General features: G+C 44.7%; 6 protein-coding genes and 1 long non-coding RNA gene across 11 annotated transcripts in view; 3 read left to right on the top strand and 4 right to left on the bottom strand.

Moving 5' to 3' along the window:
* Positions 1–21152: 21152 nt before the first annotated feature.
* On the top strand, positions 21153–27511 carry LOC123165090 (uncharacterized). The gene is made up of 7 exons (XM_044582721.1): positions 21153–21311; positions 21420–21568; positions 24214–24246; positions 25152–25176; positions 25399–25567; positions 26696–26897; positions 27184–27511. The coding sequence occupies exons 3-7, from the start codon at positions 24228–24230 to the stop codon at positions 27354–27356; spliced, it is 588 nt and encodes a 195-aa protein (XP_044438656.1). The 5' UTR covers positions 21153–21311; positions 21420–21568; positions 24214–24227; the 3' UTR covers positions 27357–27511.
* A 265-nt stretch (positions 27512–27776) lies between these two features.
* LOC123171474 (uncharacterized) lies at positions 27777–29679 on the top strand. The gene is made up of 7 exons (XM_044588961.1): positions 27777–28186; positions 28417–28457; positions 28583–28786; positions 28873–28950; positions 29043–29108; positions 29234–29287; positions 29380–29679. The coding sequence occupies exons 1-7, from the start codon at positions 28144–28146 to the stop codon at positions 29677–29679; spliced, it is 786 nt and encodes a 261-aa protein (XP_044444896.1). The 5' UTR covers positions 27777–28143.
* A 163-nt stretch (positions 29680–29842) lies between these two features.
* LOC123171473 (protein FAR1-RELATED SEQUENCE 5-like) lies at positions 29843–32410 on the top strand. The gene is made up of 2 exons (XM_044588959.1): positions 29843–32075; positions 32180–32410. Exons 1-2 carry the CDS (start codon positions 29843–29845, stop codon positions 32251–32253), a joined length of 2307 nt encoding a protein of 768 aa, XP_044444894.1. The 3' UTR covers positions 32254–32410.
* Positions 32411–32755: 345 nt separating this feature from the next.
* On the bottom strand, positions 32756–40823 carry LOC123165088 (uncharacterized). Of its 5 annotated transcripts, none has more exons than XM_044582719.1 (25): positions 40530–40802; positions 40021–40107; positions 39183–39350; positions 39024–39106; positions 38251–38928; positions 37990–38130; positions 37760–37879; positions 37404–37641; positions 37233–37324; positions 37021–37119; positions 36833–36925; positions 36447–36728; positions 36238–36328; positions 36021–36101; positions 35677–35879; positions 35434–35595; positions 35201–35314; positions 34925–35020; positions 34513–34781; positions 34238–34409; positions 33992–34105; positions 33756–33887; positions 33540–33640; positions 33243–33430; positions 32756–33041 (listed from the first exon to the last, which is right to left on the bottom strand). In XM_044582719.1, the coding sequence occupies exons 5-24, from the start codon at positions 38800–38802 to the stop codon at positions 33247–33249; spliced, it is 3336 nt and encodes a 1111-aa protein (XP_044438654.1). In that variant the 5' UTR covers positions 38803–38928; positions 39024–39106; positions 39183–39350; positions 40021–40107; positions 40530–40802; the 3' UTR covers positions 32756–33041; positions 33243–33246. The 5 variants fall into 5 exon arrangements, with proteins under 5 accessions (XP_044438654.1, XP_044438653.1, XP_044438651.1 ...); XM_044582718.1 differs by having other exon boundaries at positions 39024–39083; XM_044582716.1 differs by lacking the exon at positions 40021–40107 and having other exon boundaries at positions 39024–39083; positions 40530–40823.
* A 5002-nt stretch (positions 40824–45825) lies between these two features.
* LOC123166032 (uncharacterized) lies at positions 45826–49951 on the bottom strand. The gene is made up of 4 exons (XR_006483331.1): positions 49815–49951; positions 47343–47435; positions 46441–46919; positions 45826–46277 (listed from the first exon to the last, which is right to left on the bottom strand). It is a non-coding gene; the product is annotated as an uncharacterized lncRNA (long non-coding RNA).
* Positions 49952–58097: 8146 nt separating this feature from the next.
* On the bottom strand, positions 58098–60978 carry LOC123168661 (uncharacterized). Its single transcript, XM_044586532.1, has 4 exons — positions 60533–60978; positions 59695–59818; positions 59366–59591; positions 58098–58353 (listed from the first exon to the last, which is right to left on the bottom strand). Exons 1-4 carry the CDS (start codon positions 60931–60933, stop codon positions 58193–58195), a joined length of 912 nt encoding a protein of 303 aa, XP_044442467.1. The 5' UTR covers positions 60934–60978; the 3' UTR covers positions 58098–58192.
* Positions 60979–67462: 6484 nt separating this feature from the next.
* Positions 67463–70508, bottom strand: part of LOC123169400 (uncharacterized) — a 4954-nt gene continuing 1908 nt past the window's right edge. The window contains exon 4 of the mRNA XM_044587238.1: positions 67463–67739. Within this exon, the coding sequence (XP_044443173.1) occupies positions 67579–67739 (161 nt within the window). The 3' untranslated portion in view covers positions 67463–67578. The remainder of the gene's footprint in view (positions 67740–70508) is intronic.

Below are 70508 nucleotides of genomic sequence, written 5' to 3'. Positions count from 1 at the left end.
CGTATCAGTCGCAGTAGGAAACTCTGGAATTACTTCCAAGGTCTCTTTCCTTTGATCTGATGACGTAGATACTGTTTATCTCGTCGAGTTGCACTATTCTCCCACTCACCTTTTTGAAAGAACCATTCTCTTTAAAAGCACACCGTTTCGCGGCAAAACTATTTGCCTCGGTATAGTGAGGGAGGAATACCCAACATTTTGGTATAACCTACAAAGTAGCACTTGTCTGATTTGGAATAGGTTTGTAACCTTTTACACAAGCCCCATATTCCAAATGTTAAGAAAAGATATAACATGGTTGGGCGTACCATACCATGGCTTCATTTCAACAGACCCGATGTAGCTCTTTTCAGTGTAAAAGCCGCAGTCTCTAAAGCATCACTTTAAAAGGGATAATGGCAAATTTATTTATGTCATCTTTGACCTTACCATGTCATAAATGGTTAGATTACATCTCCACGGACTTTCCACTTGCAGTGGTGTTCCAGGAGGTGCAAGTTATGAAACCCCTTTCACAACTCATCAGACATTCGCTAAACATGTAACTCAAATATTCCTTTGTGCAATCAAATTGCAGAAACATAATTTTCTTGTTACAATAACTTCTACTTCATTTTTGAAAACCTTTCGAATGATTTCAAAAGATCCAGACTTACGTCTCATCAAGTAAATATCCATATATCTACTTGAGTCATTTCTGAAGATAAATAAATCCACCACTAACAACACTTATCGGACTACACACATCAAATGTATGATCACTAATAAGTTTGTTGTTCGTTCCTTATGGCCTGTGAACGGTATTTTAGTCACTTCACTTTTCGGAGGAAAGTTGCAAGTGTCAGATGATTCAAAATCAAAAAGACTTCAAAATCCATCATAATGGAATTTTCCATGCGGGTTTCTCCAATGTGACCAAATGTAGTGCCACACTTGTGTGGTATTCTTTTAGTCTTGCGACATTTAGCGTCAGTGTTATGGATGTATCATATTACCATCAATATTCATAACATACATCCCATCTTGGATGGAAGCATGGCCCTTCATGTTATTCATAATACTTAACAACAATTGTTGTTTTTATGAACAACTCTTTTGCAACAAACATTGTGCAATGGGCTAGAGTGTATGAAACTCTAAAATGAATTATGAAAGTAAACCCAGAGGTATTGTATTATTATCAATATTCATAACATACATCTCATTCATAATGAAAGTATGGCCCTTGTGTTATTCATAACATCGAACATAAAAAGTTCTCTTATGAACAACCTTCTTGCAAGATACCTTATGCAATGGGCTAGAGTTTGTAAAACTCTAAATGAATTATGAAAATAAATACAGACGGCAATACACCGATGGAAGGTATAGTAACATTTACTATGTTCCCTGTGTATACCTTAACCTCATTTCTGGCTAGTCTTTTAGGCCATAGTAGCTCTTACATGATTCGCAACAGAATGCAATCGAGCGGGTATCTTTGTGATTAACTCACAATACCCAAGAATTAGTGATTAACATGTTTAACCATAATTCCCAAGAACTATATCTTTGACCAGCCTACTATACATCAAAAACTTGTATGACATTCATACATGAGCTGGATATTCCAGTCATCTTTCTTTCTGCCTTTATACTTCTAACAGTTTAACTTTTAGTATTTCTCCTACTCGCAAAAGAAGCACCCAACTTAAGAGTGGCGTTAGCCCCGGACTTCCTAGGCGTGTAAGTCATACTAACACCCTTTGGACACTTCCTTTCTCTTTAAGTTGTTGTTTTATTCACCTTTCATTATATGACAGGCGTTCTTCTGGATCCCTTTCCCAACAGTCAAATGCATAGTAAACACTTTTACTAATACTTGCAAACAAACATTGCTTTGTTTGTATCTGAAAATAATTTTCAGTTCCATGAATATCATATAACTATCCCAACTTTCGAAGTTTGGGTTTCATGGAAGCAAACATATTCCACTTGACCGTAACAGAATTCTAGCTTTTGGATCGAAGGACGAGAGTCACATGATCCATAGCATTAGCGGGAGGATACGGAAAGCATGCGATAGGACAAAGTCCTTCTCGGCACTTTTGAGGACAATCCTCATATTACGTTACCAATCGTAAAGTTTTAACCAGATATTTAACAGCTATTCAATTTTAATAGGGAAGGTGGAAACGCGAGCCATTATTCTACAACTATTTTGCAAGAAACACTTAGACAGTGTTCATAATTAATTGCACTGAGAATTAAACATGTTAATTCAACAGTGCGCTCCCACTCAAATCAATATCTCTCACAATTAATTTTGAGTGATACAAGATCCAGACTTCAATTCATCGCCATAGAATCATCATCTCATAACGGGAATTTTAATCGGTAGGCCAACTTGCCGATCACATCTCTATGTGACTCTTGCTCATCTTTCGATGCGTGTGTTCCGAGCTCAGGACGATCCTGCCATGAACGTCAAGACAACCAAGTGATCTTGCTGCGAGGTCTGACCTCACCCGCCTCACACTTCTCTAATCGTTCGTACCCATGCATCCATGGCGCACCCCGAAAAGATAGGTGCCGTGACGGTGCTACACTTGGGAGAACACTAACTACTTGATATTTTAAGTGAGAGATCACCCTAATAAAAGCGACTACCGCGCAATCAAGAAGGGTGCATCATAAGGGATAAACATCTCAGGCAATTCATAATAGCATGATATGGTATAGCCCTTTCTGACGGAGAAGTATTTCATTTCTTCGTCTTCGGCATTCGCGTCGGTGTTCACCTTCGCGAAGATTGCCACCACCTTGTCGATGCACCAGATAATATTGCTATCTCTATAGCTAACAAAATAATGCATTACAACAAGGTTGACACGCAGGTCATTAAAGTGCAATCATATGGCTCCAGCCATCATGCCGAATCATGACACGCAGGTCATGTTAATCAAATTACATCATATAGTCATCTCATACATAATCGAATTAGTATGAGCACTGCTATACCACATCACATGCACATCCTGCAAAACCAAGTTAGACGCCTCTAATCGGTTTATGCAAAATTTATTTTACGTGGCTTCTAAGGTTTTGACTTAAACCGCAGCTACCAACGTTTTATCATCAAGTATGATTATTCAAGTTGCTAGATTAACATCTCGGGGTGTATGAAACACGGGATAATTAAATCTCGAGCCCCATACTAAACTTCGTCATACGCATGACCCCCGTGCAGATCATATCTGCAATGCCCTTTCATCTGCGAATTTCATCTTTCTTTTGACTACGGCAGAACCCAAAGAACTGATAGCACTTCCATGATCAATCAGGATCACGGATTGCCAGAACTTTGTCAAATTCCACCATGCTGTCTCGAGATTGAGCAAACGCAAATTCTAGGGAAGCAACAAGAACGTCGGGTAACAGATTTCATCTGTCACCCGCATAAATAATTTTCAGCAATAGATCTCATCTACTACCTAATTATATTATGCAATACCCATACATCTCCATGTATTCTAGATCGAAACCTGCATCTACGCATAGCACGGCTCTTGATGCCACTGTAGGGGAACGCAGCAGAAAACAAAAATTTCCGACCTACGCACCAGCCCAGGACCACTATGGAGACTGCATACATGGTTTGATCTTTTTCGTTACCGACTCGTAGCGCAGCGGGAAGTAGAGTCGATGACGATCGGCGGTGCAGATCCCCGCAGCTAGGATTTACAACCTCCCAACCGCGAGGATGTATACCCTCATCTGCTCCTCAGACAGCCCTCCGGGAGGCGGTCGAACAGCCCCCCGGACGGTGTCGCGGACAGCCCTTCGGGAGGACCTTCGAAACTCGAACGGTCACTCGGACAGCCCTTCGGGAGGACCTTCGAAACTCGGACGGTCACACGGACAGCCCTTCGGGAGGCACTCACGAACTAAGACCGAAACTACGATCTCTCTACAGAGTTGCACACATACGGTGTCATCTATCCGGCAGGGCTTCGCCGTCCAGAACTAGTTCCTGCCGGAACCCAGACAGCCTTTCGGCTCTACGAAACTATTTCGCTGGGAGGGAGAGAAGAAGCCAGATCATGCAATGGCATTGTATGTGAGAAGGGATGATCCTTTAGGCAGCCCCCTCCACCCCTATTTATAGGCCAAGCCCAAGGGTGGCTTCTCCAAGAAGCCAAGGGGGGAAATACCAAAAAGGCCCTCAAGGTGGCTTCTCCAAGAAGCCAAGCAAAAAGCACTTTCACTATTCATGACGACATTTTTCAGCGTCCGTTCGAACTGAAAATATTTATGTGGGCTCAGAACATTTCCAGTACCCACTAAAATAATTTTCAACGCGTTCCGAAACAATTTCGGTTTAGTGATTTTCATCTGCGAAAAGCAAACAAGAATGCGTTTTCACTATTCATGAAGACAATTTTTCGCGTCCACTAAATCCGAAAATATTTCTGTGGGTCTTAGAATAATTCCAGTACCCACTAAAATGATTTTGGATTCGTTCTGAAACAATTTCAGATTAGTGAATTTCATCTGCGAAAAACATCCAAAGCGGTACCGGCAGCTCCGAAACATTTTCGGTTTTTATTTCTGAAAATTCCAAAAAGTTTCCAGAATGATTCTGGCACCCTCCAAGAATTATCAGGCATGTGCCGAAACCAATTTTGACTTAATGGCATATCCCGAAACAACTTTTCGGTTTCACCGAAACTCATCCGATGACCTCTCTCTGCGGTACGATTCCGCTGTCCGAAACTTTTCCGGTGATTTTCTCTCAGACTCCCTGTCTAGTATTCAGCAGATAGATGACCCTTAAGCGTGTGACCCTATAGGTTCGGTGAAGTATAGACATGACCCGGAACCCCTTCCGATCAATGATCAACATCGGAGCCGTGGACACCCATATTGACCCCCTATACCCACACGAATAAATATTCGAGTGAACCTCCAGTTGCCGTGTGCTATTCCTGTTGCTTCGCGATATGTTACAAATACCCGAGGTGAGACATATTGGCATTCCCGTGGATCAACAACTTGTCCACTATGCTAGTTACCTCGTTACCGGTATTGTTCTCTTTTCTCGTTATCGTGTTCCGGCATCCCCGTGATCAAATCACAAAGTGTCTGGCCAGACGATGATGGATACCGTAACACCGAGAGGGCCCAGAGATATCTCTCCATCGTCGGAGGAGCAAATCCCAATCTTGAGCTATCAAGTTACTTGACACACTTTTCCATGAACCCGTAAGCCGCCGTAATAGCCACCCATTTACGGATGACGTTTAACAAACCCCAAAGTTCATGAAGCAAGCATGAAGAAACTCGATACTCTCATGGTCTAAGGAATCATGCAAACGTTAACCATCTCTGTGTTATGTACCAATAAACTTGTGACGAATGAATCTCATAGCATAACATCATGCCGGGTCGATTCAACACAAATGTTCTCTTAACATTATGCCCTCAAGGTTGCTGACATAGACATGCCCATGATCAGGAAAACATAACCATCATGCAACACTTGAGCTAGTCTTAGAGGCCAGACTAGGAATACATTTTACCGTTTATTATTCCACACGTGCATATGAGTCTTCCTCCGAGCCTCGTGGTTATTGCAGACTCGAGAACAATAGCAGTTCTAGCATGGAACATAAACATAATTATGAACTCGGAGATAAATAATATCATTTATTATTGCCTCTAGGGCATATCTCCTACAGTGAGTTGATCAAGTTGATTCACTCTTGACTTAGTCTTGATCAACCATGAATCTTTTCAACTCTCTTCATTTGGATGATGTCTTGAAGATATACATGAATGATCACACAATCTTCTTCTCCAAGACATGCTTGCAATAAGCTCAACTCTCACATGACCAATCTTTGGATAATTCCTTAATAACACCTTGGTCACCACATAAACTCCTTGAAACCAACACATGAACTTCAAGAAATGCCTATGGACAAATCCTTCAAATATAACTCAAGGCAACCATTAGTCCATAGAGATTGTCATCAATTACCAAAACCAAATATGGGGGCACCGCATGTTCTTTCAGGCGTGCCTAGCGAGCTTGTCGCTCCCTCGTGACTCTTCTAGTCTTCTCCTGAACCTTCATGGGTCCCTTCTGGTCCAGAAAAAATTAATACAAATTTTTTTTCTTTGTTTGGACTTCGTTTGATAATGATTTTCTGAAAAGCCAAAAACAAGCAAAAACAACATTAGCACTAGGCACTGAGTTAATAGGTTAGTCCCAGAAAATGATATAAAATAGTATGAAAATACATATAAAGCATCCAAGATTGATAATACAGTAGCATGAAACAATAAAAAATTATAGATACGCTGGAGATGTATCACCCGTCAATGCGTGCATACTGACTTTGCGGGGGGCGATGTCGGCTCGTCCTTGACCCGCCAAAGCGGGGACTCCGGTTCACGCTTCACACGGTGCCGCAGCGGGGACGCCGGCTCCTCCTTGCGCGCGTCAGCGAAGGTGGCGACTGGCCCATGTGACAGAGCGAACGCTCCGTCATTATCTCGATTTGACAGACGAATTCTTCGTCTGTCACAGCAGCCTCTAAGAGAAGGCGGGGCCCCTGCTGCGGCGGCTACTACGGCTGCGGCGATGGCGTATAGTCCTCCTCGTCGCTGGAGGAGATGACAATCCCCCACTTGTCGGAGGAGGCGGGTGTCGTGGATGCCGAGGGCCACAGAGAGTGAGGGTTGCGGTGCCAAGAACCACCGAGCAAAGAATTTCCAGCGTATCCGCCTGCCGGCACGGAGGACCAGGACTTCGGCATCGTCGCTAGGCTCGGAGAGGAAGAAGGGTTCGGGGATGGTGATGCGGAGGGGGAGTAGGACCGTGCTCGAGAAGGGGGAGTGTGGCTTTGGCGTCGCCGGTGCACAGCTTAAATAGCCACAGCCAGGCTAGGCGAAGGGGCGGTCAGCTCGCTTTAATGCGGTGCAGCACCCGAAGTTGGTTTCTCAAGATGCGGCATCCGCACTGAAATGGTGATTCCCGAGTAGTTACGTCCGTCAGCGCCGCTCTCCCATCTGGTCAAATCACTGACATCAATGATGGGCGCTGCATGCTCTGGTCCGGCAAGCGGCGCGAGCGTTCGATGGAAAGCGTGAAAGAAGCGGGTGGGTTTTTTGGATGGGCTAGGGCAGTCAGATACGGGTTTAGCAACAGTCTGGACGCCCGCAAAGCCTCCCCACCCTACTTTGTCTTCGGTTTGCGGGGAAAAAGATGTTCAGACCGGTAAGCGAACCGCGTTGGATGCAAAACATGTCCGGACTGCGTGGTCCGGACGTATGCAGGCGGTTTAAGGGTTGGTGTTGGAGATGCCCTAAGGACGCATGAAAAAAAAAGTGCACGACCCCTCATGCATTTTTGTTCGGACACGTCTAGGGACACTAGTAGAAAACGGAGCTTTAATACCGGTTCATAAGGGCCTTTAGTGCCGGTTCTGCAACCGGCACTAAAGAGTGGAGACTAAAGGCCCCTCCCCTTTAGTACCGGTTCGGCACGAAACGCCACTAAAGGCCCACCACGTGGCGTGAGCTCGTGCCGTGGTATGGGGACCTTTAGTACCGGTTGGTGTTACCAACCGGTACTAAATGTTTTTTTAAAATTATTTTTTGAAAATTTTGGAAAAAAAATTGATTTTTTTCGATTTTCAATTTTCTGAATTATTTGATGATTTAGTCTCTAATCACCACTCGTAACTGCTCAAGTGTGATCACTCATTCCAAATTGTCTAACTTCCCAACCGGTCACCCATCCTTTCACTCCCCTAGCCTGAGCACACTTAACTTCGGAGTTCTATTCCCCTACTTTCCAAGCCTGCACTTGTTGTTTTCCTGACAAATGTAAGCTGTAAATCCTATTAACCCACAGCAGTTTAGCTTGAGCATTAGGTCACACATTTCACCGTTTGAGTTTGAAACTATTATTCTAAAAAACAGTAATTATTTAGTAACACTAATATTTCTTGAATAAGTTTGACCAGAGTTTGACTAGATTTGACCAAAATTCAAAAAATTGAAATAATTATTTAGTAACACTAATTGTAGCGACCAGACCTCAAATGGTCTGTGCTGCTGTGCACCAGTGTCATCCCTGGATCAGTAATGCTGACACGCACAGTACAAATGGAGGATTTATAACAGAGTAGCAATCACACACTTATTACATCGAATACCTCCAAAGAGAATAAGTATGATAAATATGGCTTAAGGCCATCTAAAAACGATAACAGCAGAAGACTTGGAAGATAAGTGAGTCCATCAACTCCAATGGCATCACTGAGTATAAGACCACGACCTAAGGCACCTTACTCGTCGTCTGAAAAGTCTGCAACATGAAACGTTGCAGCCCGAAAACGGGTCAGAACATAGAATATGCTGGCAAGGTAACACATAGAGAATAATGAACATAATAATGCTATACTACATGCATATTTGGCTGGTGGAAAGCTTTATGGTTACAGTTTTGCGAAAAGCCAATTTTTCCCTACTGCAAAGGAATAAATTTTATTTAACTATCATGGTGGTTGTGAAACATTGAGATGGTTGACAGCATCTCAATCCCAATTAAGTATCATCATTAACCCAACAAAATTAATTAAAAGTAACATAGTGATGAGATTCACATGATAATCCAGGTACTAGATACTCAAGTTGTCCATAACCGGGGACACGGCTAACCATGATTAGTTTGTACACTCTGCAGAGGTTTGTGCACTTTTCCCCACAAGACTCGATCTCCTCCGTTGGATTACTCGCACTACATGGTGTTTGAGTAACGGATGACCGAGACACAGTCTTTCAGAAGTGTTTGCACCTTACGTATGGGTAGACAGTTACACCTACTTTCCCCTACATCTGCTAGTCTACCACTGTAAGAGTTCACACAACTTAATCAACTATGCTAGAGCCCATAATAGCTTGCGGCTACACACGGAAGTTTCTAGCATGAATAATCTTATGATCCCTTTGAACCTGGGTGGCGGTCCAAAAGAAAAACAGGCAATCCTGGAATACCCAGGTACCTCAATCCACCCAGATGTGAGTTTTAGTTGCCACCTTAAGTAAACCATTAATTAACAATCTCACATCTGTCATGGAAATCTCTCAAACCCAATCCACGTCTACGAGCATAGCATGGCAGTATAATAGCAACGTAGAAGTAACTCCCAAGGGTTTGATAAATAAAACAGGTAATAGGTACTACCTCAACTACTTCCCAATACCCACAATTTAATTAGATCCTAACCATGCAATGTGTTGAGGATTGATCTAATGCAATAAAAACTGGGTATGGAAAAGTATGATCAAAGTGTTACTTGCCTTGCTGATGATCCGCAAAACCTAGCGATTCGAAGTAACAAGCGGCACACTCCGGGTACTCTATCGCAAACAAACAAGCAAACAATAAGTACTCATCTAATGCACAGGTAAAACTCGAATGAAAGATCCAACCAGAAAGTTCAACTTAAGCACTCCGGTTTGCAAAAAGAATCAACTTGAACGAAGCAACGAAAGTCAAACGGCGAAAGAAACAAGCTTCGTTTACTAATCTGGATCTAGGTCAAATTTTACAGTAGCAAAAACTTGTTTGAGTAGGTTAAACGGAACGAGAATTTCGAGACGAAACTCCAGGCGCTTGAATCGCCTGATTCCGATAAACGAGCGAAAAGTTAAACGAAAACGAAGATCCGATCAGAAATCGACATCTGAATAATCGCGGAAAAATCCAACGAAAAAGAAAAACTGACGAACGGTTAAAGAACGGACGTTCGTTAACAGAGAAAATCCGACGAACACGTTCGTTAAAACGAACGGGTCGGTGAACATTCACTAAATAATAAAACCGAAGAAATAAACCGATCTAGGGTTTTTTTTAAACGAACGGTTTTTTTCAGAAAACCGGCAAACGGCATCGGATCGATACCTCGTCGGGACGGGCTCCGGCGGGGTCGGCAGGCTCCGGCGGGGTCGGCGGGCTCCGGCGGGGTCCGGCGAGGCGGCGGCGAGGGCGGCGGGGTGCGGCGGGGCGCGGGCGCGGCTGCGCGGCGGCGGGCGGCGAGCGAGGCGGCGGCGCCGCGGCGCTGCAGCGGGCGGCGGCGATGCGGGCTTCCGGCGGCGGCGGCTTGGGCGGGGCTCGGGGTGCGGCGGCGGGGTGAGAGGGAGGGGGCGGCGGCAGGGTATATATGGAGGGGGGTGCTTGGAGGAGGGGCAAAGGCGGCGGGGCTCCGGCGGAGTCCGAGCCGGAAACGGCGGCGGCGGGCGGCGTGCTCGCGGAGGAGACGCGCGGATGGGCCGGCCGCTCGGCTGGGCCTTGGCCCGGTCGGGCGCGGCGCGTTTTTTTTAACATTTAGCCGAAGAAAAATTCACAAAAAAATAAATAAATATCCAAAAAAAGTTAAAACCAATTTTCCCCGTCTAGTTAAAATAATTAGAACAGGGTGAACATTTTTTTGACACAAATATGCAGTTTTGAAAACGTGCAATTTTTTTAATCCAATTAAAATTGCAAATAAAATCCAATATATGATTTTAATATTTTTCCTCCAGTATTTCAATTGTTTCGGAGAAGTCATATTTTCTCCTCTCATTTATTTTTAAATGAAATATTTTTCCGGAGAGAAAATAATTAAAACCAAAATCCTCGTTTTATTATTTGATGAAAATCAAATATGAAAAATCGAGAAAATCCCCAACTCTCTGCGAGGGTCCTTGAGTTGCTTAGGATTTATCGAGGATTTGTCAAAATGCAATAAAAATATGATATGCAATGATGATCTATGTATAACATTCCAAATTGAAAATTTGGGATGTTACACTAATATTCTTAAATAAGTATGTAGTAACATTAATATTTCTTGAATAAGTAGTTTGACCATAGTTTGACCAGATTTAACCAAAATTAAAAAACTTATATTTGAGCATATCTTTTTCTCCTTTTGGAATTTGAGGATTTTAAAAAAATTGCAAACAGGTCGTAGGCCGTCAAAATCGGATGCGGATTTTCGTGCTGAATTTTTTGATATATTATACGTTTTTTTCCGACATTGTGCTCCTCTCGTTATGCATGTTTTATCATGAATGATTCTTGTACTTGCAAATATTTCTCAATGCTGAACTACCCCTGTTATATATTAGCAGGATGGTTAGACCGGGTGGTCGTGGTCGTGGTGGCTCAGTTCATGGAAAATATGATGGCTCAGTTTCCTCGCCCCAATATGAACCAGCAGCCAGCCCAAGTGACTCTTCAAGATTTCATACGCCTCAACCCAACCATCTACCGCAGCTCAACTCAGCCTCTGGATGCTGATGACTGGCTCCGTGACATCACCTATGAGATGGAGTCTGCTGATGTAGCCCCTGCCAGCTATGTCACCTTTGCTTCCTTCTTCTTGAAGGGACCCGCAGCTCAATGGTGGGACAGCCACAGGCGTACTATGCCAGCTGGAACAATCATCACATGGCCAGACTTCCAAGCAGCTTTCCGTGCCCGCTTCATTCCTCAAGGAGTCATGGACCGGAAGAAGCGTGAGTTCCGCAACCTCACCCAAGGCAACAAAACTGTTGAAGCTTATCAACGGGAGTTTCTGGACTTGTCTCGTTATGCTGAAGAGGACATTGCAACTGATGCACGCAGACAGGAGAAGTTCCGTGATGGCCTTCAAGCTGACATCAAGCTCGCACTTCTAGTGCATGACTTTGCTGATTTCGCCACCTTGGTGAACAAGGCCATCAATGTCGAAACTGGTCTGCAGGAATACCAGAGCTCGCACAGGCGCAACCGTGACACGGGCTCATCGTCGGGCCTGCCCTCACAGAAGCGTAAGATATGGATCCCGAACAGCATGTACCGTCCAAATTCATCTGCCCCAAGGCAGACCTATGCTGCACCTCGTCTGCCTCCACCACCATCTAGGCAGTCAAGACTTCCAGCTCCACCATCCCAAGCTCATGTTCCCACTCCGAATAATGGCTTGTGCTTCAGGTGTGGTCAACCAGGACACCGTTCTAAAGAATGCAACCAGAACCAGAATCAACTGGCCCTTCCAGCAACTGGCCGTGGTAACAATCAGCCCCGCAACAACAATGCTAAGTCTTATGGTCGTGCTCATGCCAACCACGTTGATCTCAACGAAGCTCAAGACCAGCCTGCTACTGTGATGGGTACACTCCTCGTAAATTCAGTACCAGCATCCGTTTTATTTGATACAGGTGCATCGCATTCATTCATGTCAGAAGATTTTGCATACAAGCACGACGTTAAATGTGAGGAGATGAACACTTCGGTACTGGTCAAAACCCCCGTGGGACAGTGTCAAACCTCCTTGGTTGGCATCGATGTCCCCGTGGAAATCGAAGGGCTGGAATTCTATGCCTCTCCCATTATCCTGAAGTCGTCTAACATCGACCTCATTTTGGGTATGGATTGGTTGAAAGCGCATACTGCTTCTATAGTTTGCGCCACTAAGACCGTCCATCTGCTACACCCTTCAGAGAAAATAGTTGCTTACCAAGCTCATCTGGTGCAAAATGCCGAGGCAAGGCTCTATGCATTGAATGCATTGAACGCTGCACCACTCGAGGGCATTGAAAACATTCCCGTCGTGCGTGAATTCCTCGACGTCTTCCCTGAAGAACTTCCAGGGATTCCCCCTGCTAGAGCTGTCGAATTCATCATCGACTTGAAACCAGGAACCACTCCTATAGCCAAGCGACCCTACAAGATGCCGCCGCATGAACTCCTTGAGCTTAAGGAGGAAATCGACAAATCTCTTCGCAAAGGATTCATTCGCCCAAGTTGCTCTCCTTGGGGAGCACCTTCTCTCTTTGTCAAGAAGAAGGATGGGACAAACCGGTTAGTTCAAGACTACCGTCCTATAAACCAAGCTACCATCCAGAATAAATACCCCCTTCCTCGGATCAATGATCTGTATGATCAACTGGCGGGTTCGTCAGTGTTCTCTAAGCTCGACTTGAGGTTGGGCTACCACCAGATCCGTGTTCGCAAAGAGGATATCCCAAAGACCGCCTTCGTGACTCGCTATGGTTCATACGAGTACACCGTCATGTCTTTCGGTTTAACCAATGCTCCAGCCACCTTCTCTCGTCTGATGAACTATATATTCATGGATTACCTCGACAAGTTCGTCGTGGTTTATCTGGATGATATCCTGGTATTTTCCAAGAACGAAGAAGAACATGCTGAACATCTTCGACTTGTGCTGGAAAAACTACGAGAGCATCAGCTATATGCCAAGTTCTCCAAATGTGAATTCTGGCTACCGGAAGTAACCTATCTTGGGCATGTCATCTCTAAGAATGGTATTGCCGTCAACCCTGAACGAGTCCAGGCTATTCTTGATTGGACTCCTCCCAAGAACGTTAAGCAAGTCAGAAGTTTTCTCGGTCTCGCCAGCTATTGCCGTCGATTTGTCGAGAACTTCTCCAAGATCGCCAGGCCCCTGACTAACCTGTTACATAAGGGCGTCAAGTTCCAATGGACAGACAAATGTCAGGAAAGTTTCCAGGCACTCAAAGACAAGTTGACTTCTGCTCCAGTTCTAGCTCCACCTGATACAAAGAAGGACTTTGTCATTTACTGTGACGCTTCCCGTCAAGGATTAGGCTGTGTCCTAATGCAAGACCGCAAAGTGATTGCTTATGCCCCTCGGCAATTGCGCCCTCACGAAGAGAACTACCCAGTTCATGACCTCGAACTTGCTGCTGTCATTCATGCGCTGAAGCAGTGGCGACATTACCTTCTCGGTAATCGTTGCGAGATCTTCACTGACCACCAAAGTCTGAAGTATCTGTTTACTCAGCCAGATCTGAACCTCCGTCAACAGAGATGGATGGAGCTTGTTGCAGACTTTGACTTGGGTATTTCCTATACGCCAGGCAAGGCTAATGTAATGGCTGATGCCTTGAGCCGCAAGTCTTACTGCAACCACCTCCAGGTTCATAAAGTTCAGCCCTCGCTTGTTGAAGAATTCAGGAAGCTGAACCTCCATATTGTTCCTCCGGGTGCACTCGCTCCCCCTCCTAAGGAGTTTGGCAAGGTGAACCTCCACGTTGTTACCCAGGGTTCCCTCAATACCCTAGTTGCTAAACCAGATCTCATGGATAGCATCAAAAGGCTACAGAAGTATGACTCTGAAGCCCACAAGATTAAGCGCTACCTCACAGAAGGAAAGCCCTCATTCTTCACCATTGCTGAAGATGGCACCCTATACTTCAAGGGCCGCCTAGTGGTGCCATGTGCAGAGAAAAACCTGGATATGACACAGGAAGTTATGAAAGAAGCTCATGATACGCCTCTATGTATCCACCCTGGTAGTACAAAGATGTACCAAGACATCCGTCAGAGATTCTGGTGGTCAAATATGAAGCAAGACATTGCTCGTTATGTTGCTGAGTGTGACGTTTGCCGTCGTATCAAAGCAGAACACCAAAGGCCTGCTGGAACTCTGCAACCTATCTCTATTCCTGAATGGAAATGGGACCATGTCGAGATGGACTTCGTCACTGGATTTCCCAAATCACAGAAAGGTAATGATGCTATTCTTGTCGTCATTGACCGGCTTTCCAAAGTTGCACATTTTCTGGCAGTCAAAGAAACGATCACTGCTAGCCAGTTGGCAACGCTCTATATGTCCAGGATTGTTTCACTCCACGGTATTCCATTGGTTATCAGCTCAGACCGCGGTAGCTTATTCACTTCAAGATTCTGGGCAAGTTTCCAAGAAGTTATGGGAACTCATCTGTCATTCAGTACTGCGTTTCATCCTCAATCGCAAGGGCAAGTTGAACGCGTCAACCAAGTTCTCGAAGATATGCTTCGAGCTTGTGTTATTTCCTTCGGCAAGAAATGGGAGGAATCTCTCCCGTATGCTGAGTTCTCTTATAATAATAGCTATCAAGCTAGTCTGAAGATGGCCCCCTTCGAAGTGTTATATGGACGAAAGTGCCGAACCCCTCTGAACTGGTCAGAAACTGGGGAACGTCCACTCTTCGGTCCGGATATTATCCAAGATGCCGAAGAACAAGTCCGCATTATTCGTGAGAATCTCAAGACTGCTCAGTCACGTCAGAAGAGTCAGTATGACCGTCATCATAAAGACATGGTCTATCAACCTGGCGAAAAGGCTTATCTTCGAGTCACACCTATGAAGGGTGCTCACCGCTTCGGGATCAAGGGCAAACTAGCTCCTCGCTATATTGGCCCATTCACTATTCTCGAAAGGCGTGGAAAAGTGGCATACCAACTGGAGCTACCGCCGAACCTTTCTCAGGTTCACGATGTGTTCCATGTGTCACAGCTCCGCCGTTGCTTCAAGGACCCAATCCGAGCTGTGGATCATGAAGTGCTCGAATTGCAGCAAGACCTCTCCTATAAGGAGCATCCGGTCCGCATTCTCGACCAAGCTGAACGCCGCACACGTCAGAAGGCGATCAAGTTTCTCAAAGTCCAGTGGTTGCACCATTCTGAAGATGAGGCCACTTGGGAACGAGAGGATCGTCTGCGCGAAGAATACCCCGCACTGTTTCCTTCTACCTCCTAAATCTCGGGACGAGATTTCTTGTAGTGGAGGAGATTTGTAACACCCCGAGAATCATGCTACAGTAACTCTCTGTGATTAAGCTAATCATGTTGCTAAACAGGGCTTGATCACATTTGAATCACATTTTTTTCAAACTCCTAATTCAAACATCAATTAAATTTAAAATGGAAAATAAAAGTTTTCAAAAATTTAAACAAAAATGTTCGGGCCATGCCAGAAATTGCACTGATAATTATTGTGGAGAAAACACATTTTTATAAAATGCCTAAATACTTTTAAATGAAATAAAACAGAAAAGAAAATAAACAAATAAAAGGAAAATACAAAAGAGCACAGAACAAACAAACAAAAAAAGTAGAAGGAGAAGGCCCCCCCACTGGACCCCTGGCCCAACTGGGCCGACCCCCAGCCCAGCCGGCCTAGCCCACCTCTCCCACTCGCCCTCCCCTTCCCTGTTCCCCCGACCGGGGTCGGAACAGGGGCCGGTCCCCGCCGCACCCCCTCGCCGGCGACGGGGGTGGATAAGGTCGCCAGCGCCCCGCCCCCTCGGGCCCCTCTCCCACTCGCCCCCGCTCACCCTCTCGGCCTCTGCGCCTCTCCCTCCCCCCAGTTCCACGCCGCTCCCTCCTTCCCCACGCCCGACGCGGTCACCGCCGTTCTCCGTCGTTCACGCGGCCACCGAGCCCCGTTCCCCTCCGCGACGTGTCCACGAGCTCCGCCGCGTCGAGCCCGTCCTCCCCGACCACCGCTCGAGCCGGGACCCCCCCTACATCACCCCCAACGCCGTCGCCTTCTTCCTCGGGTCGCCGCCGTCTTCTTCGACTCCGGCGACTGCTGCTGCTCCTAAGCCTCTCACCGGCCTCCGTGTGCCGCGCGGTGAGCTTCTCCCCCTCCTCCCCTGCCCTTTCGCTCTCGCGCGCCCCCTAGCTGCTTCCCCACGCGCGCCCGAACGCAGCGCCGCGGAGCTCGTCGCCGGCGGGTCTCCGGTGACCTTTTGGTCACGGGCTCAAGCCCGTTGCACCCCCCCAGCGCGTAGATGCTCCCCAGCCCCTCCGCTTGCTCGATAGCACGCCGTAGCCCCGTTTCTGTCGGGCACCCGTGCGCGCCGCCGCCTCCGCCGCTCGCCGGCGCCGATTCCGGCCAAGTCCGGCGAAGCTACGGCCACCCCTGGATGCGGCGCTGCGAGCTCCTTCGAATGAGCCTAGCCCCGCTCCTCCCCGAGCCCCGTAGCGCGATTCCGGCCAACTCCGGCGAGGGGCCGCCGCTGTTTTGGTCGCCGGAGTCGCTCCGGCGCCGGCCGCCGACGTGGCTGGCCTGGGGCCACCCTAGTGCCACTGCCAGTGGGCCCCGTGGGTCCCAGTTGACTGGGTTGACCCAGTCAACTGCTGACTGGGCAGGCCCAGCCACTGACATGCGGGCCCCGCCGCATAATTAACAAAAAAAATGTTTTATAATTAAAACTAATTAATTAATCTAGTTAGGCACTGACAGGTGGGGTCCACTAGTTAATTAATCTAATTTTAGTTAATTTAATCTTCTGATTAGTCCACTGTCTATGACAGGTAGGACCCACCTGTCTGGTTTGACTGGTCAGCCGACCTGTTGACCTGTTGACGTCAGCATTACCTCATGCTGACGTCATAATTCATTTTTGCTAAAATTCAAATAATTCCAGAAATTCAAATAATCTTCGAAAATTCATATCTTTTAAACCGTAACTCGGATGAAAATGTTTTCTACATGAAAGTTGCTCAGAACGACGAGACGGATCCGAATACGCAGTCCGTTCGTCCACCACACCTCCCTAACCTATCGAACTAGCAACTTTCCCCCTCCGGTCCGTTTGTCCGAAAACGCGAAACATCGGGAATACTTCCCGGATGTCCCCCCCTTCGCCGGAACCACCTACTGTCGCGTTAGGACACACCTAGCACCGCTCATTGTCATGGCACGCATCGTCATGCTTATGTTTGCATTATATTTACTGTTTCTTCCCCCTCTTCTCTCCGGTAGACTACGAGACCGACACTGCTGCTGCCCAGTTCGACTACGGAGTTGACGACCCCTCCTACTTGCCAGAGCAACCAGGCAAGCCCCCCCTTGATCACCAGATATCGCCTATTTTTCTCTATACTGCTTGCATTAGAGTAGTGTAGCATGTTACTGCTTTCCGATATCCTATCCTGATGCATAGCCTATCCTTGCTACTACTGTTGTTACCTTTACCTGCAATCCTACATGCTTAGTATAGGATGCTAGTTTTCCATCAGTGGCCCTACATTCTTGTCCGTCTGCTGTGCTATACTATCGGGCCGTGATCACCTGGGCGGTGATCACGGGTAAATACTTATATACTATATACATGACACATGTGATGACTAAAGTCGGGTCGGCTCGTAGGAGTACCCGCAAGTGGATCTTTGTGGCGGAGCGACAGGGCAGGTTGAGACCGCCTAGGTGAGAGGTGGGCCTGGCCCTGGTCGACGTTCGCGGATACTTAACACGCTTAACGAGATCTTGGTATTTGATCTGAGTCTGGCCATTTGGTTTATACGCACTAGCCATCTACGCGGGAGTAGTTATGGGTATCCCGGCGTCGTGTTATCAGCCGAAGCCTTCTTGATGTCAGCGACTGAGTGGCGCGCGCCGGATTGGACTAGAACGCCACTAGGCTAGGTCTGCTTCCGGCCGCGTACGCAACGTGCAGGTGTGCATAGGGCGATGGGCCCAGACCCCTGCGCGCATAGGGTTAGACCGGCGTGCTGACCTCTCTGTTGTGCTTAGGTGGGGCTGCAACGTGTTGATCTTACGAGGCCGGGCATGACCCAGAAAAGTGTGTCCGGCCAAATGGGATCGAGCGTGTTGGGTTATGTGGTGCACCCCTGCAGGGAAGTTTATCTATTCGAATAGCCGTGTCCCTCGGTAAAAGGACGACCCGGAGCTGTACCTTGACCTTATGACAACTAGAACTGGATACTGAATAAAATACACCCTTCCAAGTGCCAGATACAACCCGGTGATCGCTCTCTAACAGGGCGACGAGGAGGGGATCGCCGGGTAGGATTATGCTATGCGATGCTACTTGGAGGACTTCAATCTACTCTCTTCTACATGCTGCAAGATGGAGATGACCAGAAGCGTAGTCTTCGACAGGACTAGCTATCCCCCTTTTATTCTGGCATTCTGCAGTTCAGTCCACTGATATGCCCCTTTACACATATACCCATGCATATGTAGTGTAGCTCCTTGCTTGCGAGTACTTTGGATGAGTACTCACGGTTGCTTCTCTCCCCCTTTTCCCCCTTTCCTTTTCTATCTGGTTGTCGCAACCAGATGTTGGAGTCCAGGAGCCAGACGCCACCGTCGACGACGACTCCTACGACACTGGAGGTGCCTACTACTACGTGCAGGCCGCTAACGACGACCAGGAGTAGTTAGGAGGATCCCAGGCAGGAGGCCTGCGCCTCGTTCGATCTGTATCCCAGTTTGTGCTAGCCTTCTTAAGGCAAACTTGTTTAACTTATGTCTGTACTCAGATATTGTTGCTTCCGCTGACTCGTCTGTGATCGAGCACTTGTATTCGAGCCCTCGAGGCCCCTGGCTTGTATTATGATGCTTGTATGACTTATTTATGTTTTAGAGTTGTGTTGTGATATCTCCCCGTGAGTCCCTGATCTTGGTCGTACACATTTGCGTGCATGATTAGTGTACGGTCAAATCGGGGGCGTCACAACCGGGCTAAAATCAAACCGGGACTAATGTGTCTCACATTAGGTCCTTTTTCTACTAGTGGGAGCGGCCGGCTGCTCCCTAGCGGTCCAGAGTGGCCTACTTATTTGAATTTTTTTGTCCCCACATGATCCTAAAAAGAAAATATTACCTTTCGTGTGAATCAAAAGTACTAAAAAGGACATTGCTAATTAATCATCCCATGTGATCTCTTATCATATGATGGATCTCTGCATGCCTCCCACTCACATTGTCCTTTGTGCAATAATTTTGGGTTTTCAATTTTTTTAAAAGCCATATCTTTCAAACCGCATGTCGGAATTCAGATCCGTTTACACCGTTGGAACCCTCGTGACGTGCTCTTCGAAACTAGATCCCACATGGGTATGTTTTGTCGAATTTTTTTATGTGCAACTAAGTCCCTCGTTTTGTGCAACTGCCTAGCAGTGGATGTAAACTACCTGACATTGGATGTGCAACTTTTCGCCTACCCCATGGAAGTGTAGTTTTCATTGATGGCACATCTACCCCCAAACTACCTCCTCCTAGTGAGATGTTCAAATTCGTGTTTTGCCCAGACCAAATGCCTAGTAGTTCATGTGCAACTTTCCACCCGCCCGTGATTGTGCTTTCACTGTTTGCTGCATCAACCAACTATCTAGCAGTGGCTGTGCAACTTTGGATACTGTCACCGCCAACTGTCTACCAGTGATGTGCAACTATCCCTCATACCTCATGGATGTGTAATTTCCTTACTAGCACTCGGAACCACACATCTAGTGGGATGTGCAACTTTAGGGCCCCATTTATATGCAACTTTTACTACCCTCATGAATATGTAACTTTTCAGTACCCTCATGAATGTGGAATTTTCACCATCCAACTCTCTCCGCTTCTGAGATGTGCAACTTTATATGTTGCTCCGGCCAACTGCCTAGCAAACTTTGTGCAACTTTATTTGTTTCCCCCGCCAACTGAAACTACATATCCACAAGTAGGGAGGGGAATGAGTTGCACATTTAGTAATAGAAAGTTGGCTCGTACAACAGACTAAGTTGCACATATCACTGGTAGGGAAGGTGGGGCAGGGTGTGTCAACTGTAAAAAAAACTACACATCCACGAGTAGGGACAAGGGTTGCACATCGACTACTACATATATAGTTGGTCGGGACAGTAGACAAGTTGTACATCAAGTTTTCATGGTTCTCTAGGTTGTAACCTCATGTGAAGTTAGATCATGCAGTTCCAAAAAACTGATTTTAAAAAAATTTTGCACCATGCAGTACTAAAGTTGCACAATGCAGTACTAAAGTTGCACAATATAGCGCCAAAGTTAGCATCAAAAAAATTTCGTCGAAACATACCCATGCGGGATCTAGTTTCAAAGATCTCATCGCGAAGAATTCAATAGTGAAAACGGATCTGAATTCTGACGCACGGTTTGAAAGATATGGCTTTTTAAAAATTCAGAAAACCAAAATAATTATACGTGAAGCTGTTTCTTTCAAATCAAACTAACAGTGTGAATACATTAAATACTGATACAGACATGTACTAGCAGACAAAAAAAAACTCATACATGGCTAGGAAGCCCGGCCCCTCGTTGTGTCCAAATAATGCGTATGCAAATTTTAGATTTTAGGTTTTTTTTTTTTTTGAGAAAAGGGCCTGGCCAGAGAAAAAGGATGCGCGTGGTCAGCCCGCGTCCGGCCCAAACGCTCGGCCGGCAGGCTGGCAGCAAACGTTCCCAATTAATTTTTTTCGGTGGCGTGGACGTAGATGGATCTGCCCGTCAGGATTGACTGTCCCCTAGACCCTAGCCCACCATTTCCCCACTTCTTCCATCCCCCGCTCCGTCCGTCGTCCGCCGCCGCCGCCACCCCCGCCGGCCGCCGCCGCCGCCTCCCCCCGCCGCTACACCGTCAGACGCCGCCTCCCTCCCCCGTTTCTATCTCCTCCGGTCGCAGCCGCCTCTCTCCCCCGTCTGGTTAGCTCTCCCGCCCGTTGCCGCCTCCCTTTCCCCCCTCCGGCGCCACCCCCGTCCGGCCGGGCACTCTCGCCCATCCATCCTCATCCGTCTCTATCTCGTGTGTAGTGCTGAGCTCCCCGACTTCCTCCACTGTCCTGCGGCTCACGGTTAATCGAGTTCGGGAGAAGACCTGCGAACATCAACCGGAGCAGCAGCAGGGAGATCTGAAAACAGTCTCATCGAGCCGAAATCGTCTCAAAAAAACCAAAGACAAGGTATGTTCTTGGTTGAAACACTGTATACATTTTCTTATCGTTTTTGTCCAAACCCTAGCAGTTCACAATACTAATAATGGAGTCGCACGAGGGGTGTTGAATACCTAGCTACTGCCCAGCTAGGTCATTGTTTAGTACTCCATTCTACATAAAACAATGCTACTTTTCAAGGATTGGAGTGCACCAGCCATGATCCATGGCGGATCTGGTTATGCTATTTTTATGATCCCAGTGTAGAGTGTAGACTGAGTTATATAAATTAGTAGTCTGATTGTGTGTGCAGTGTACAGATTCACATCCATCTATGCAGTGTACTCAATACCTTTTGCTTTCTGACCAGGACATATATTATTTTATTTGGTTTGGTCAGTGAGTAGTGTATGGCTTTTTCATCAGTTCTATGTACTTAATTTGCCAATAGTACTCCCAGGGAATGGTTGTTGGGTGCAGCACCCATGTTTAATTTGCATGTTATGATTCTATGAGTGATACCAAAGCATTCCAGTTAAGAAATGTCGGAAAGGCATGTTGGTTTGACTGTCATAGGAGATCTCTTCCTGTAGGTCATGAGTTTATAACTTAAGCTGATCTTTTTCAAAAAGGCACAATATCGTTAGATCAAACACCTGGGCATAATGCATAACGAGCAAAATGTAGCCAAGTCTATCTGGAGCACATGCTTAGCTAAATCCGTTTTACCAATTAATTTGTGCAGAACCAGATTTATAGGAAAATACGTTTGGCTTACTCCTCCCGTGACCTTTCTTCCCGAGTCCCCCTGTGACCCCCAAATTGACCTTTGGAGACAGCTCCCAAGCCCCAGCCTCTAATTCCTCCTCAGTTCTGCATCCTCAATCTCTAGGCACCATTGTGTGTCTTCCTCGGGCTGGCCCTGGACGATTCCGTGCACTGACGCCTGCAAGGGGTTTCCTGGGTCACTTAACTTGCCTCTCCTACTAGCCTCGCCGACGTCGTGGTTCCACGAACGGTGTCACCAAAGTACCATGTCGTCTCGGCCGCCATGCATCCCATGTATCCACGCATGCCGAGGGACTCGACGGAGGTGCGGTCGTCCAAGACCAGCACGAGCACGCGCACGCCCATGTTGTCCTTGCGTTTCAGGAGCTTGCCGAGGGTGTCATCGTCGAGGCATGCCCGGGCACTGTCCCACATGTAATCTTGGTATACACCAACTAGCCGGTGATGCACTTCAGGTGGCGGCTGTCGCTGATGGCGTGAAACACACAACACCGTCCCTGCTAGTAGCTCTGGCCGCTGGCGAGCAGGATCCTGGGTACGAACGCATCCAGGGTGATTCCAGGTCTGCCGCCCTTCAACACTTTATGTCGAGGAGCATCTGTAGCAAACAGCAGCGCAAATCACATTTATATAAAAACGACTATCCATAAACGCAGAATTCTTGTTTTTGTAAACTAAGTTTTCTATAGCTACAAATTTGTTAAAGCATCCAAACGTGGTTTTATTCTGTTAGGATGATTTCCTGGTTTATAGAGAATCGGTTCTCTACATTCAACCTATCCAAACAACCTTGTAGTGTGACTCCCTACGCATGTAAACACCGCCTCCCTGCTATTGGCGTGGGTTGCTGCGTTCTTGTATCATTTTCCTCCTGATTGTCGTTTTTGTAGGTTCTTGACTAGCGTACAACTCAATGCTATTTTGCTGTTTTGATCGTGTGGGCAGGTTAGTAAGGTAACATATAATGTTGGAGGATGGATATCCACTTAGAATTAGAAATGCACAACAATCAATTACAAATCAGTGTGTTTCTCATCCCTACCAAATAAGTGAAGCTAAAGGAGCACAGCTAAAGATTGATTGTTATACAAATTTTTCGGATAGATGGCATTCTCAGTGGACACATTGCTTCTGTGATGTGTATTGGTCTCTTTCGGCAGAAGGAATATCTGCATGCAGAAGTAGCCTTAATCTTCCATACACACAGGAAACCTTTCTTATCAGTGGCGATATGTTACTTCATAGATACATATAGCTACAATTTACAAATTTGTGCAAATTCTGTCAGTTCTGTTCAGAGTGGTGGATACCTTTTTTGTCAGTACACCAAGCAAACATGTGAATTTGTGTTAAACAAAACTTGATCCTCGTACGTTCTTATTTGCCACATAAATTCAGTATAACGCAGTACCTCAGAATCCTATCTGAAATTCACCATGGCAAAATGCAAATGAATTGCACCAGTTTCTATCACAGTAAAAAAACACCTGGGCTAGGATTTAATACATCTAGTTTCTATGGCATAGTCATTACGCTGAGATTAGTTGAGTAACTGTAGTACAAATCCATTTGATGCTTCTTTTGCTAATTCTCGGTTGCTTGAAAATTTTCAAAAATATAGATGACCTAACAACCCTGAGTTTCAGTTTCACTCCTTTTATACATTTCAATTTAGTAAAGTATTAATTTAGTTCATATGTTTTTAAATTTGGTTAAACATTAATTCAGCTTTTAGTTGTCATATATGTGATGACATTGACTTGAGAGATAATGGTACTTGAACTTCCATCAAAAGACTTGTAAATGTGATTAAATTTTTAAAAGGAACAGATCACTCATTATTAGACGACCCCTAAATCCTAATTGCTAATTATTTTATCTTGCAGGCTGACACAAGCTAATGATGGCATCTTCATCAGGTTAGATATGAAGTACATTTTTGTGTGACAACGGCAGCATCCTAGTCTGCTAGAATAGTAAGCCTATATATTCTTCTCAATTCATGGCGCGTCTCACATTTACAATTAAGAGAACATAACAGGTAAACCTATTTGTACACTGTGAACTAGGGTAACCTGTTTGCTTAATGGTCTGAGACTGTCAAATTTGGCTCTCCATCTTAAACTATCGACCTCTTGGCTTCTTGCTATCCATAACGTCCCAGTTGGTAGCGCATCTAGAGAAAAATGATGATCTAGATTCTTTTCTGTAACATAGACAACTTTTTTTCGTGGGAACTTTATTAGAGGAAAAGAATGTCAGGATTATTGTGTCTGGAGTTCTAGTAGCACTCAAATTGCTGCAGTTCCAACGTATGTCTTTTATCAGATCAATCCACTATGAGGACCTTCCCCTTGCTTCTCTTATCTGTTTAGACTCAAAATCTTTCATTGTTTGGCAGCACTTTGAAACACAAAATTCCAACCAACTCTTTGATATTCTGATTGTCCCTTTTCCTATAGCAACCTGCAAAATTCCCAGTCGCATAGCAGCGGCAGGAACTCCTTTTAATTTTAAATAATACCCAGTATGCATGGATGTAACTTAAATTATTTGTATCTGCTAGCACCCAACAGGAAGAAAGCCATGAGATAGTCGCCTAGTTTGCAGTTGTGCGCCAATAACAATCTAGACATGTTGCAACGCTTGAGCTAGCACACAGTAAAAATAGTAGTCAGAAAAGAAAATGTAGTTTAATGTTTTTTTTTCACTTAAGGAAGGCACACCCTCCCTCCCACGATTCAGACCCTACTAATAATAAAATTGCATTGACTTCATCAGTATTTTTTTACTAATAAAGTATTGTTTGGTCATTTTACTTTAGGTCAACCTGCGAAGCCTGGGAAGAGGTATGCCTCCAAATATCTTTCCAGATTAAAAGATTACACCTGTTATTTCTCAAAAAGACAAATATGAGTAGCTTAGGAGTAAATAGGAATTTTCTGATCATATCAAAGTTAAGAGATAACATAGCAATAATATATATATGTATATATATATAGTAATGCTTTTAGTTAAAGGTAGATTTCATCGAATTATAATAAACTGAACATATTTTTTCTTTTTTGTAGTGTTGGTGAGGAGTTCGTTGATCATCGACTGCTCAGTCGAAATGTTCGTTATCCTGATTCAAAAAATTTGCCAAGACCCCTGGACATGGCGGCATACTTCGAGGATGATCCTCCCTGTCAAACAACACACTGCACTAATGTGGCAGTTGAGCAGCACAATAAAAAACAGGTACACATTTGTTTTTAAAACACGGTCCTTTAAGTCTGATTCATTAAAAATGTTAGAAGAGAGTTGCCCGGTTAACTAACGGAAACCCGGGTGAAACTGTTACAACACACCCACAACGAAGGGCACCCGGCTTACTTGGCACTCTCAAGACCCATGTAGTACACAGTAGAGATCGCCTGCAATGTCATCGTCATCATCTCTCCCTGAGCAAGTGACTCTGACTTCGCCACTGACGATCCGTCAAGACCCCTCTGAACGAATGGTGCATGAGAACCCTGCCGGCCGAAGCCAAACAATCGGCAGAAGGCATCGAGGACCAGCTCAAACTTTGATGACGAGCCTTGCAGGAGAAAAGGAGCACGCCTTGCACCGATAGAGTCTGATCTGCCCATCGCCTGGCATCATTGCCGCAAAGTTGCCCGGCAACTCCGCAACTCCAACTTCACGCTCAGATGATTGACGATGAAGGCAAGCCGCGACCCTGCTCATCTTGCAACCATCATCGTCGCCAAGTCGCAATGCCACATCCGCACCGTCAGCCGGGCACCTTATGTATTACATTGTTTTTAAGGCGTCACACTTGCCTTAGCAGCGTAAAACATCTGCCTTGTAGCTTTAAGGCATGTAGGGTGTCACCCTTGGCCAGTCTAGTTAAGGTGTTGCGCTAGTCTAGACCATTTGCTTTGAAATGGAATGAAAACAAATCATTCAGACAACAAACGGTTGTATTATTTACACATTTTCAAACCTATATACAACTGGAAGCTTATCTGGTTGTGTCATCCAACAACACAAAATACCCACATTAATTTGAGTTTGATGCTTAACTGACGGTACTTTGCTGACTCCAAGAGATTTGTTTTAAGCAAAGCCTAAAAAATCGCAGGTTGTGTCTATACTCTATAGTGTGTTAATCACATCTCAGCATCTCACATCTCTGAATTATCATTTATTACATTATTTTTTATATATACTTGCCTTATTACTGTATGGCTGTTTGTAGAAATTGTTGTATCCCATATCACCGTATTCGTATTGTCATGTCTGTGTCCTCATATCGGTGCCATGTAGATTAAGAGTATACTTTAATCTGGGTGGAATACTAATCTTTTCTGTTCTATTCCATAGAAGGGTGGTAAGCTAAAGATAAAGCGTGCTGTTGGAGTTCATAGCAACATGTTCGTTTTGGACCAGAATGACCCAGTGAGTTATTGGCATGTTTACTTCAAAGGGCACGATGGGAGAAGAAGAAGACGGTACAGGTACTTTGCCGAGTTGAGCGGGGTAAAAGGGCCTGAGTTGCTGACATTTTGCGAAGTCGTGGATAAAGGTGCAACTAACTGTCTTGTCACTTTGAATCAATCATTAAAAAACAGTTTTATAAAGTTTTTTTTTTATTTGTGACGAGTGCTCTCTTATCGAAAGTAGTACTAGTATAGTTCCACATACAAAAAGTACTACTAGTATAGTTCCACTATTTATTTACTGAGATGGGGCAATATTGTTTATGTAACCAATTTAGTAACTAGATAAAATAGTTTCTAGCATAATATATGATTTGTCAATTTGTACTAATTATGCAAAATGTTTATTTTGGGTGATTTGTATATGTGCAGCTAATGTTGTGTACTGCCCGCACTGCTTTGGAGGAATATATCACCCCCCAACCACAGAATCCGGTTCAGCGTCGGATCGTAGGCTGAACAGTGTAGCATTGGGTGAAGCTATACGTGGCCCCGGCAGAAAGAGAAAGGAGGCTGTCAGCTCCATTGATTCGATTCAGGCCTAGAGTATGTTTGGTTCCGGCAAAAAGAGGTTGTCATCTCGATTGAATCGATTCAGTCCCAGAGTACAATGTTGTGAGTCTGCCTGCGTTTTGTGTATAAATCAGCTGAACTGGCATGCTATGCGATTGTTCTGAAATGATGAAGATACCAAGTGTAATTGAACTAGCTTCTGACGCTTACTTTTATGGGAGCGCCTGGAACTCATTCGACTGAGAAATAGATTGGTCTCAGTTGAATGACGTGGTGATGACGTCGTTCGCTATTTGTCTCAGCCCGATCACCTGGCACGCCCGAGCCAGGCTTTTTTCTCCCCCGCACAAAGCCCTATTGGGCCGAATACAATCCAGGCCCTTTGTTCTGTTGTTATTTGTAGGTTCTGGGCCTTTTTGGGTTGTTTGTTTTGATTGTCCTTGTTGGGCCTTTTTGACTAAAAGCTTGTTTATACTTTACAGAAAAAGCAGAAAAAAGACAAAAGAAAGCCCGGGCCCCGTTGTACAGGAGCAAAAAAGCTCCGTTGCTTTTTGTTCCTCCCTGTTCTTCTCCTGATCGCAGCACATGCCCCAGCCCCCATCCACGAAAATCACAAACCCTCAACCCCAACCCACCCACTCCTCCTTCCTCCTCCAGCCCTAGCCGCCAGGGGACACACCTTTCCCCTCCAAAATGGCAATGTGAGCAGAGGAAGCCGCCAGGGCACACACCCACCCACTTCTCCTCCTTCCTCCTCCAGCCCCAGCCGCCAGCCCCCATCCACGAAAATCACAAACCCTCATCGCAGCACGCAAAAACATGGATGCAGGAAGAGATCAGAGGGCACAAAGCACTCACCAGGGTATGCACGCCTCTCCCCTCTCCAGATCTCGGATTCTTGTCTCTGTTCTTGTATTATCTTTCCCTTTTATTCTTCAGAATTCTATTGTGAAAAACACAAAAAGGGAAAAACAAAAAGTGAATACAGAACAACCCCCATAGCTGCAAATTCGTAAAAAAACAAGGAGCTTTCTTCCTAGGTGCTGCATCCTTCATATACCTGACAAAGAAAACTCTTGACATTGATTGCAGCTGTTCTTGATGCTTATGGAGCTTCTCTGTTTGGTTCTCAGGTTAGTGCCTACAAAAAAAGCAAATGAAATTTTAATGAACATCTGAATCTTGCTTGTACTATTCTGGTTATTTGGTTACAGAAATTTGATGTCTGATCTTTTCTACTATTATGTGGAAAACATAGAAACACAGGGGGGGGGGGCAAGATACCCAGCAGCAACAGTGGCTGACTTCTGGTGCTTGGAACCAAGGGCTGCATCATACACACCCCTGGATGCAAAATCAGATGCTTCCTCATGCTTCTATGAACAGAACACAAGGGAATGCCCTGAACATTCCAGTGAGTGCAGCTATGTATGGTATCTTCAATAGTCAATGCAATACACAGGTATTTCTGGGCTCTTTGAAAAAAAACACTTGCTTTTGAAAATTGTCAGTAGACATTTCTGTGAATGTTAAAACTTCTTTGTGCAGGTAAACTTGCCTGTGAACCTGGGTCCACATACTTCAGTGGGTGACTCCAACCTAGTGTGTACTGCGCTCCAACCCCCTGTAAGTGTTTACAGTTTAGAGAAAATGGAAGAAAAAAAAGAAAAATTCCACTACGATTGTTTTACAAGAAATTGGCAAAAATAATGATGCAGGCAAACAAAGTCGCTTATGAAGCCCCCATGTCATACACGCAACTCCTACTTGCTGCTGAAGAAGAGGTTCTCTACTAACATACTCCTGTTTGCTTGTCGTAGATAAAAACTGTATTAACTTACAAAAATAAACCCAAAAAAGAAAAAAAAATCAAACAAACATAACTAACTAGAGCTGTTCTAATTTTCAGGGTGCTAGATATGCATCCTCACAATCGCAAGAAGATTGCCTTGTTCGTACTGAGGTATGTTTTTTCCTGCTTAAACTTGTGTCTATGTCCCCTGAATAAAAATTGTTTGACTGCTGTGTATAACTATAAAAAAACTCTCTCTACAGAATGATATGTACATGATAACTGGGCGATACAGTAGATCTTCAGAAGATCCATTACAAGCACACACTGGGGGTGGAGCTCAGCATATATCTGGAGTCGATGACCAGCATGATATAGATCTTGAACCTTTTGTTGACAACCGATTTTCAGAAAGCTTGAATGATTTGAACTGGGACAATGAAATGCAGACAGAAGCAGGAGGAAACAAAAACGGCTCTATGGTGTCAAATGAGATTGCTTCTGACAATGATTCTGATTCCGAGGATGATCTTTCTCCAGTCGTTGTTGCAAAAAGCCTCTGAGATTGCTGTTACAACTGCTGGAGAACAAGAGAACAGTGGTGCAGCTGGTGAAGTTCAAAAATTAACACAGGAAGATATACTGATATTCCTTGAAAATGACAGTATAGAAGCTGCTCAAAGTGCTAGCCAAGAAGTGCGCAGCCATCACGTACCCCATGTGGACATGGTCTTTGATACGGATGATGCAGCTTACAACTTTTACAATGAGTATGCCTCAATTGCTGGTTTTTCTGTGATTAAAGCATCTCGCTATTGTGGCAAGAAACAAGGAGGCAGTGCAGCAACTCGGGTAACTTTCAAGTGCAATCGGTCAGGAAGAGTAATTGATGAAGAAGAACAAGAGAATAGGAAGAAGAAACGACGTGACACAAGGCAACAGAAGACAGGACAAGAGCCCTATCGCAACGCAAGGAAGAAAAAAGCAAACACCATTGCAATAACAGGGTGTAAAGCTCAGCTTATTGTCACCAAGAAGGATGAGAAGTGGGTGATAAAAACCATAAACCTAGAGCACAACCATGATTTGAGTCCTCACACAGAAGTGAAATACCTTCGTTCTCATAACTACATGACAGACGAGGAGAAGCTCCTAATCCGAACTTTCAATGCTGTGAAGCTACAAACAAGACAAATAATAGCAATCCTAAGTTACTTGAGAGGCGGGAACACTCCTTACACCAAAAAGCATGTAAGCAATGTTAGAACAGCCATTGGCAAAGAGAGCAATCAAAATGACATGATGCAGGTGCTCACATATTTCAGGAAGAGACAAGCTGAAGATCCACAGTTTTACTATGCGTTCAAAACAACTAAAGTCTCTGATGACGCAAGTAAAGTTTTGTGCATTTTCTGGGCTGACGGGTATTCTAGGAAAATGTACGAGCTGTACGGAGACTGCCTCAGCTTCGACACAACATTCAAGACAAACAGATACAACCTCCCATTTGCTCCCTTTGTTGGTGTCACAGGACATGGCCAGAACTATTTGTTTGCTTGCTCTATGATAGAGAATGAAACAGCTGACACCTTTCAATGGTTGTTTGAGACATTCTTGCATTGCATGGGTGGGAAATCTCCGTCCACAATCATAACAGACGAGGATGCTGGGATGAAGACAGCTATCCCTTTAGTTTTCCCGCATATCTGCCACAGGCGTTGTTTGTTTCATATTAAAAAGAAGGCTGAGGAAAAATGTACTAGGACTTTTGCAGCAAATAAGACACTGCATGATGATTTCAGTGACATCATTCACAACTCTCTGACGGTGGCTGAGTTTGAGCAATTGTGGACAGAGATGATCGAGAAATACAACATTGGGCATGTGAAGTATTTTCAAATCATGTGGAAGAAAAGGAAAAGGTTTGTCCCTGTGTATTTCAAGACGGACTTCTTCCCCTTCATTCACTCTACTGCGCGTAGTGAAGGCACCAATGCCATTTTCAAGGACAACATCACGTCAACTCACAATGTGATCAGCTTCCTCCAAGAGTACCAGAAGATTTCAGAGACCATACAAGATAAGGAGAGGCAGCAAGACTCTATCACAAGAACAACTTCGCCGACATTCTGGGTACGAAGTGAGCTTGAGATACAAGCTGCAAAAATGTACAACAGAAATATATTTTACAGATTCCAAAAACAGATAAAGTTTGTTCTGAATTTGCATGTTGAAGAGGTTGAGAGAAATGTGAAGTATGAAGTCTACAAGACACCAATGCTAGCTGAAAAGGATTTCAGAACGCGAAGATTTGTTGTGATTGTCAACTTGCAGCAACAGTTGTTCAGTTGTATCTGTGGGAAATTTCAGAAAGATGGCATTGTGTGTTGCCATGTCTTGAGGGTCCTTTCTCATCTCAACATGTCTGTGCTGCCAGAAAAATATTACATAGACAGGTGGAGGCCAAAAAATACAAAGGACATACGGGACATCCGTTTCAATGTTCCTTTGGAACTAACTGCTGGAAGTCAACACTTAAGGTATACCCTGCTATCCAACAGGCTCAATGAGATGGCCTCGGACGGTGCATCAACAAACAGAAAATATCTGTATGTTGTAGCAGAATGTGAAAGGGTGCAACAAAGGTTGGATGAGATGACTAAAGAGGATGAACTTGCAGAAGCGCAACAAGCAAATGTTGACAAGGACACAACAGAGACTGATGCAGCACCGCATCCTGATGGCTATGGAGACAAACTTCAAGATCCTGATGTTGCAGTGTCAAAAGGGCGTCCACAAAAAGGACGTTACAAAACTTTCATGGAAAGTTTAGCATCTAAACAGAAAGTCACATGCAGTCGGTGTGGGAAGCCTGATCATTATAAAAGTTCTTGTACTGCAAGTACTGAAGATGTCAATTTGGCTCAGAGAGAGAAAGTCAGTCGCAAACAAACCTCAGGTTTCGCATCAAAAACTTTTCTCTTTTTGGTGTTACCTAACTTTTCCAGCATTACAAAAAGGTCTTGTAGTTCATTTTATTCATTTTGATGAAAAAAATTGCAGCCTCATCTGGGACATCTACGGGCAAGCAACCAGCTGGTGCAAACCCGAGGAGGAAGGCAAGAAAAGAAAAATGAAAATTTGGGTGCTGGAAGTTCAAGAAGGCAAAAAATATGCAAGTGATGACTGGAAAAATGTAAATGCACTCAAGTTTTGGTTGTTTGTTGTGCCACTGAACAAAAAACAAGAAGGAACTATGATTGTTCATGCATGATAGCACGTTTGCTACTGTTTTAAGACTGTTTTAGGAAATGCATAAGTTATAAATTTCAGTTGTACTGGTAGACTGGTAGACAAAAACCAGGGAAAAAATTGCTTTACTGTTGGGGTAGCAACACTGACCTTAACACAGTAGGTTCCTTGAAATTTTTTCATCCACTTTTTCGCTTGGGGTGTAGAAGTAGATTCCGTGTGCCAAAGAATTTTGAAATCCTGCACCAAAGAAATGTTGGGGGAAATGATACAAACAAAAGAACAAGGGCAAAAAAATGTTCTCGTTAGTGCCGCTATAGACGACATAAATTTTTAGAAAAAGAGGGATACTGAAAATAATCAGACTTAAAAGCATAAAACAAATTAGAAAAAGAACACTCTAAAACCGATGTTTCGATATTGATCTGAAAACAAAATGGGACATTCCAAATTGTTTTCTGGTTAATGACCAGTTTCTACGACACTGCTATACAACTTGGATTTGCTTTCAAATGAAAAAGAAAAAAACATATCGTTCCTCCATGTACACCGGACACTTTGTGATGTTGTTTAACTTTTGTGATTGTTTTTGATCATCTTGCTAAAGTCCTTTATTGTAGTATTCCTCCATCCATTACAGAGAATGTTGCAGTTGGTTGGCCTCCTTGACCTTCTGAAGAAGTACAAAAAAAGAACTAGTTAGTAACCTGAAAATGACATACAATAACAAAAGGAACTTTGTTTACAGTGGCAAACGCAAAAAAAATACACAAAAATTGGAAAGACAGGAGAAAAAGATAAACAATTTTGTATCACAAGTCATTGCTAAAAAAAGCAGAAAAACTTTGCTTCAATGGAAGAAGTAAAAACATACCAATTTACCATGCGAAGTTCTTGACGAGTGTTTTGCCTTGATCCTCTGTGTTGTGAATACTAAATAGAATGTCAACAGCAAATCTGACCCTTGCGTTTGCTACGTCGTTCATTGTGAACTGTCGCTGCAGAGGATTTCGCGAAGCCCAAGTTTGCATCCAGTTAAGAGCAAAAATCCCACAAGCGTCGCTGTTTTTTTGCAGAAAATTTAACAACAAAAATTAAAGAAAATATCAAAAAGTAAAATGAAAAAAAGTAGTTTCTGAATTGATATTTACACAAATTAGCTTATTTTTACCTTCCGATTTGCTTTGGCATGTTTGGGTACTCTACACCAAACTTTCTGAAACTCATTCCTCTCAGATTAGAATCTTGCCATGTTTTTATGAAATTGTTTATCTAGAGACAATTGAAAAATGAATATGTTTAGGAACACAAAAATGAATGGGTGTTGCATTACCAACTTAATTTAAAAAATAACAGAAAAAGAAAAGATTAGAAAAACTGTTTTAACCATCAAATCTCTGATCCCGATGTGGAATGGTGTGTTCCCTTCATAATATGAATCTAGGAAGACAAACTTTCTTGCTATAATGTCAACAACGAACAAGAACCAGTGCTCATCATGTACTGACGGAAAGAAGATCTGCATTTTTTGGACACACAATTTGATTGCAAAAATTTAAAAACAAAGGATAATAAAAACCCAAAAAATAAAAAATTAATATAGTTTGGTGTAATGAAGCATACACGATCACTTTCGTGTAGAGGCAATGCTTTCCCAGCTCCATTGAAGCTTCTAAGTGTTTTTCTCTTCATTTCCCTCCTTCCTTCTTCAGATTTCCAATTTTCAAGAAAATAATCCTGATTTGTGAAAAAGAACAAAATTTAATTATTGATCTTCCACCCAAGAAGTCCAGTAAAGTGTTGTACAAAAAAACCCTATGTTGAAAATATGTTGAGTTGTGCTTGGATATGAAATTTCTTTGTACTTACACCTAGTGTAGTGAAGAAGTAGTGCGTTTTTGATCTCCTTGGATGATTCTCTCGAAAGAGCATCCGACAGAAAACGTTGAAAACATATGCTTCCACGTGACCACTCACACCAAATGAATCGCCAAGTTGTCCAAGGAAAAGGCTTGTTTTGTCAATCAACACAGCCACTTTGCTGCAAGTGGTTGAGAACCAGTATTGTTAGTGAAGGCAACAAAAATATCAGAAACCATTTAATCACGGGAAAAAAGTGGAAAATCTAAGTGTAGAAAAAAACCCTTCTGTGAGGTTCAACTTTGCTTAGTGCCACTATGCCCCTGTGTAGCTCTATCTCATGTGGCTGAAGAGGTCCTCTCTCGTTGTGATCATATGGTGAGGAGAGCCACTTGCTTGGGTGTGTTATCCTTTTTGGAGGCAAATTCTCTTTACCACTTGATGAAGTGCCTAATGATAGCTTCGTGTTGTATAAATTGTCCGCCGTGTTTACCATACTAGAGCATGAACCATTGAATGATCTCTCCCCCAAAACTTGAACATCCGGAGACACCTACAAAAAATCATAAACACACACAATTTATGGTTAGTTTGTGTGACAGCAAAAAAAGATGATGCTGCAGAGAAGTAGGTGTCAAAAAGAGCTACATAAAAAAGAAAGTTGTTCAACAAATTTACATGTAGGTAGTCACTTACAGGCATTGGTTGGTGTTTAGTGCCTTCTTGTTCATCATTTTCATCAAACTCATCTGAAAAAAGCCTCTTCCCTAAAATTGCTGTTGTTGAATATCTCTGCAAAGTGGCAAATAATGTTAAGAGGACGTGTTCAGCAATCAATCAAAAAAGAAACCAAAAACACACTTTTAGAGGGCAGACTCACACACTTTTAAAAAAGAGCAGAATTTATAAATAAAAAAGTAAAAAAGAGAGGAAATAAGAACATAAGCAACATAACAAAAATAATGATGATACCTTCTTGTGCTTTTGTGTAGGACTTTCAGCGTTCTCATTGTTCCATTTGCCCATTGGGGAGTAGCATGTTGTTGCTCTGTCCCAAGTGTGTGACATGCGTGCAACAGCCGATGTCTTAAAAACAATGTTTTGTTGTATATTATAATGAAACACAGGAAAAACTAAGGAGATTAGAAAACAGAAAAAGAGCAAGCGAGAAACGAAGATAATTTTTTTTGGAAAAAAAGACATACCAAGTCGATGATGCCATCCTTTTCTTCAAACTGTGGAAGAAAGTCTCTATACTTGCAAATGCCTATGGACACGGGTTGTCTCTGCGCACACTGTATGGAGGAATCTCCTTGCACTTCTTGCTCATCCTTGCTTGCATTGCATGGATATTTTTTCTTTGCTTCCTACAATTGTAGAAATATAATTGGGTGTGTAAGAAAAATGACAACTAAAAAAGGCAATAGGGGCTATGGAGAAACAATTACCTCTATTTGAGAATTATATTCTTCCGAGTTCATCTCTAATGGGCGCCACAATTCTGGCTCTATTATTTGATTCCCACAATCATCATGGTCTGGAAGAATTCTGCAGCTAGGTGTCGCATCATCTGTGAAGAAGTACTTTTGCCTTGCAATATCTAATGGATGCAAAGTGTCCTGTAACTCTTTGACATGTTGTTGCTTATCGTCTATCCCGTTGTCATGTAAAACAAGAAGAAAAAGGAAAAAAGGCACAAAACAATGAGAAAATCACTGCCAGCAAAGCATGCAAAAAAGACAAAAAATATTGTCTGATCAATAATAGAAAAATGAAAAAATGTAGGCAGTACTGTTTGATAGTGCTATGTTGATATCTATATCAAGTTCAACGCGCTTCTTGTAATCGCTGACATTATTCGCAGTGTTTTGATCTGAAACAAATGAACAAAAAACAAGTAAATGAAGAAACAAAGCAAGTCAAAAAAACTTTAGAAAAACAAGAAACACGTGCTCAGGAGTGCTTCTTGTAATTCTGAAATGTGTGAAAGTTTTTCCCTGGAAAAACACCTTTGTCAATGTTATTTTGATGTTCCACACATTCAGAAACCACTGCTTGCTTCTCATTTCGTTGCTCCATGGTACTAGTGTCTATACAATGCTATGTTCATAGAAGAAACACAGGTTCAGTTGGTCTATACAAAAAAAGAACAGACAGAACAACGTCTTTGAATGATGACACTAAGACAAACGTCAAATGAATTCCTCAGGGGGTGTACCTGTGTTTTATTGTTGTTAACAGTATTATGTTCTAACCCTGTGAATGTTGTCTGTACATCTCTAGTGGATACTTCCTTTGAATTGTTAACTTGTGTCGTGCTCATCACTGCTTTTGCCAATCTAGCTGATAATAGCATGTAGTTCAGGCTAGTGCTTTTCTGTGGTGCTTCTATTTCAATAGGACAAGCATTGACACTGCGCTCGAGGATGTTGCTATGTCCATCCAACATATTTGTGTCTTGGTTGTGTTTAGCAGGGCCAACCTTGTTCATGCTTTCTCCCTGCAACACAAAAAAAAAATTGAAGTGGTTGGTGTCAGAGTTATATGCACCAAGCTAAAAAAGAAAAAAATGTGTTGACAAAAAAGAAACACATGACATATAACCTCGTGGGCTTCTTGTTGCAGTGCAATGCATTCAGCACGCACCGGTTGTCCAACTATATGTGTACATCCTTTACCAATTTCAGAATTTACTTCCTGGCAAATTAGTTTACAGAGTTGCATGTTAAATAACAAAAAATTAAGAAAAAAGGATAAAAACGTTAGATCTTCTGTTTTTATATGAAACTAACCAGTTCATCTTGATGTTTGTGCTCATTTATAGGACCATTCCATGGTACTGGTTGCAATTCAGCTTTGACTCCTTGTGTGTCAACTTCAGGTGTGCTTTGCTGGAGGTGTGACCATGGGCATAGTCATAAATTTGGTACAGAAAAAAAATGAACTGAAAATTACACACGAAAAATGTGGATTTAAAAAGACTAAAAAATAAGAACAAAAATACCTTTATTTTATCTTGCAACAATACATCCTTACTTGTTGAAGTTATTGACTGCTGTGTACTCGTCTTCATTCTCTTCTTCCTGCCTCTTCGATCTGCCACAAATATAGTGGGGGTCTTATTACAGAAAACACAACATGAATTAGAACAAGAAAAAATGCTGTAATAACATACCACTGCCAATTTCAATCCCATTAGAATCAACTCTAATAGTACTGCCAAACCCATTATCTTTGTCGGATGGCATGTACAAGTGCTCGGATGACTCTAACTTCTCTGTATGTTGAGAGCCATTAAAAGAAGAAGAGACAATGTTCAAAGTATCCAGCAACACTTGTTTTGCTATCAGACAAGTGGTCAGGTTTTGATCTTTTACACGCTCCTGGAAATTGAGGAATATATCTTCTTTGATCTAACAAGCAGAAAAAAATTCCACAAAAATAAATCAAAAAATATATAAAAAGGGGAAACCAAAATAGCTTAAATTGACTGTTGAAGTTGCTCTCTCAACCAACTCTCATGCATTTTACCTTATCTGAAAAAGAGTTGCCTAAGACCCTTTGTAGAGCTTTTTGGATGTTTGAGTTCTTGGCGGTGCTTGCCCATGCACCGTCAGTTTCTGCATAGCAAGTTTCTGCCTCATCTTTTATCTGACAAAAAAATGGAAAACAATAAACAAACATAAAAAAGGAGTAGATGTAAGAAACCAAAAAGATAGACATAAAACAGAGACAAAAAAATAGCAGAGTATGATAATTACTTGAAGAGCTCCATATAATCCATCTTTCCCAATTAGCATATCACTAAAATGTTTAATGGTTTGTCCTTTCCAAAAACAAACCCTGGGTAGTGCTGGTGGAATTGTTATTGATCCAAAATTGTTGAAGTCTAGACACCAAACCTGCAAAATAAACAACAAAAATACAAATGCAGCCTTGAGAATGTTTGATGAGAACACAGTGCTCATAAAATAAAATAAAATTAACAAAAAGTTTCATAAAAACAAAAAGAAGGCGCATACTGCTAGCTGATAAATGCAGCCTCCCAAAGTGGTTGTTATCCGTTTCTGCTTCAGCTTGTCTGTTTGGTACTTCTTGACATAGGCGATATTCCATGTATGGACAAAAGAGCACCAATCAAGATCTTTTGACTTTGACACATCCACAAGTGCTCCCAAATATTTGGTGCTTGGCTTTGTGTTGGATGTGGGACACAGGAAGGTTGCTAGTGCGACAGTCAAGAAGCAGCGAAGATAAACGTCGTCAGGCAGCTCTTCATTTATAATCTTGTTCCCGAAGAAACTTATGGATGGAAGATCTGTTAGCCCAAACAGTGATAGAAACTCCGCTTTCCCAAACTCCTCGTCTAGCACTGTGATCTTTGTTCCGCCTGCTGGTATACCAAGAACTAATGATACGGCTTCAGGGTTGAGAGGAATTGATTTCCCACCAAGTACAATTGCTTCATCTTTTGTGGATATGTTGTCCGCGACCCACTGTGCGAATGGCCGTGGAACATAACAATCATCTAGCTCAAGCAAGTATCCAAAACCACCGTTCCTAACAACATCCATCCTATGATTGCTTTTGCACACAACATCAACAATCTTTGCGAAATATCCAATGCTAAATCTGCTGTATGCAGTTGCTCTTTCTTTGTTAATGTGTCGTTTGGGTTTTCCTTCCTCTGGCCTTCTCCTCTGGAAATGGGCATAAGAAGTATTATTCTCTAGAAAAAAAATTGGTTATGGCTCACAGAAGTTACAAAAATGAAAAAAACAACGAAAAAGCATACCTTGTTCCTTTTCTCTTTCAAAGCACTCCTTTCCTGCTTCCTCTCTTGTCTTTCCTCTAACTGTACAAATAAATGGAAAGTTTCTGTCGGAAAATTGAACTTACAAAAAACGACACACAAAAATAAAAATTAGCTTCTACTAGTTCAAAACATATTTACAATTCTTCTCAAGCCGTCAAACAGCATGCCGTCAGATGCGTCTGTTTCTGTCAGATCCACTATACTTTGTTCATGTTTGTCATTCATGGTGTCATCCCCTGAATCATGTTCTTGGCTACTGTTGTTTGTCTCCAAAAGGTCAGGATTTGTATCTTTGCTTAAAAGCTCCTGTTTAAGATAAAACAAACATTTAGACAAAAAATGCATGAGCAGCAGCAAAAAAATGCATAAAAAAACAGTCTCGAATACACTACTAATTAAACCAAAAACATCAGGAACTAAAAAAGCATAAACTACTACCCAGAAGCATGGAACACATCTGGTTACAACACCAGTGCTGAACTACTCCTACTGATCAATTAGAAGTATTGTCGCTACGCGACTACGTCAGCTACCTTGGTTTGAATAAGGGACCAGATTTATTTTAGCATGATCTGCTTGATTGCCAATCAAAAACAGTTAACAAAAAAAATGGAAGGCTGCTCTGAATTTTGATATATGCCTCCTTGTACAGTCAAAGGTAGTGATACGAATTAACATAGGAACATTAGTTTCAGATTTTTTTTGGGAGAGTTCACTAAAAATTGAAAATGTTCCAGTCAATTAGAACATTATTTAAGCACAAAGAGGTATAAATAAGTACAAAAAGAAGAAGGCAAAGCATAGACAACTGATATATATATATATACTAGGGATGACTTATTTTGGTGAACAATTCATCAAGCTTGCCAAAAATAGCCTCAACTGATCAGGCCATCTCAACTAGGGTGCAAGCCCTTCATCAAGCTTGAACAATTCATCAAAGCTGAAAGTAGTATGCTGGCTCTGTTTGTTATACCCAGAGCTGACTGAGAAAAAAGAAGAAGCATGCATGGTCTTCCAGACTAGAAGTTCGGCCATCTCAACTAGGGTGCAAGCCCTTCATCTACACAGACAAAATAAATGTTCCATAAACATAAGCCAATCAAAACAGCGAAACAGCTAGTCTGTTCAAACACTTTGATCACCAAAAAAATCCCCTCATAGGGAGAAACACCTAAAAAGCACCCACCCTTGCCGCATAACCACACTCTGAATCTAACAAATTCAGACTTGCCGTACAATTTCTCTAACAGAGACAGACATCTATCAAATAGAGATTCCTGGCTCAATGAATCGAAATCCTCATCCCTCTGCTGCCCAACCCACTACTCCAACGTGACCTACACAAAAAATCGCAGCGAGGCGACGCATTCTGCAGAACGAAATCGCGGCGCGGAGTTGAACGGAGCGGAACCAAACTGGAACCCCGCATACAAACGAAAAAAAAAACATCATAGAGATAGCGTGATGTGGGCTTGGTCTTACTCTATCGTGTGCCGCATGCTCAGTGTCGCCGGAGCAGAGATCGGGGCCCCTGCCCATGGCGGACGGCGCGTCGCCTGCGCGGAGCTCCCGGACGGTGCAGACGGCGGGGGAGTTGTCGGTCGCGCGGGGCTCCTGGACGGGGCAGACGGCGGGGGCCTTGTCGAGCGCGGTGGGGATGGCGGGTGGCTCGTCGGCGGCGACATCGCAGGCCATCGTCTTCGATGTGCTCGCCCCCGTCTCTCCCTTCTCTCTCTCCCACCGATTCAAACAGTGCCAGCCAAAAAAAAGATAGAAGCAGAGCCGCACAACCTGAGGTTATCCGTTGCAAAAACATTGGACATCTTCCACAAAAACCCTCCAGAAAAAAAGTAATACAGTAGAGTTCAAAAAACGTCCTTTGTGCTCCTACACAAGAGGTTGTTGTGTGTAAAAACATACACGAGATCATACCATGCAAGAAAAAAATGATACAAAAAATATTTGTTTACAAAGTAAAAAATCATTTGTTTTGTTCCATTAAAAAAAGGAAAAAATATCTATCAAAAAAAAGAAGAAAATAGTTGTAAAAAAAGAATGTGAGTCGAGCATCAACTTGGAACTGGTTGAAAAACGTTCCTCAACAAACACACACACACACACCGGCACCTCTCAAATTGCGATTTTCAGTGGTTGACTTGCAAAAATATAAGAATTCGTACAGAAAACTATTTTTCCCCTCCCCCTCCCCCTAGTTGCAAGTCGATCCTCGGCTAGCAACTTCTCCGCCTCGTCCTTGGTTGTGGCTCGATGGTAGACTCGCAAAAACTATGGACCTTAACAAACACATAAATACGCGGCACCCCCCTAGTTGCAATTTGCAAACTGGGTCCACAAATAAAAAACACACACCCCCGTAAGTTGCGAGTCGATGAGCAACTTGCAACTTGGGACCCTCGACAAAAAGGCACACACAACCCTAGTTGCGAGTCGATGGGCAACTTGCAACTAAGGGCCCCCCTAGTTGCGAGTCGATGCTTGACATGCAACTGGTGACCCTCAACAAAAACACACACACACACACACACACCCTCCCCCTAGTTGCGAGTCGATGGGCAACTTGCAACTGGGGGTCCTCAGCAAACACACACCCCCCTAGTTGCGAGTCGATGGTCAACTTGCAACTGGTGACCCTCAACTAAAAGACACACACACACCCCTACTTGCGAGTCGATGGAACTTGCAACTGGGGGTCCTCAACAAACACACACCCTCCCCTAGTTGCGAGTTTGATGGTCAACATGCGACTGGGGACCCTTAACAAAAAGACACACACACACCCTCCCTAGTTGCGAGTCGATGGTCAACTTGCAATTTGCAAACTGGGTCCACGAATAAAAAACACACACACCCCCTAAGTTGCGAGTCGATGAGCAACTTGCAACTTGGGACCCTCGACAAAAAGGCACACACAACCCTAGTTGCGAGTCGATGGGCAACTTGCAATTTGCAAACTGGGTCCACGAATAAAAAACACACACACCCCCTAAGTTGCGAGTCGATGAGCAACTTGCAACTTGGGACCCTCGACAAAAAGGCACACACAACCCTAGTTGCGAGTCGATGGGCAACTTACAACTAAGGGCCCCCCCTAGTTGCGAGTCGATGCTTGACATCCAACTGGAGACCCTCAACAAAAAGACACACACACACCCTTCCCCCTAGTTGCGAGTCGATGGGCAACTTGCAACTGGGGGTCCTCAACAAAACACACACACACACCCCTAGTTGCGAGTCGATGCTTGACATGCAACTGGGGACCCTTAACAAAAAGACACACACACCCTCCATAGTTGCAAGTCGATGGTCAACTTGCAACTGGGGGTCCTCAGCAAACACACACCCCCCTAATTGCGAGTCGATGGGCAACTTGCAACTGGGGGTCCGCAACAAAACACACACACACACCCTAGTTGCGAGTCGATGGGCAACTTGCAACTGGGGGTCCTCAACAAAACACACACACACCCCTAGTTGCGAGTCGATGGGCGACTTGCAACTGGGGGTCCTCAACAAAAAGACACACACACACCCCTAGTTGCGAGTCGATGCTTGACATGCAACTGGTGACCCTCAACAAAAAGACACACACACCCCCCTAGTTGCGAGTCGATGGGGAACTTGCAACTGGGGACCCTCAACAAAACACACACACACCCTAGTTGCGAGTCAATGGGGAACTTGCAACTGGAGACCCTCAACAAAAAGACACACACACACCCTTCCCCCTAGTTGCGAGTCGATGGGCAACTTGCAACTGGGGGTCCTCAACAAAACACACACACACCCCTAGTTGCGAGTCGATGCTTGACATGCAACTGGGGACCCTTAACAAAAAGACACACACACCCTCCATAGTTGCAAGTCGATGGTCAACTTGCAACTGGGGGTCCTCAGCAAACACACACACCCCCTAATTGCGAGTCGATGGGCAACTTGCAACTGGGGTCCTCAACAAAACACACACACACCCCCTAGTTGCGAGTCAACGGGGAACTTGCAACTGGAGACCCTCAACAAAAAGACACACACACACCCCTAGTTGCGAGTCGATGGGCAACTTGCAACTGGGGGTCCTCAACAAAACACACACACACCCCTAGTTGCGAGTCGATGGGCGACTTGCAACTGGGGGTCCTCAACAAAAAGACACACACACACCCCTAGTTGCGAGTCGATGCTTGACATGCAACTGGTGACCCTCAACAAAAAGACACACACACCCCCTAGTTGCGAGTCGATGGGGAACTTGCAACTGGGGACCCTCAACAAAACACACACACACCCTAGTTGCGAGTCAATGGAGAACTTGCAACTGGAGACCCTCAACAAAAAGACACACACACACCCTTCCCCCTAGTTGCGAGTCGATGGGCAACTTGCAACTAGGGGTCCTCAACGAAACACACACACACACCCCTAGTTGCGAGTCGATGCTTGACATGCAACTGGGGACCCTTAACAAAAAGACACACACACCCTCCATAGTTGCAAGTCGATGGTCAACTTGCAACTGGGGGTCCTCAGCAAACACACACACCCCCTAATTGCGAGTCGATGGGCAACTTGCAACTGGGGGTCCTCAACAAAACACACACACACACCCTAGTTGCGAGTCAATGGGGAACTTGCAACTGGCGACCCTCAACAAAAAGACACACACACCCCTAGTTGCGAGTCGATGGGCAACTTGCAACTGGGGGTCCTCAACAAAACACACACACACCCCTAGTTGCGAGTCGATGGGCGACTTGCAACTGGGGGTCCTCAACAAAAAGACACACACACACACCCCTAGTTGTGAGTCAAATGGGGAACTTGCAACTGGAGACCCTCAACAAGAAGACACACACACACACCCTTCTCTAGTTGCGAGTCGATGGGAAACTTGCAACTGGGGGTCCTCAACAAACACAGACCCCCTAGTTGCGAGTCGATGCTTGACATGCAACTAGTGACCCTCAACAAAAAGACACACACATACCCCTAGTTGCGAGTCGATGGGCAACTTGCAACTAGGGGTCCTCAACAAACAACCCCCCCCCTAGTTGCGAGTTTGATGGTCAACATGCGATTGGGGACCCTTGACAAAAAGACACACACACACATCCCCCTGGTTGCGAGTCGGATGGGCAACTTGCAACTAGGGGTTCTCGACACACGCACACACTCTCCTAGTTACAAAAGTCGGTTGTGAGATGCAAATGGGACCCCCTTGACAAAAAAGACACACACACGCACACATTTCTAGTTGCGGGTCGATTATTGACATGCAACTAGGGACCCACGACAAAAACACACACACACACACACACACATCCCTTAGTTGCGAGTCGATGAGCAACTTGCAACTAGGGGTCCTCAACAAACACACACACCCCTAGTTACAAGTCGGTAGTTGAGATGCAACTGGGGGCCCCTTGACAAAAATACACACACACACACACGCACTTCTAGTTGCGAGTCGGTTATTGACATGCAACTCGGGACCCACGACAAAACACACGCATACAAACACACACACACACACACCCTAGTTACGAGTCGATGTCAACTTGCAATTGGACGCCACGAATAAAACACACACACACACAACCTAGTTGCGAGTCGATGGGTAACTTGCAACTGGGGACACACACACACACACACAACCTGTGGTTGCAAAGTTGGTTATCAACATTCAATTGGGTAAACTACAACTGGGGACCCACCCACACACACACCCTAGTTACGAGTCGATGGGCAACTTGCAACTAGGGGTCCTCAACACACGTACACGCCCCCTAGTTACAAGTCGGTCGTTGAGATGCAACTGGGTGCCCCAGTTACACTTGGGGGCCACGAATAAAACACACAAAGACACACACACCCCCTAGTTGCGAGTCGATGGATAACTTGCAACTAGGGGTCCTCGACACACGCACACACACACCCTAGTTACAAAGTCGGTGGTTGAGATGCAGCTGGGGGCCCTTGAAAAAACACAAACACACGCACACACTTCTAGTTGCGAGTCGATTATTGACATGCAACTAGGGATCCATGACAAAACACACACACACACACACACACACACACACCCTAGTTGCGAGTCGATGTCAACTTGCAACTGGGGGCCATGGATAAAACACACACACACACATCCCCCTAGTTATGAGTTGATGAGTAACTTGCAACTGGGGAGACCAACAAGACACACACGCACACACCTAGTTGCGCCTCAATTATCGACAAGCAAAAAAATGGGGCCCCTCGAGAAAACACAAACACTCCCCCATCCCCCTCCTAGTTCCTATTTGATGGTGGGCTTGCAACTGGGGACCATCAACAACACACACTCCCCCTTGTTGTGAGTTGATGGATCGCATACAACTGGGGACCTTCAACAAGACACGCACTCTGCTAGTTGATGGCTGAGTTGCAAACTCGGTATGTTCAAGAACAATCTTTAAAGAACAAGCTCATACAAAAACACATAGTCGCCCACCCTCCCTCTCCCTAAATTGTGAGTAGACGGTAGACTTTCAACTACGACCTTGACCGCACTCTCTTAGACCTACGATTTTCAAAGATGACTACTTGCAAAAAATAAGGCATCTATGAGAAAACAATATTTTTGTTACTAAAAAGGAACCGGGCAAACAAAATTGCATGTATAGTGCAGACAGGCAAAGGGTGTTTATCGTTACAAATCATAACAAGAAAACATTAAAAAAACGTAAACGCCTTTACTCCTAAAGAAACATACTGATGAAAAATATATAACATCACTTATCATTACGAGAACACACATATTCCACATAGTTTTGAAACACACATAGATAATAAACATCGCAAACGACGAGCCGGGGGGGTTACTTGGTTCTTGTCAACCGCATAAACAAAAGACCGCAGCGATGTTTTGCATCAGCATACTACATAACTAGGAACATAGCTTCTCGAAAAAGAAAGTGAAACTTAAAGCTTGCTGACGACAACAGTAACATTCATGCAAGACTTGCTGCTGGCCTTGAAGAACATGAAGATGCAGTCACTGATTTCCAGGGTAGTCTTTGAAAGGAAACGCCTCCACTGCTTTTTGTTGAAAGCTATACGTCCATCAGTAGACGTGCTGTATTCAACACGAGTCTTTGCCTCCCCACTGCTTAGACGAACACAAGCCAACCCTTCTTTAGGGATGTTCAAGCTTGTAGCAACGCTCTCTGGCACTTTCTATATCCACAACAAAGAACAGAAAACAAAAAACATGAAAATAAAAAAGCTTGAAGCAAACGCAACAAAAACTGCATGCATTTAAGAAAATAATGAATGCATATAAACAAAATAAAGTAAACACAAAAAGCAAGTATTAAAAAAAAGAAACAACAAAACATACCATTTGTCCAACTTGAGTGTCGGTTGTAGTAAGCAGTGTACAAAACACACTCCTAAAAACTTGGACTTGAAGCTGAGCACCAGTTCATTGAGAATGTCCTGCTGTGCATCATTCAGAGTTAGACCCCTTGTATACTCAATCTTTATGCTGCCACCGTATTCGTCCACATCTGAGATGTCTCCATCTATCATCTCTTTCATCAGCATCCCCGTCTGAAAAATGCTTCCTTCAACTGTGTGCAAGTCAACACTTTGAGCGACAACATATGCCTGGCGGGGACGCCTGTCCAAGTCAAAAATGACCACAGCACCCTTCTAAAGAGAAAAGTCAGAAGTGAATTTCTTCCAGCCACTCCCCTTGATCCTGGTCCTGTGTGCCTCCTTCACAATGTCGACAGAGTACTTGCGTCCATGGGCTTCAAAACGCATGTAGTCCCCGGTAACACCATTGACGTAGACTCTTGCATTGCATGGGACAGTCTACAAAAAAGTAAAAAAAAAGAAACGAAAAATATAATTAGGAAACTGTACATAACATAAAAAAACACATGTCTGAATACAAAAAGAGCGCGACCATCCATGGCAAAATACACAACCATTCTGACCATGACTTGTACAATCAGGGTATAAAACATGCGAAAATGCTGCACCACTTGATTGATACACTGCGGCTGAACTAGGAAACAAAATAACAAAGTACATTAAGGTGCGAACTACTAACTGATTGTCTCCCCCCCCCCCCCCCCCCCCCAAAAAAAACTGATTATTTTGGACATAATCAATCATTAAAATACTATGATACTACAGAACTAGTAATAATGTAATCAACCAAACTATTCTGAAGAAGAAACAATCGATGATCTGACAGCGTAACCAATGAACTGAATCTAGTACAACTCATACCGCTTTAGACAGGAACTCATCACGAATGTCGATCTTGAAGTTGTTGTCAGCACCGCCATGGCAAAAGTTCCCACATAGCTCACAAGACAAAACCTGAGAACAAAAAGGAAAACAGTTTTCTTTTAGTCAAACAAATTTGGAAAAGCTCTACAATTTACTTTGTTATCTCCACTTATTAATGCAAAAGGCTTGTTCATGAGAAAAAAACATACATTCCCCTCTTGCTCTGGGCATCACCAAACTAAAAGCTTTCAAAGAAACATGCAACTCCAACAATATGAGTCAAACACAAAAGTAATATGAACTTATGTTTAGCTGAGAGCAAACCAAAGCTTTTTATTATTTTAGGGGGAAAATTAAATGGAAGTGAGCAGACCACAAGCTAAAATATGGGCCACTCCACTACAACAATAATTTGAAAAGTGGCTTAGCAATCGGGTGCTCAAAAAAAATTCATGGATAAATGGAGAAACAAACCTAAATAATGAGAGACTTGATCTGACGCTGTTTACCAATAAACCCAAAGCACAAACAAAAATAAAAGTAGAATCGGGATAACAACAGTGCCTGGAACTACAAATAACCAAAAGAACAAAAATAGGCTACATTCTATTGGGGACACAAGGACTGTTAGAATCCATTATCCAAAGAGGCTTCCGTCGGCAACAACTATGCGACTAAAGGTGAGGTGAGGCAAGCTACCCGATGGGAAGAAATTTGTTAACTGGGATATTCCTATACATTGTTAATTACAAAGTTTACTCTCCTGGAGGAGCAGAATTACTGTGATCTTCCGACTCTAAATACACTGTCATTAAGAGGAAAGGCCTTCTAAATATTGGTATGGTGCTGTCCTTCCATCTCTCAAAACAGTCTTGCGTAACGGAACTGTAGTGAGTTACTACCTCTGAAAGCATCAATTCTGAACAACGATAATATCAGGTAAGAGGAGCTGTTGTTCATTCAAACTATGCTACGCGAAACATTAATCATACATCCGGTCGCTCCGAAAGTTCAGGAGCAAAATTAACAATACATATGCTCTAAAGTTCATCAGGCACCCCCGTTGCAGAGACTATTTTACTGAGTCAAGGAATGTATCAGTCAGAAGAATCAACTAAAAAAGTGCCGAACTTTGATTTCACAAAACATTCTTGCAAAACTAAAAACTGTAAAGAGTTGCTGCTTCTAAAGTCCTACCAATCCTTCTAGCATCAATTATGAACAGCAAATATATCAAAGTCAGAGAAATTGTTGTTCAGACTCGGACAAAGCCATCAGCAAAACTCAAGTCAGAATGCAGATGCTCCAGACTTCAGGATGTAAACCATTTCAGGGAAGTCTAGTAAAAAAAGTTGTCATCACTCAACTAACAAAAGTAGACAGTCAAGAAGCACCATGCTCATCCAGAAACTATACCAAGGGTCCAACGCGGAAGGCACCTCTAGCCAAGAAGTTTATCAGGGATCAACCAACAAGGTGGGAGCTGTGGTTTGGTTCAGAAAATGAAAATAGATCTACTCAAACAACAGCCATGGTGATATGGGATGCATGAATGCTTAGGGAATTTGATCGTCATATTATTAGCTAGGGAACCATCTGTATCATAGGTTCAGGCAGATCACAAGCAAAGCTGCAACTAGTCAAAGTTATCGATTCTACACAGCGAACATATAAAGTAAAGAGACTTTGATGAATAAACTTAAGAGAAGCCATAATCATATATGCGCTCCTAAATTCGAGCACAACTCATAAAACAGATACAGCCCTGTTTTGAGAGACACCTTAATAATATAGAAGTCAAGGAATGTATAAGCAAATCAACTAACAAAGTGGACACATCAGGAGCTCGTTCAGAAACACATGGAAATGATGCGCAATCAGAACAAGCAATACCAGCAACCAACAAACAGAGTGGAAGGCAGCTACTGAAAATGAAGCAGAACCAGAGCAGGCAATTAACACAAAAGAAAATGGAAGACTTGATGCACACATAAGAGATTTTCATCACAAAAACAAAGTCATGTCATTATTAGCTAGGGACAATCTGTATCATAGATAAGCAGAAGAGGCTGCAATCTGTGTGCTATATGCTACATACAGTACCACAAACAGGGGATCTAAAAAAGATGAGCATATAGATACTATTCAAAAATAACAGCAGGCTCTGAATCTAATCTGACTACTATTCAGCAGCTATACGTAGATGCACAACTACATACAGGGCAGGATCTGTACCTAGGGGCACAATCAAAAAACATTTTATTTCACTCTAAAAAAACATGTGCATTCCACACACTCAAAAACATTCATCTTAACGTAGGTCGCTCACATAAAACACCACCCCCCCCCCCCCCCCCCCCCCCCAGGTTAATGATGAACTACCTCAAAACAAACAAACAAAAGAGGAACAAACCCTAGAATGCAAAAAACGAATCTAAAAAAGGACAAGAAAAGGAGTTGAACACTCACTCCGCCGGCCTCCCCTGCCATCTCTCTGGCCAGAAGCCCACCAAGTCGTTCCGCGCTTGGATTGAAAATCAAATGTGAAGGGGAACAAACCGATGGGAAGAAAACAGCCGATGGGAAGGGGAACAGAGGCGAGGAGAGTGAGGCGAGGAGAGTGACAACAGCAGCACGGGTGGACCTTTAGTAGGGTTAGACCGTTCGCATTCTAAAGCACGGCCCAAAACAAAATGCGGAGGCCCAGCCCGCAACAAAACAACTCGCTCCCCCGTGTCGCTTCCGGCCCAACAAACAAAACAGCTCGCCTCCCAGGACGAAAACACGAATCGTGGCGCGGGTGGATCGGACGGTCAGAAAACTGAATGAGACCAATTTGTTTCTCATTCGAATGAGTTTTAGCAAATCCGTACTTTTATACAGAGATGCAGGAGAGATGATGATTGCATTTTTTTTCTGGGTTAAACTTAATAGTATAACGACCTGCTTATCCATACCTACCTACCAAGTGTAAAGGGAGAAGCATTTCTTACCATCGTAATTTCATCCGTCTGTCTGTCGCTTTTTTATTTTTTTAGCAGTGCAAAAAATAAATAGTCTGCTGGCATGAAAAAAACCATGAACTCTGAAACGGTTTTTTTTTTAGCCGTGGGTGGTTTTGCTCATTTGATAGGTGGCATATCGAGTTGAGGATGACATCATATGTGGAGTCTGATGCCGCTCATCAGGTGTTGGACAAAAGCGGTGCTCTGCTCCTTTTCTTCCATCTGTTTTTGCACTGTTGGTGTCCTGCAGTGCCATCGGAACACGGCGAAGGCTTTGACGGAAGAGGAAAGCGGGTGCTCTGCTCACTTGATGGCCGTGCTGGTATGCATGGGGCGAAACTGCATGCGGCCGGACAAAGGGAATGGCCGTGCTGTGCCTGTGCGTGGCTGGCGACCTGGCGTGCACCGGGGAACCCAACCCGCGTACTGGCATCAGCATCCACCCGAGAACGTCGACGAACCCAAGATAACACAAGACAAGTGTCGCGGCGTCGCCGATGTTCTCTCCGTACAAACCGATTGGGAGTGCATCAAGACCATCCGAGCTGTGCAATTTCCCAAACATCGACATCCCCATTGGCAGATTCAACCAACTCTCGATCGCACAGCCCAACATCCCCTCTCTCCCCGAATGACAAACGGCTGGTGCATGCGCGCCTGCCCTCCTCAGATTGAAACAACCGCACAACACAAAACCAAAACCAAAACCAAAACCAAAAATATCTCCCGCAAACAGGACGCAGTCGGTTTCGGAGCTACGAGTTTAGGGTTCGTTGTTCGCTGTTGCTAGGCTGCGGCCGGAGGACTGGGCTCACCTCGAGAGCACCGGGGGAGCAGAGCACTGCACAACACAAACAAAGCAAAAACAGACAGAAGAAAAGGTATATACATACATACATACATACATACATATATACATACATACATAAGAAAAGGAGCAGAGCTAGCACCATTCCGTCCAACACCTGCCATGCAACATGGACTCCACAGATGACGTCATCCTCAACTCAATACCACCTATCAAATGAGCAAAACCACTCACGGGGGGAGATTTATCCGGTTTGCCAGATTTCAGGCCCTAAAAAACCAGTTTTAAAGTTCAGGGAGTTTTTGATGCCAACACCCACATTTGTGGAGGGGGGACTCAACTCGCGACGTGCTAGCAGCGGCATTCAAGTGAATTATGAAAAACCACCACACTGGCACATAGTTTTGCAGAAAACACCGGTTTACGAATTTCTGCCAGGAACCACTAATTTTTGGTCTAATCTTTTGCAGAAAACACTGATGAGTCGCTTGCGATATTTTAACCTCGATTATGACATGTGGGTCATGTATTTGATGACATGGCATAACGGTTCAGGATAAGACGACGTTAGATTGGTCATTTCCAAAAAAACTCCCTCACAAAAACACATCTTCCTCCCCCTCCCGATCTAGATCGGTATCTGTCGTTCCTGAAGTACGCCAGAGAGAAGAGGAGGTGCGACCTGGACGCTGCCGAGGTCCAACAGCCGCCCTTTGACTACCCAGCCGACGAGGTCCTGTTCTTGGCCAGCGCTCACTGCTTCTCCTCGCCACCATCTCATGTTGCTGCTCACCGCCATCTATTGCTCATGGCCTCCGCCGCCCCATAGTGTTGGTGCAGCTCGCCGGCTCGTCGGCGCGGACGAGGCGAGCAGGTGAGGAGTCGGCGGGTGCGGCGGGTACAGGCGAGGCGCCGACGGACGAGGCAAGCAGGTGAGGCGCCGACGGGTGTAGCAGGTGTGCCGACGGACGCAGTGGTTGCAGCGAGTACATGTGAGGCGCCGGCGGACGCAACGGGTGCTGCAACGCGGGGGCTGCTCCTAGGAGCAGCGTACGCAGGCAACGACCCATTTGTTTGCGTGCCCACGCGAGCAGGTGAGGCGCCGGAGTTAATGGCATGGAACTACCACACTTCGGCACGTCGTAATGAATCAATATCATTAGTCATTTATTTTGCCATGCAGTACCAACTACCAACTCTAAGTCTAAGTGTTGCAAACGGTCTAAGCCATGTATAAATGCGTATTTTTTAATGTATAAACGCGTATTGATGGTGTATCTGATTGCTGGGACCCGTGTGTCAGGAGCCAACCTGGCATATTTTTTTTACAGAAAACACCTTTGTTATAAATTTAATTACTCAAAGCTCCCCGCCTCCCCTATGCCACGCCGCCTCGACCTGGCCGGCCTCCCCTCGCCGGAGCCCCATCGCTGGCTCGCCGGAGCCCAGTCGCTGGCTCACCGGAGCGGTCCCTGGCTCGCCAGAGGACCGGTGCCCCTCTCCCTTCTCCTTCATTTCCTCTCCTCTTTGCTAGCTCGCCAGGGTGGTGGTGGTCTTTGACGCTGGTGGGATGCGTGGGTTGGTGATGGTGGCCGTGTGGGCGTCGCCCAGATCTGGTGTTAGGCGACGGGGGTTGAGGGCGGCGCGGCGGCGTGGTCGCTGGTGGCCGAACGGGAAACGGCCGCTGGAATCAACCCCCACCGCTGTGTTCCTCGTCAGATCCGCTCGAGGTAGACGAGCCAGAATCGCGTGGGCTGCAGGACGGCCCAATCGTGACCCAGTGAGGCCAACACATTGTTTTTTCTGCAGGGAGTGAGGCCAGCACATATAGACCTAAAAAGAACAATTCTTTTCATTTTTTGCAATTATATATTAGTACTATTTAGTGACAAGCACCAGACCCACGCACGGCAAGATTTTATGTGGGTGAGTATTATTTACTGCCAAGCATGAACTTTTTTCTAAAATTTATGTGGATTAAAAGATCAAATGTAAGAAAATTTTATGTGACTTCACTCAGGACCACACGCATGGACAACTATTATGCATCATCAATATATTTTTGAAATACACAATTAAACAAATTATATGCCCAACTTACAGTTACTGCATATATTTTTTGTATTTTTTTAATGCACACTTACTAAAAAAATGATAACATTTACTAAAAATTATTGTGTAATCGTAAAAAAAAAAATTGCATGACGCACATTTTAGAAAATACATTTACAATTTTTAAATACGTGTTCAACATTTCCCAAAAATGTTCTGAATATTATTTTTCTTCAAATGCACAAACACTTTATTTACCTTTCAGAGTAATTTTAAATTTTTTTGAATGTCAACCCAAAAAACAAAGCAGAAACCAGCAGGTTTATTCTTCAGAGCTTGGGTATTCTTCAGACATTGTATACTATAAAATGTTCAACATATATACGATGAACTTTTTAATATATTATGCAATGAATATATTTTTAATTATACGACGCAACAAACATTTTTTTAATGTCATATATTATATTTTTAGTATCTTATAAAAATCGGAACGGCTAGGAGTTTAAGGCGTATACGCGTACTAGTTGACGCATAGGATGCGCAAGCAAGCGCTGCAAACGACTAGGCGCGGGCTCGATTTCCATCGGACGGGCGCGCAATTTTCTACTTGGTAAAAAAACGAATTGCCCAAAATATAAAAACATCTACACATGCTTGTTGACGCAAAAGGAGTAACAGCGCAGCGGCAGCGAGCTACCCGTGCGTTTATTTTCGAAAAAAGATATTTTGTGGCAACACCTTCTTTTAACAAGCAGAGGATATATGCGTGATTAAATAAAAAGTAAGGGTTGTTTTTGTAAAAGAGCATGCCACGTCAGCCCTGACGCACGGGTCCCAGCGGTCAGATACGCCGTCAATACGCGCTTATACGGCTGTCAAACCGTTTTGCAACACTTAGGCTTAGAGTTGGTACTGCATGGTAAAAAAAATGACTAATGATACTGATTCGTTACGACGTGCCGAAGTGTGGTAGTTCCATGCAATTAACTCGAGGCGCCGGCATTCGGGTGCCTCTCAAGGGAGATGGGCGAGCTAGGGCTGATTGCATTTTTGTATTCTGATTGAAGGGTGTCTATGCAAAATACTAGGGACTATTCGGTAAATTTACATCAAACTCTGTCTAGCACCGTTCGGGACCAACAGTTACGCCATGTCAGCAAAAGTGGGCCCCACATGTCATAATCGTGGTTAAAATGTCCAAAGTGACTCATCAGTGTTTTCTGCAAAAGATTAGATCGAAAATCAGTGGTTTCTGATAAAAATTCGTAAACTGGTGTTTTTTGCAAACCTTGACGCTAATGTGGTGGTTTTCTGCAATTCACTCAGCTGCATTGGGCGTCGGTTCCTTATTTGGTCCAGAGTTTTTGACGCCAACACCCACATTTGAGGGTAAGTGCAACTTTTTTTTTCAAGAATCAAAATAAGTGCAACTGTGAGGCTGGTTGTAATGGCAAGTATCATATACCAGTATCATGCATATGATACTAGTGTATGATACTACATCCGTAATGCATAGTATTATATGTTAGTATCATAGATGACTTCATTTATTAGCATGCATGACATATAGTAGCACAACATTTAATATGATACAACATCATGATATGATACTCAACCCCCTCTTTTTTCATTTAATTATATGCCACATCATCAAATTTGCGTAGTTGTCATGTATGATACTATCTATGATACTCTTATTACGACCAGTCGCCGCTGCATTGAGCCTCGATTCCTTATTGGGTCCTGATTTTCAATGCAACCCAGCCAGCCTATCCAGTCCGAATTGCAAAAGTAAATAAGTGCAACCATCAGGGATTGAGCTCACAACATGCACCCATTCTCAGAGCATCTCTAGCAGATCCCGTATCTCCCCGCCCCCTAATTTTCATTTGCGGGTCCCTGTAAAACCAATTTGTGGAAACGCGCAAACTCGCACAGAACAGATCTGGTATAAACATATGCGAATTTAAACTTAGATAAACTAGATAGTTCACGCACATAGTTCGCCCGAGTTCATACAAACGTTCACACAAACTAGATAAAACTAGCTAGATAAACTTGTTGTAGCTGGAGCCGCCATCTACTCCTCGCCGGCTTCCCTCCGTGCAGCGTATCGTGGATGAGCTGACCGGGGAGCCAGGTTTGGAGCTGGTACTCCGCCCAGAGCGCCGGCAGCTGCGCAGCCGCATCTTCGGCCGGTGGTCCTTCCCGCCCACCACCCCTGCTCTGCCACGCGCTGCCGTTGGAGAGCCGGGTCGAAGAGCCGGCCGCAGCGCCGGAAGGTCTTCCACACACAGGACTTGGATCAGACGCTGCGGGACTTGGCGCTGCGCTTGCGCGTCACCTCGCGTTGCCGGTCTGACACGGGAGGGCGGAGGCCAGGGCCGCCGGCCTCGTCATCGTTGCGGCGCTTGCGGGCGACAAAGCCTCCGCGCGCGCCGCCTTCACCGCGGCAACCGAAGCCCCCATGACGACTGAAACCGTCACTGCCGCCACGCCCTGCACCCACGGTCGACATCCCCGGAGGTTTTCGATGGCCGGACGCGCCGGAAAAGGCTGCCGGAGAGGAGTGGATTTGTCACCGGAGGGGGGAGATTCGCGGCGGAGGAGGGTCCGGGATATGTGGGACGACAACCCTAAAAATCGTTGGCGCCCGGATATATAGTGGAATTGGGGTGGTTTACTCAACCTCCACTAGGGATGGCAATGGGTACCCATTACCCACATACCCTGCGGTTACCCCGTTAGGGTAAGGGTATAGGACAAAAAGTTACCCATGGATATATAAATAGGAAATTCTCAAATCCATCGGGTAGAGAGGGTATGGGTAGCTGGAGAGGAGACTATCACGTTTGGATATAGGTGGGTAGCTGGAGATGGAGCTAGGTGTAGTTCTTCATCGCATTAGAAAACTCACAAACCTTCCTCCGATAATCCGCCCATGTTTGCTCGACACTGGCAACTAGATCAAAGCTCACCTCCAACCATGTGAAGCATAACAACCAGTTCTCCTTCATCGTGTTTATGTGGCTCTCTTCGCTTTCTAGATTCTGTACACATCGGGCTGGGGGTGGGGGGTGGGGGGGGGGGGCATTCCACGGATCTTATGGTGTCCATCCGCGGAGCTGGCGCATTACTAAGGGGACAGCTGCCCGATGAGCTGCGAGGACTCAATGACGTTGTAGTCGGAGTTGTGGTCGATAGTGAACTGTGACGATGGATCAAACTAGGAGACCAGGGCAACATGGGAGACCTGGGCAAAATGGTTGGTCGATAATGCTTTGTAGGCTATATCTGCTTTTTCCCGCGCTGCCGCACCTGCAATTTAGGCATTATACGCAGTATAAATTCTGAGTTCGGCCCAGCGGGCAATGGCACCTCGAAGATGTCGAAATCATTAATTAAGGAGTACTAGTTGCAAAGAACACTTCATTTTCCAGGTCATGACAAGTGGCACACATGCAGCACGCCACTTGTCGCAACCTGGGAATTTTCCAATTTTTTCGTATATTCGTTTATTTAAAACGTTTTATCTCTTAAACCGTGCGTCCAAATCTCAAACCGTTTTCACCATTGGATTCCTCGCGTCGAGATCTTCAAAACAAGATCCCATGTTGATAGGTTTTGACGAACTTTTTTTTCACGAAAAAAACGCACGAAAAAACTAAACCGGGAGCACGGTTTTTTTCCTTTCCGAAAGAGGCACACCCGTGCCTCTCGCGAAATCACAACCGTGCCTCTCCTGGAAGCAAAACCGTGAGTCTCGTGGAAAGAAAAAAAACAGAAAACGCGTTTTTTCCCTTTTCGAAAGAGGCACGCCCGTGACTCTCGCGAAAGCACAACCGTGCCTCTGGCAAAAGCAAAACCGTGACTCTCGCGAAAGAAAAAAAACAGAAAACGCGTATGTTTTCCCTTTTCGAGAGGCACGGACTCTCGCAAAAGCACAACCGTGCCTCTCGCGGAAGCAAAACCGTGACTCTCGCGAAAGAAAAAAACAGAAAACGCGTTTTGTTTTTCCCTTTCCGAGAGGCACGGCCGTGACTCTCACAAAAGCACAACCGTGCCTCTCGCGGAAGTAAAACCGTGACTCTCGCTAAAAAAAAACAGAAAATGCGTTCTTTTTGTTTCCGAAAGGCACGGCCGTGACTCTCGCTAAAGCACAACCGTGCCTCTCGCGAAAAAAAACATGACTTTTCACGAAAGAAAAAAAAAGTAAACGCGATTTTTCGCGCAAATTTTTTTTTTCCAAAAAAATTTTTTTTGGTCGAAACGCTAAGGAAGACCGGGGAAAAACCAAAACATCGAAAAAACCCGGGAAAAAAACCGTTTAAAAAACCGAAAACGCGTGCGAAAAAAAAACAAAATCTGGAGGGAACGTCCAGAGCGCGACACGTGGCGAATGGCTGAGAGCGCGCCAAGTGGCGCTGATCGTTGCGAGGCTCTCGAAAGAGCGCTCGTTAACTAGTTGCTCCCCGAAGATATTGGATAGGCGGAAGAATATGTGGGATTATTTGCAAACAGCGGTTGTGGTCGAGTTAGGTGGGGTGGCGGCATGAGGTCTAAGATTGGGAAGAGCAAGTGGAGGAGGGGTGTGGCGGATGGGGAGGGGTCGGGATGTGATTAGGGGTGGGAACGTTTTTTTTTAGACTGATGTGGTGTACAATCAAGATTTCGTGAGTATGTATTCTCCTCCATTTGGGGCCAGACTGGGTGGTATTTAACAGTTTGGACTGTCCAGACCAAAATGGGGAAGCAAGTTGTGTTGCATTGTCGATCTGGACATTTGTGGGATGAATGTGGGAGACTGCTTGATTTGCTCTGACCCATAAACTGTAGTCATGCGAACATCAAACCTACCAATAATTTACACCATCACACCACATATAACAATAATATTAAACATCTAGCCTTTACTCATGCAAACATCACACTTGATGGTAATTTTAACCTTCTATTCTAAGCTGTTACTAATTCACATCTTAGGGTGCAGAGTAGTAGGGCATCCTCGTGCTATTATGCCCTCCGATGAACATATCTCCTTTTGGATGCTTCAGATTGCCGTGACATGCGTGGCATCGCTCGTAGTCCATGACGCCCCTCATCCTGTGAGTGATCTTCCGACATATTTCATGGCATCCACCTGCAAAGCAAGCAAAAGTATAGCAGGCATATTATATGTCAGAATAAAAATACAAAATACTCCCTCTGTAAACTAATATAAGAGCGTTTAGATCACTAAAGTAGTAATCTAAACGCTTTTATATTAGTTTACGGTGGGAGTAATAAATATTACATTCATGTGCAAACGCACATATATACTCCAAGGTATATTGTACATAGCACAAGGTTATGTATGAATAGGAGTGGTCTTCATGTATCAGTTCAACACATGCAGCAGACTTAGACTAGCAAGCAAAGGGTGCAAATATAGCAGGCACTACAAGAAAATAGACATTTATCAATCATTGTTTACATGGCACCCCTATCAATATTATGTATTTGCATTCGTTCTAGCCACAACCTAAGATACAATCCCGGAGCCTAAAGTCCTCAAGGTCACGGCACTACCACAATGGATGTACATTGGCATCCTATATGTTTGTTGTTCCATAATATTCTAATCTTTCTGATTCATGTCCGGAATTAAATTGGTACACACGAAAAATAACCACATTGGAAGCAGCTTCTCAATGACTTGTTTAGGAAATTAGCATCTTTCCTCGTAGTAGGATCATGGGAATGAATGGGAAAGACTTCACTATATTTCTTACTGTGAACAGGGCTTATCACTCCTGTTGAGCAAATAGTACATGCCAACATCTGTTGTTTCATAATTATTATTTGTATGCTATTGGTTTTACTATGCATTTATCAAGGTCGCATGTGTTGTTAAATAATGTTAGCAGCAAAGGAGATCTACAATGTATAGTATTACCGAGCACCAATTAATTGTGAGGACCTAGAGTCACTAACATTTTCTTGGTCCCTGTTGGTGTGACCAAGTAAGGGTTGGTACTTAATGATCGGAGCTTTAGCCACCAAGAGCACGATGTTGGTCGCTAAATACCTCTAGCGAGTGGTGTCAATACATAATTAGCAACCAATATTTAGGTACAGCACCAGCTACATAATAAGATATCCGGAAAACATACCATAACAGGGAACATCATCAATAGTCGAGACATGCAGCACACGCATAGGCTCGGTATCCTCCTCCATCTGGAGCTCTGGAATGAGCATGAGCTCAGCAAAGAATAACCTCTTCGTAGGGTGATTACTCTTCTGGGGAATGGCCGTGAAGTTGACATGAGCATATGTCGTCCCACACGCCTCAGAAAAGCAGTTAGACGTCAAGGCTTCACCAAGTTCAAACTTGTGCTGGTTGTTGACAATTGTTTTGGAAGATCTTGTTAGCTCATCAACCGTAGAGTTATATCAAAAGAAAAATATCAGAGTAATAAGTTGTGTGTGCAATGCATACCTCGGTCTTTGTGGCATTGTAATGTGCCAAGGCAAGGCAAGCGAAGTGTTTTAGTTGTGCTCCATGAGTGGGGTTACGATGTGAGAAGCGTGCTTCCATGTCCTCGGCGGTCAGATACTCTTCCCTGCAGGACAAGTAAGCTAATTAGCACTTATTTTATTACGTTAGGTAGATAAAATTATTTCGTATCTTTGGTAGCTCCATGTTTCATTGATAATTTACATGGCCTTTGTCGTTCTAGATAACACAGATATATACATAGGTGTTCAGACTGGGTAGGAAAACACAAAGCATGCAAATTCTCGGTTTTTTATTAATAGAACATCAACAACGAAGAAAAAAAAAGAATAATACTTATCCTCCTTTTCAAAAAAAGGAGATGTGCATCTATTTATGTATATATCTAGCTAGTGAGTAAACCAAGCATGGCCGTCTTTCTAGTACATGCATATTTGATCTGTATGTTCATTAACTAGTGGTGGAGCATGTAGTGATGAGGGCGAGGTGAAATAGTGAGTGTCCTTACTTTGTGTCTCTGACATGAAAAAATTGTGTCTTCTCTTGAATAGCTCCATGAATAATTTAGATGGACATTGTCGCACGAATTATGTACCAGCCTAAAACACAATTATGTACCAATTCGTTGCTGCCACTTGCTGGTCTAGGAAAGGCTGCCTCCATGTTTTACATCTATCTATCTATCTATCTATCTATCTATCTACTGAGTAAGCCAAACATGGTCGTGTTTCTATCTACTGCATGCATACTTTAACTGTATGTTCATTAACCAGTGGACAGTGGTAGACAAGGGAGCACGTCGAAAAGTGGGTGTCCTTACTCCGTGTCGCTGAGCTCCGGGTTGCGGTTGACGACTATATGCTCCGGCCAGCCCTCGGCGATGCTGCGGTACAAGCGTACATGACGCTTCTTGAATTCCTGGAAGGCGATTCTGGCCTCCTCCGTGTCGCACCCGCTGTCGTCCATCTTCTCCAGCTCGTTGGCACGCTCCCGGGCCTGCCGCTGCAACTCCTCAGGCGTTATGAACCATATCCCCATCTCCCCCCTTTCCTTGATGGCATGGGTCGGGGCGCGCGGGACACGCGGGAGCCTCCTCCATGTCCCCGGCTTCCTCGTCCTCGCCGGCGCCGCCGACCCGCTCGAAGACGACCCACTTGAGCCTGAGGACTTGGCCGACGACCCGCTCGACGGCGACCCACTGGAGCCGCCCTCCGTCTCCATGGATCCTCGATTTGGATTGGGGATTTCCCTCTGCTGTCTAGGTTTTCTCTCAAAGGAGAGGAGAGGAGAGGAGAGGTGCTCTTTTTTATAGTGGGCTATGTTGCGGACCAAACGCAGTGGCCCGTGTCCGGGTCGAATTCCACGCACCAAATCGGCAGATTGCCGTTTTCGGTCGGCAGCAGAGCTCGGAGCCAGCCCAATTAGCCCGGACGGGGACTTTTTTTTTACATCTAATATAATAAACATTTTACCTTAAAAAATCTATTAGAAACATTTAAAAAAAGTTTTCGTCCCTCAACATGCCGCTAAGGCGTTGACAGCAACAACCGCACGGGTCCACAAGTAAGTTGTTCCTCCTCCGTATGATTCTCCATACTTCTCTTGTTGATTTTTCGTATTCATGACTATTTTCGAAACAGGCTTTCGTCCCCTTTTATATATAATAAAGCACCACAATCAAGTACATTGCCCAACGATACAGCGTAGTGAGGTAGCCCTTTCACAAAGTAGATCCTAGGATAACCGGACAACATAAACGCACGCGCCTATGATGCCGCAAGAAAATATAGGACGACTAGATTACAACACCACGAGATGCCCTAGAACAGCTAAGCTCCATGACAACGCCCTCTGGAGGGGAAAGGGCGCCAAGCATCGTCGTTGTCAATCCCGAATTGGACGAGCGTTTTCACCCAGAACTTAGGCACGGAGCCACCCGCGGGTGTCTCCGCCGTGGGCGCCAATTTCATTCGACAGCTCACCAATGCCACCACGAGGCATCGAGGACACCTACGACACACACCAGCCTCCAGATCCGGATCTGGGCACCTCAATTGCCAAAGACAAACAGTGTGCCCGAGCTACTTGTTGCTACACCCCTTGCCGCCCTGACGACAGGGGGCATAGCCATCGCCATCGCCATGCCACCCTGACTGTGTCCTTACTGTGAGTGTCCTTACTGGTGTCGCTGAAGTGCTTGGTGTGGTTGACGACTATATGCTCCGGCCAGCCCTTGGCGAGCCAGCGGTCCAAGCGGAGATTCTCCTCCTTGAAGGCCTAGAAGGCGATTTTGGCCTCCTCCGTGTTGCACCCACTGTCGTCCATCTTCTCCAGCTCATTGGCACGCTCCAGGGCCAGCCGCTGCAACTCCTCAGGCGTTATGGTCCATATCCCCAGCGCCTCTCTTTCCTTCATGGCATGGGTCGGGGCGCGCGGGACACGCGGGAGCCTCTTCCATGTCCCGGGCTTCCTCTTCCTCTCCGGCGCCGCCGACTCGCTCGACAACGACCCACTGGAGCCACCCTCCATCGATTTGGACTGGCAATAGGTTATTCCTGTTGTCTAGGTTTTAGCAGAGAGAAGAGGGAGAGCTGCGCCGCCCCGAACCACTCGCTAGTCTTATGAGGCCTTCTTGGCTATATGTTGCGGACCAGAAGCAGTGTCCAGAAAATACTGGAATCCGTATCTCTCTAGTCTCTGTATAGTTTTACTACTATTATATAATTGTGTTTTTTGTTCCTCAACTTATTTTGAAGTGTGGCTTTCATCCCTCAACATTTTTGGGTGCAATCTTCGTCACTCAACTCTTTATACCGGGTACAATTAGTCCCTTGCAGTGGTATTCAACAGGCAAACCCGATTTTGACCTTATGTGACATGGTTTCGCCACATCATCATTGTAAGGTGGCATAGGGCCGCATGTCATTGAGAAAAATCTCTCTCTCTCTCTCTCTCTCTCTCTCTCATGTCACCGATCTGTTGGCGCTGCTCTAGCGACAAGAGTAGCTCCGCCCGTTATAGATGTCCATTGCGTGATGTAGAGAGCAAGAGGGTGATGCTGCTGTAGGAGTCGGTGATGCCCCCCCCCCCCCCCCCAAGCGCTTTAGATGGATGATGTGATCAAAACTGTGTCATCAAAAGGCAATATCGAATTTGGCCGAGGAATACTCTTGTTAGGGACTAATTCTACCTGATACTAAGAGTTGACTGAAAAAGGTTGCACCAAAATGTGGTCAAAACAATGACATATCAAGTCAAAACTTGGTTTGACCGAGGAATACCACCATCAGGGATGAACTATACGTAGTATTAAGAGTTGAGGGACGAATGTTACACCAAAAAATAGTTCAGGGACGAAAGCCGCACTTCATAATAAGTTAAGGGATGAAAAATGCACTTGACTCTATTATTATTATATGAACATAATTAAAAAGAACATCTGTTCCTTTCGCCCGCACCTCATACGTCACATTGCATTGATATGTATTATTACTATATACTATGTATATTATGTGTTCCTCCCTTTTCTCTCTCTCTCCTTTCTTCATTTTTTCTTCCCATCTCTGTTTTCGGGAGTCTCTATTTGTCAAGTGCGTGAAAAAAAACAGTTGCATCAGTACACTTCTCATATGGACCGTCAGATCTTCATCCAGCCATACGAAATAGATCGTGCTACTATTCATCTTCTTCCTCCTTTCCTTCATCCTCCTCCCGAACGCCCCCGGCCTACCCTGCCCTAACCGCTGGCATCCACCACCCATGGCCGGCGGGCGCTGCCGCGCACCACCTTGCCGCCCCACCCTCCCCTCAACCTCCCCCGCCACCGTTGTTGGCCACCGCCCCGGCCATCCCACTAAGCCCAGTACCACCCATGAAAATCTCCGGCGATCCCCTACACCCCCACCCCTAAGATAAATAATGAGGTTGTGGCTTCCCCCTAAGATAGATAATGGGGCCATGACTTCACCCTAAGTAGATGGTGGGACTTGTTCTTCTCCGGCGAAGTTGTTTCCTCTCTGGTGAGGCCCGGCCAAGAGGGAAGGAAGAAGAAAAAAAGTGACTGACGCGAAAAGGAATTTTAGGCACCTGAGAAATAGCAAATCCACTGTTTTTTTCACTCGGTTCTTTTTTGAAAAGTGCCTCAATTAGTCCATCTCTTATTTACCTACCAAATAAAATGAGATGGGAAAATCTAATATATAGCGTGCACACTTAGTTGTCCTATACGCCGGCTCACGGAGATTCGGGCGAGCTTGATCCGAAGGAAATCTAGTTCAACCTTTTTTAGTTGAGTTCAAACTTCGATATCTTGACTTTAATTAATTCCTATAAGGAAATGGATGCAAAGTAGTATGAAAAAGCTCAGGCATATCTTCTTACTCAACTCTAGTTTTAAGACCTTTACTAAAGTGCTTACTAATAGACTAGTTGCTATTCTTGAACTCCTCATTTCTACTAACCAAACTGCTTTCATCGAAGGGAGGTATATCCTCAAAAACTTGGTTACAATCCATGAGGTTTTACATTCTGTGTATAGTGATCAAGAGCTAGGTCTAGTGATTTACAAGATTATGAGAAAGCTTTTCATATGGTTAATCTTGACCTCCATGTTGAAATCTTAGAATTAAGAGGTTTTGGTATTGCCTGGTTGAGCTGGATAGCCAAGATAACCCATGGTGGTTATGTGGATTTCAAACTTAATAAATCCATTGGAGGTACCTTATTACTATCAAAGATCTTAGACAGGGTGACCCTCTCTTCGCCTTCTCTTTAACTTAGTCGTAGATACAGTTACTAGGACATTAAGTAAAGCAACTTTTGCTAACCTGATTAGTGGTATATTCCCATCTTTCTGTTCTGATGGGGTGATTTGTTTGTAATATTAAAATGACACCATTATTTCGCTGAACCTAACCTAGATAAAGGCAACAAACTTCGGTTGGTCCTCAAGGATGAAAATTAATTAAAACAAGAGTGAAATCGTTCCTTATAGGTCTACCTCAAGAAGATGATGCTTCATTTATAGAATATTTTGGGTGCCCTATAGGAGCCTTCGCCATTAAATATTTAGGTCTACCTCTACATTGTGAAAAATTGAGAGAGAAGATATCCAGCCCTTGACGGATAAGATCCTGAAATGGGTTGCATGCTGGAGGGGTAAGCTTCTTTCTTGTAGGGGTAGGTTAATTCTCATTCAAGCTTGCCTGGCTAGCATTCCTATCTATCTTTTGTCCATTTTAAAATTCCCTAAATGGGCTCTAGACCTAATTAATACTCAAACGGCCAACCATTTGTTGAATGACTTTGAGGGAATTAGGAAACTATATCTTGCCAATTGGAGCATCATATGCATGAAAAAACATTGGTGGGCTAGGAATTCCTAACCTTAAGGAAGTGAACAAGTGCCTTGTTGGATCTTGGATCAAGAGGTATGTGCATGGAGATAATAAACTCTGGAAATTGTGATAGATAGCAAGTATTCCATCGGTTCTCCTTACATTTTTCCTAGTTCTTCTGTTGGCTCCTCCATTTTCTAGAGAGGGGACTATTAGGTTTGGATATAGGCGGGTAGCTGAAGATGGAGCTAAGCTTTTGAATGGCATGTAATTCTTCATCGCATTAAAAAAACTCACGAACCGTCCTCCAATAATCCACCCACCTTTGCTCGACACTAGCAATTGGATCAAAGCTCACCTCCAACCATGTAAACCATAACAACCAGTTCTCCTTCATCGTGTTTACGTGGCTCTTTCGCTTTCTGGTTTCTTTCTGTACGCATCGGGCGCCGACCAATTTTTGACCACCCCGAGTGATTGAAATGCATTGATCATAGACATCAACACCTTTTCTGCCATCGAGCTTCAGGGAGGTCATTCCACCGATCTGGTTGTGTCCATCCATGGAGCTAGCGCGGAACTAAGGTGCAAGTTGCCCGATGAGCTGCGAGTACTCAACGAAGTTGTAGTCGGAGTTGTGGTCGACAGTGAACTATGACGATGGATCAAACTAGAAGACCTAGGCGAAATGGTTGGTCGAGAATGCTTTGTGGGCTAGAGGTGCTTTTGCTCGCGCAGCCACACCTGCAACTTAGGCATTCTACGTTCTATAAACTCCGGGTTTGGCTCGGTGGCAAATGCGGGAGATGGCACCTCGAAGGTTGGCGGAAGAATCTGTGGGATTCTTTGCAACAACTGTTGTGGTCGAGTTGGGTAGGGTGGCAGCGTTATGTAAGAGCGGGGAGAGCGAGTGCAGGAAGGGTGCAGTGGCGGATGGGGAGGGGTCCGGATGTGATTAGAGGGTGGGGGCGGTTTTTCGACTAATGTGGCGTACATTCAAGATTTCATGAGTAGTCTCCTCCATTTGGTGCCAGACTGGGTGGTATTTAACAGTTTGGACTGTCCGGGCCAAAATGGGAAAGCAAGTTATATTGCATTTTCGTTCTCGACATTTGTAGGATGAATGCGGGAGACTGTTTGATTTGCCCTGACCCCCCCCCCCCCCCCCCAATGAAAAATCACATATACATATCCATTCTCCAGGCTACAGCCCAGGCAACAGGCCACGCCAAGTTGAGCCCACACACGCAACCCTTAACTCAGTCCACCAGCAGGATCGATATACCCCTCCAAAAAAACAAACCCCACCAGAATCGATACCCTCTCTCCAGTACGCTTCTCTTCTCCCCCTGTTCGACCTAGCTGCTGCTGCCGGCGGCGTTGTCGCCGCCACGGCGACCACCGCACCAGTCACCAGTAGGGTAGCACCTCCAGGCATCCAGCCATCCGCAAGTCCCATTCTCTCGGCTACTCTGCCCGCGGCTTCGCGCTCGTCCCCTCGTGAGCTCGTCTCCGGCGCTCACCACTGAAACTGGATTGGGAAGAGTTATTTTTCTGCACTAATTTAGAACGAATTCATGCCACCGGTTGCTATCCCTTTTTATTTACTCTGATTTTGCATATATTAGCATTATCTTTGTGTAAATAGAAGCTAATCTGCCCGATGCTAGATGCTAAATCTTTTAAGTGAACAAATCCTAATGTTGCCACAACGATGTTTTGCTACAATTACTGGTATATTGACTCATTGGTATTGCTAGCTTATTGCACATTTATTTTTCTACTAGAAGCGTTCCGCGCGCTTCGCTGCACCGTCTTGGGAAAGATGCAGTGCTTCCAAGATTTATATCGAAGAGAGGCACATAAAAAGATGCAGTGCTTCCAAGCTGATACGCAATGCTTTATAGTATGCATTATATGGTAAGTGTATTTCCCCATTCTCTAATCCACACCTTAACTCATTGGTTGTGAATTTATAGGAGCAACAGTTAATGGACTTAGAAAAGTATGCTCCTGAACCTGCAAACAACAATTAACATAGACGCTTAGGAGCATCCTAACTGCCTCACATGAGCAGCAAATAGATTACACAGGTAGTTATCCTACATATCAATTTTTGTACACGATTATTGAGAAGAGTATGATTTCTCAAATGGGTTTGATCCTCTCCAAAGGAAGCTTCACGGTACAAAAAAAATTTGAGGTGTGAAAGAGCAGATTTCGCCAAAATCGCTCTTGGGGCTTTCTACCCCAGGGAGCTTAGTGATTTAGGCGATATAGTATGCATTTACATTGCATTGCCAAAAAAAATTTGACAATGAATACCCAGCACCAAATTCCTGACTCCGCCACTGCCCCCCCCCCCCCCCCCCCCACACCCTAAACTGTAGGCATGCGAACATCACACCTGCCAATAATTTACACCATCACACCACATATAACAATAATATTAAACATCTACACTTTAGTCATGCAAACATCACACTTGATGGTAGTGTTAACCCTCTATAAGCTGGTACCACTTCACATTTTAGGTTGCAGAGTAGTAGGGCATCCTCGTGCTATTATGCCCTCCAATGAACATGTCTCCTTTCGGATGCTTCAGACTGTCGTGACACGCGTGGCATCGCTCGTAGTCGATGACGCCCCTCATCCTGTGATTGATCTTCCGACGTATTTCATGGCATCCACCTGCAAAGCAAACAAAAGTAAAGCAGACATATTATATTTTGGAATAAAATACAAAATAATAAATATTACATTCACGTGCAAGCGCACATATATACTCCAAGGTATATGGTATATAGCACGAGGTTTATGTATGAATAGGAGTGGCCTCCATGTATCACTTCAACAAATGCAGCAGACCTAGACTAGCAAGCCAAGGGTGCAAATATAGCAGCACTGCCAAGAAAATAGATGTCAACCATTGTGTTTACATAGCACCCTACCGATATTCTATATCTGCATTAGTTATAGGTACAACCTAAGATACAACCCAAGAGCCCAAAGTATTAGAGTAAATTCGAGGCACGTCGTTGATCATCCGAGGACCAAGCAATCACACGAGCACGACACCGAGATTTGTTAACGAGTTTCACTGATATGGCTACATCCTCGGGGCCTGACTACGGGCGCTCCTCCCCGTGACACCGTCTCAATACCGCACCCCGGCCGCCCGGACGCCGGCACACGCCGCTGGCTCCCCGCGTGCCTGTGCTATTATGTTGGCTTAGGTTACATCGTGTGTCTACCCCCGATATATATGAGAGGGCTAGGATACAAGTGTCCTATTAAGACACAACTCCTACCCTGTCTACACAAAGTCCAAAACCAAGTCCAACTATAACCTACCTTGTACAATAATATTTGACACAACTCTAACAAACTCCACCTTGGCGAATATTCTTCACCACCTTGAATTCATCCATGCGTCGAACCTCCATGTATGTTGGACTTGAGATACGCCAAGAGCACCGCTTCTACTCTCAGACTCCATGTGACTTCACCTGCAACTGTAGTCCCTTCTTGTCTTCTTCACAGTCAACACTTGAGCAAAATTAAGTTCCTCATTACTCTACTTTGTGCTCCCAACTTCCGGAGCATCCGTTGAACGCCATCACACACCGACCACTGTCTGCGTGAAAATGAATAACTCACATATTGGACGCCACATATAAGAGTTATCTGAACTCAACGTCACCGCTCTTTCTTGACAGCTTGTCTGAAACTTGAAGGAATTTCACCGCCGTCCTGTGTCACCCTGAGTCAAATTCGCAGTTGTCTCACCCTTCTTCCGGATAGTTTCTGGCATGTCCCACAACTATAGCACTTCGCCTCCTTCTGTATTTGTCATCCGCACTTTGCCATGTGCACTGAACACCACAGAATATACGGCCATGTACTCTCTCAGCTTTTGACAATTTCAGACTCTCCGCCACTTTCTCAGATTCTCCATGGTCAACTCATGTCCATCTTCCGGCACCGATAGACCCAGTCACCAACTTGAATCCGGTACTCGTCAACACTGCTTCAGCACCCCCTGCACAATTTGTCTGACCACATGTCTGACCACCAGTGTCCTGGCCTGTCGCTGTGTCCTGTGCTTACCGCACGCCTCGCCGCTATAGCCGCGTCGAGCCTCTGCTGTCCCGGTCGAGTCTCCTGGATCGCGAACCACACCACTCAAACCCCTACTGCAGAGAACCACCGAACATCACCGACCGATGCCGAGTATCACGCCTCCATCAGACCATTGGGCCCTAGTCCGATCTGTGTGTTTCTCGCTATCCCGCTGAAATAAGCTTCGACTCTCCGTACCCCCTCCATCAGCACAGACTGAAGTCGTCCATCAGACTCCAGTTCCACCTTCAAGATGACTCCATGGTGGTTGTACGTGCCACCCCCTGCGCCCCGTCGACTCCAAGCTCTCATGTGCACCATCTTGAATCAACCCCGCGCCAATAGTCTGTTGAAGTTGCACATGCCCTCAAGCTTGCACCACGTGTTTCCACGCCCTAGAAGTCGACCACCATCAGCATCACGCTCCTATGTCGTCGTCGCTGAAATCACCGACGTCTTCTGCCATGTCAGTCCATCATCCTGTCCAGTCCGACCCAGCCGAATTTTTCCGACTGCATCCATGCTCCACCCTGCATCGTGTCCGCCCAGCACATCTCCGTGCATTGCTTGACGCCCTGTGTATGCATGATCCTGCCATAACGCACTCCAGACTCTCTGAGCCTTATACGCACGTCGCCTTCTCTGACCGCATGCACTTCATCTTGATCAACATGGCTTCCTGCTACCCCTTCAAGTATACCTAATTCCCCAACAGATTATTCTTGTATATCTCTGGTGCAACACTGGAATATATAGCATAACCTGCCAACTCCATCGATCACTTGTGAATTTGCGGCTCCGCGTCATAATCCTGCTGCCATCATGTACACAATCCATGTCCAAAACAAAGAGCCAAAAGATAGCCAGCCTTATAGATATCCAACATGCGTACACTTACCAAAGAGACATGTACGAACTCCATCATCACATGACGCCTGGGTCTATACTCCCGTCCTCTTTCTTTGTTTTCTCTGACACATCCAATTGATACGATGGCCTGCATTATTTAACATTTTTTCCCAACAAAATCTCTATCTGATCCGGCACAGCACGACAGAACATCACATCGACCTGCAGCTTCCTTGCGCTCGCTACGCATGCACACGTGACACGGCTGAACACCCACAAAGGCCTCCACGCCCAGCGCCCTGCCAGCTCTGCTCGCTTCCCAGCCCACCAGCCGGCGAGCCGGCTCTCGCTCACGTGACAGCCCACGCGCCGCACCGATTGGTCCGATCTGGTGGGGTCCAGCTGTTGCACGTCATCCCGGTCTCGTCGAGAACTTGCGCGATTCCGCCGTCGCCGTACGCTAGGTCGCCTGCTGCTCCTTCCGATTGC

This window comes from Triticum aestivum, chromosome 7D (genome assembly GCF_018294505.1).
Source record: "Triticum aestivum cultivar Chinese Spring chromosome 7D, IWGSC CS RefSeq v2.1, whole genome shotgun sequence".
NCBI classification, from domain to species: domain Eukaryota; kingdom Viridiplantae; phylum Streptophyta; class Magnoliopsida; order Poales; family Poaceae; genus Triticum; species Triticum aestivum.
The sequence above is the reverse complement of the archived record's forward strand: the minus strand, read 5'-3'. Positions and strand labels throughout refer to the sequence as shown.

Bases quoted from the DNA above. Each gene is read 5' to 3' on its own strand.
- LOC123168661 (XM_044586532.1), bottom strand. From the start codon at position 60,933: ATGGAGACGGAGGGCGGCTCCAGTGGGTCGCCGTCGAGCGGGTCGTCG. The intron at 59,819-60,532 runs GTAAGGACACCC...CTTGTCCTGCAG, and splicing joins CCGGAGCTCAGCGACACGGA to GGAAGAGTATCTGACCGCCG. The intron at 59,592-59,694 runs GTATGCATTGCA...GTCAACAACCAG, and splicing joins ACAATGCCACAAAGACCGAG to CACAAGTTTGAACTTGGTGA.
- LOC123171474 (XM_044588961.1), top strand. From the start codon at position 28,144: ATGGATGCAGGAAGAGATCAGAGGGCACAAAGCACTCACCAGG. The intron at 28,458-28,582 runs GTTAGTGCCTAC...TGGAAAACATAG, and splicing joins CTTCTCTGTTTGGTTCTCAG to AAACACAGGGGGGGGGGGCA. The intron at 28,787-28,872 runs GTATTTCTGGGC...TTCTTTGTGCAG, and splicing joins ATAGTCAATGCAATACACAG to GTAAACTTGCCTGTGAACCT.
- LOC123165088 (XM_044582716.1), bottom strand. From the start codon at position 40,742: ATGGCCTGCGATGTCGCCGCCGACGAGCCACCCGCCATCCCCACCGCG. The intron at 37,325-37,403 runs GTATGTTATTAC...TATTTGTGGCAG, and splicing joins TGGGATTGAAATTGGCAGTG to ATCGAAGAGGCAGGAAGAAG. The intron at 33,888-33,991 runs GTATGCTTCATT...CAAAAAATGCAG, and splicing joins CTCTACACGAAAGTGATCGT to ATCTTCTTTCCGTCAGTACA.
- LOC123165090 (XM_044582721.1), top strand. The intron at 25,177-25,398 runs GTATGCCTCCAA...TCTTTTTTGTAG, and splicing joins CCTGCGAAGCCTGGGAAGAG to TGTTGGTGAGGAGTTCGTTG. The intron at 25,568-26,695 runs GTACACATTTGT...TCTATTCCATAG, and splicing joins AGCAGCACAATAAAAAACAG to AAGGGTGGTAAGCTAAAGAT.
- LOC123171473 (XM_044588959.1), top strand. From the start codon at position 29,843: ATGGTCTTTGATACGGATGATGCAGCTTACAACTTTTACAATGAGTAT. The intron at 32,076-32,179 runs GTTTCGCATCAA...AAAAAATTGCAG, and splicing joins CAGTCGCAAACAAACCTCAG to CCTCATCTGGGACATCTACG.